Raw genomic sequence first — 60,948 nt, forward strand, 5'->3', positions numbered from 1 at the left:
GCACAAAAAGAAAATTGCAAAATAAAGCCTGTATCATAAATGCCAGAAGTGAGATTTAAATAAAGCATTACAGGAGTTCAGAGAGAAACAACACTTCAGGGCAGGGGGTCACTATCAGCTTCATGTAGCTTCTGGGTAAAAGGAAGCCCAGTCATTCCAGTCACAGAGACAAGGTGAGCAGATAAGCGCACAGAGGTGGGAAAGAAAAGTTGAAGATAAAGGAAGGGCAGATAATTCAGTATGACTGACACAGGAGGTAAGAACAGGGCTATAGTTTTAAAAAAAAAATAGGGCTGGAGAAAAAGATGAAAATAGTTCACTTAACCTTTAAATTAGAAGCTGAGACTTTTCCTGTAGACTTTGGGAACATTTCTTTATTTTTATTTTATATTGTAGTAGAGTTGATTTACAATGTCATGTTAGTTTCCAGTGTACAGCAAAATGATTCAGTTATACATACATTCTTTATACATTTTATACATTTATACATTCAGTTATACATATCCATTCTTTTTCAGATCCTTTTTATGACATGAACACTTTGAGGGATTCTGAGGCTGGAAATGGCACGATCAACTCTGTTCTTTGTAAAGATAATTCTGGAAACTTTGTGCAGGATGAACAAAAAGCAGACATGAGCATCTGAGAGACCAGAGATATGACAGACTGGAGCACTCTGATGCTACTGAGCGTCACCACCTCTTACTTGTCCCATTGCCTATCAAGTATCCAACCCTTGGTTTCTCCCCTTCCTTGTCATTATTTCATAAAAATTTGACATCTATTCACCACCTTCTAATCTTGCCATCATCCTAGAGAAGTAAAGCTCTCAGTGTTTGCAGATGACATGATCCTGTACATAGAAAACGCTAAAATATTATCAGAAAATTCCTAGAGCTAATCAGTGAATTTAGCAAAGTTGCAGGATACAAAATAAATACACAGAAATCACTTGCATTTCTATTTACTAACAATGAAAAATCAGAAAGAGAAATTAAGGAATTAATCCCATTCACCACTGCAACAAAAAGAATTAAATGTCTAGGAATAAATTTACCTAACCACTCCATTCTAAAGGAGATCAGTCCTAGGTGTTCATTGGAAGGACTGATGCTAAAGCTGAAACTCCAATACTTTGGCCACCTCATGTGAAGAGTTGACTCATTGGAAAAGGCCCTGAAGCTGGGAGGGATTGGGGGCAGGAGGAGAAGGGGATGACAGAGGATGAGATGGCTGGATGGCATCACCGATTTAACGGACATGAGTTTGTATAAACTCCGGGAGTAGGTGATGGACAGGGAGGCCTGGCATGCTGCGATTCATGGGGTCGCAAAGAGTCAGACACGACTGAGCGACTGAACTGAACTGAACTGAACTGAAGGAAACAAAAGTACAGTACGCTGAAAATTATAAGACACTAATGAAAGAAAGCAAAGATGACATAAACAGATAGATATTCCATGTTCCTAGGTAGGAAGAATCAATATTGTGAAAATGACTATACTACCAAATGCAATCTACAGATTCAATGCAGCCTCTATCAAATTACCAATGGCATTTTTCACAGAATTAGAACAAAAAATTTCACAATTCATATGGAAACACAAAAGACCCTGAATAGCCAAAGCAGTCTTGAGAAAGAAGAATGGAGCTGAAGGAATCAACCTGCCTGCCTTCAGATTATACTACAAAGGTACAGTCATCAAGACAGTATGGTATTGGCACAAAAACAGAAATATAGACCAATGGAACAAGATAGAAAGCCAGAAATAAACCCATGCACCTATGGGCACCTTATTTTTGACAAAGGAGGCAAGACTATATAATGGGGAAAAGACAGCCTCTTCAATAAATGGTGCTGGGTAAACTGGACAGTTACATGTAAAAGAATGAAGTTAGAACACTTCCTAACACCATACACAAAGATAAACTCAAAATGGATTAAAGACCTAACTGTAAGACCAGAAATTATAAAACTCTTAGAGGAAAACGCAGGCAGAACACTCAATGACATAAATCAAAGCAAGATCCTCTATGACCCACCTCCTAGAGTAATGGAAATAAAAACAAAAGTAAACAAGTAGGACCTGATTAAACTTGAAAGCTTTTGCACAGCAAAGGAAACTATAAGCAAGGTGAAAAGATAACCCCCAGAATTAGAGAAAATAATAGCAAAAGAAGCAATTGACAAAGGATTAATTTCCAAAATATGCAAGCAGCTCATACAACTCAATGCCAGAAAAACAAACAACCTAATCAAAAAGTGGAGAAAAGACTTAAACAGACGCTTCTCCAAAGAAGACATACAGATAGCTGCTGCTGCTACTGTGGCTAAGTCACTTCAGTCATTTCTGACTCTGTGTGACCCCATAGATGGCAGCCCACCAGGCTCCCCTGTCCCTGGGATTCTCCAGGCAAGAACACTGGAGTGGGTTGCCATTTCCTTCTCCAATACATGAAAGTGAAAATTGAAAGTGAAGTTGCTCGGTCGTGTCCAACTCTTAGTGACCCCATGGACTGCAGCCTTCCAGGCTCCTCCGTCCGTGGGATTTTCCAGGCAAGAGTACTGGAGTAGGGTGCCATTGCCTTCTCCGACAGATGGCTAACAAACATATGAAAAGATGCTCAACATCGCTCATTATTAGAGAAATGCAAATCAAAACTACAATGAGATATCACTTCACATAGGTCAGAATGGCCATCATCAAAATGTCTACAAACAATAAATGCTGGAGAGGGGTGGAGAAAAGGGAACACTCTTGCACTGTTGGTGGGAATGTAAATGGATACAGCCACTATGGAATATGGTATGGAGATTCCTTTAAAAACTAGGAATAAAACCACCATATGACCCAGCAATCCCACTCCTAGGCATATACCCTGTGGAAACCAAATTTGAAAGAGACACGTGTATCCCACTGTTCACTGCAGCACTATTCACAATAGCTGGAACATGGAAGCAACCTAGGTGTCCATCGACAGATGAGTGGATAAAGAAGCTGTGGTACATATACACAATGGGATATTACTCAGTCATAGAAAGCAATGCTTTCTTGAGTCAGTTCTAGTGAGGTGGATGAACCTAGAACCTATTATACAGAGTGAAGTGAGTCAAACACAGAAAGATATATATTGTATGCTAATACATATATAGAGAATCTAGGAAAAGGGTACTGAAGAATTTATTTACAGGGCAATATTGGGCCTTCCCTAGTGGCTCAGATGGTAAAGCATCTGCCTGCAATGCGAGAGACCTGGGTTCCATCCCTGGGTTGGGAAGGTACCCTGCAGTAGGAAATGGCAGCCCACTCCAGCACCCTTGTCTGGAAAACCCCATGGATGGAGAAGGCTGGTAGGCTATAGTCCATGGGGTCTCAAAGAGTCAGACACGACTGAGCAACTTCACTCACTTAATGGAGAAACAGACATAGAGGATAGACTTATGGGGGGAAGAAAAGTTGACACGTGTTCACCACCTTCTAATCTTGCCGTCATCCTATCAAATTCCACTGTGCAATGGATTACCCATCTGGATGCCCATGTTTCAATTCATGACTGAATCCAATAACCTTCAGCTGCATTGGATAGCAGCCACTCACTCTTATAATCCATCTTGTTCACCAGGATCCATTCCATCTCTACAATCTGAAACTTCAATTGCCCACTCTTAGATATTTATCTTTTATCCCTATCTACACCAATCTTGCTCTTTCAGATAAATTAAGCCTTCCTCTTTGGTCCTCCCTAATTCTTCTCTACTTTCTACCACTCTCCTTCAGCCTCACCTCATGGCTACACCTTCTTGATGGAAGTCCCCCAACTTCTGAATGAAACAGAGACCACTACAGAGGGTAACTCTCCACTTATTTTTCCTCAGCTACTAATTCCCCTACCTGTTATCTTCTCCTCTTTCCTATTTCAAGATATTTTTCCCCCTAAAAAAATGGATACTCTTATTCCCATTTGGGTTTCCCTGACAGCTCAGTTGATAAAGAATCCACCTGCAACATAGGAGACCCTGGTTTGATTCCTGGGCTGGGAAGATCCGCTGAAGAAGGGATAGGCTACCCACTCCAGTATTGCTGGGCTTCCCTCATGGCTCAGCTGGTAAAGAATCTACCTGCAATGCAGGAGACCTGGGTTCGATCTGTGGGTTGGGAAGATCCCCTGGAGAAGGAAAGGCTACTCACTCCAGTATTCTGGCCTGGAGAATTCCAAGGGATCGCAAAGAGTCAGACACGACTGAGCAACTTTCACTTCACTTCACATTCACATTTTACATTCTAGGAAACCATGCCCAAGGTGCCCACAACTAATCTGTTAAGAAGCTGTCATAGGGAGCCAGGTCTCTCTGGTATTAATCGTCAGCCAGGGATATGGAAAACAAGAAGGAATGAACTAAAGAGCCCTGCTCTGCAGGTTGTGCTAGGTTTCTGGAAACAACATAAATATAGTACCCAAGTTCCCATTACATGAGAGCTTTTATTATTAGAGTGCCTTGGTGGGCTGGAGGTTGGTGATGTTACTGACAAAGTTAAGGAGGTCAAGACGAAGAGATGATTTGGCATCAACGGACAATGAGGTTTGTTTTTAACATGTTGAGTTTAAGAAGCTGATAAGACCTCTATCTGGGAATGTTCAATAGAGCTCTAGTGCTTAGGAAAATAATGAAGTGTGGAGATAAGATTTGGAGCCATTCATGGGGTGGAAACCATGACACAATCAAGTGAAAACAAGGACAGAAAGAAGGTAGAGGATAGAAAAGCCCTAGAAAAAGAGATGCCAGGAAAAGAGATGGAAGACAGGTAATGAGAAAGATTAGGGCAGCATCATGGAAGCTGAGGAAAGAGCCTAACTCATCAATGACCTGAAGGCATGTCAGTGAATTTCTCTGTAACTTTCCCCTCATATACAAAAGGTGAATAATAACTCCTGACACTGTAGTGTAGGTCATGCTTTGCCTTGTTGCATGCATGATGCCATATGTCAATATTTTATACTTTATCCAAGAGTACTTTGCAAACTATAAGGTTGTGTTCAGATTTACTATTATCATCAATGGTAGTCCCACAAAGTTGTCTTAAAATAATCCTATAATTATTCAGTCTCTTGCATGTATAATTCAGTTTGGCTTGGTTTCTTGCCTGTATAATTCTCTAAATGGGACTAATTTCATTATACTAATATCTTAAGAGGAAAGAAAAAGCCCTTGCTGATCTATTAAAGTCCATTTAGAATGTGTAATCATTTAACTTGAGCTGTGCTAATGGCCACCTTTGCATTAGCATTGGAAGTTTCACTCGACATATAGTGTAAAAAAAATAGTAATAAACAACCTTAGAAAATGAAATTACCCATCTTATCATAGTTTTGTGTTCCAGTTGCCCTATGTGCATCAACTGGCTGAAGTCACCCCTCTATGAAGTTTTCATCCATTAATATTGCTCAGGCTGTCCCCTCTGCCTCTAAGAAATAACATCTGTACCACTCATTTGACAAGACATCCCCACTCTAGAACGTGCAGATGCAGTAGACGCAGATCATTTGCCAAATGGGTAAGTCAAAGACAAGATAAAATATTTTCAGCAAGTGAAGGCAGTAAGAAACCAAATCACCATTTGTTCATGGGAGATATAAGGCTAAATTGAAGGGGTTTCCCCAGTGTCTTCCAAGAAAGAGATCTCAGAGGTGGGATTCAAGACCTCCATAGAGGGTCCCCTGAGCTCTTTCCACTACCCTCTTTGCCTCCTGATTCCCCAGTCAGATACCTGATCGGACAACTTTTAAGTTCTATACATGGTGCCATTGGCAGAATGTTGTTGTGTTGTTGTTGAGTTGCTAAGTCATGTCCAACTCTTTGTGACCCCATGGACTATAGCCCACCAGTCTCCTCTGTCCATGGGATTTTCCAGGCAAGAATACTGGAGTGGGTTGCCATTTCCTTCTCCAGGAGGTCTTCCCAACCCAGGGATCAACCCATGTCCCCTGCAAGTCTCCTGCATGGCAGGTGGATTCTTTACCACTGAGCCATCAGGGATTCATTAAACATATTTTTTTTCTTAAAACAATAGACATTTATTCTTTAATAGTTCTGGAGTCCAGAAGTCTAAAATCAGTATCACTGGGCCAAAAGTGAGGTGTCAGAAGAACCAGCCCCTGCTGGAGGCTCCAGGGAAGAATCTGTGCCTTGCCTCTTTGCAGCTTCTGGAGCCGGCCAGCATCCCTTGGCTGCAGATGCCTCCCTCCAGTCTGTGCCTCTGTAGTCACAGTACCTCCTCCTCTTCTACATGTAAAATCTCTCTCTGCCTGTGCCCTCTTCTTTTAAAAAACCTTTTATTTTGCATTGAGGTATAACCGATTAACAATGTTGTAATAGTTTCAGGTGCACAGCCGAGCGACTCAATCATACATATATACGTACCCATTCTCCCCTAAACACCACTCCCATCCAGGCTGCAACACAACATTCAGCAGAGTTCCTTATGCTGTACAGTAGGCCCTTGTTGTTTATCTATTTTTAATGCAGAAGTGTGCACATGTCCATCTCAAACTCCCTAACTTTTCCCATCTTTTCCCTAACTTCTCTCCCTAACTTTCTCTCCATCTTTTCCCCCTTGCAACCCTAAGTTCTTTCTCTAAGTCTGTGAGTCTGGGATTCATTAAGTATATGTTTACTGAGGAAACAATTGCAAATATTGAATCATAGGGGGAAAAACTTAGTTATACTGTAAGTTGACCAAATGGAGGAAAGAAGATTGTCTGGTCAAAGATTCCACCAAAGTTACTTTCACCTTTACTCTTTCTTTGGCTTCCTCAAAATTATATTAGTTTGAACTTTGTATCTTATTCAAAGAAGTTTCAAAATATATTGAAGCTGAAGCCTGATTACTAGATTATACAGTTAAATTGAGAGTTGTGACTAACGCAGTTCTCTAAAGATTTCACAACTAGTAGAGTCCTGGGTAATAGAACTTGCTATCATAATTTGCTATAAATTAATTTGATATATCCATATAAGCAGACCTAGCAGAAATCGGTCTTAGCTTAAGATCTAGTTTAACAATTTCTTCTTTTTTTAACAATGCACCAAATGTTTTATTTCTCTCAGTAGTTCATATGCAAGGAAATAATTTCTTTTGAAAAGTGTTTTCTAAGTTTACTACTGACTGTCTATAACTCAGCCATGTTCTCTGACTCAGTTCATAACGTCCTAAGTTTTGTTTGGTTTTTAAAAAATCACAGATCCTTTGAGGACCTGACTGATAAAAGCTACAGATTCTCTCTGCAGAAAGTTTATACATGAACATATGTACAAAACTTGGCAAGGACCCCAAGAAAGCTCACCTGTGGACCTCTTAAGAAGCCCGTGCACCAAAATTCATGAAATTTCATTTCAGTTATTATAATAACTGAAATTATTATGGCTATTTTCAAAATGCTTAGCAAATCAATCTTTTTCCTTAAAATGCAACTATCCTTGTATTAGTCATAGAGGTTTAATCATTTATGAAGAATATAATGGCCCTATCTTTACCAAATGCCGTTGTAATCACTTGGGTAAATAGTCTGGAGCATTTGTATTATTCTTTACAAGATAATGGGTTCAAAGTTGTAAAATCTGGAAATATTTTACCACAAGAATGCTGCTGTAGGCATTTCCCATTCTGAACCTCAGTTATATCTTGCAGGTCAAGATCTTTGTTTTATGATGATACATGTAGTGAACAAACTGAATCTGAGGCTACCCACATGTAGACTCAGACCTGGAATGGACCTAGAGAGGTCACCTTCATCTCCTACTCTTTTCTCTTCTGATGGAGATACAACCCCTCATGCATCAGCCCAGCTCCAATCAAGAACGTACTCTCTTCCTGGCCATAGTTACCCTGCACTCTCTGCTTTTTCCATTGGGCAACCTGGCATCAGTGAAATTCACCAAACTGACCCTGTGTTGGTCACTGGTGGGGAACAGACGAAAGGGCCCTTTTCTTAAGGCACTTGGGGATCATTAATGTCAAGTTGCCAGCTATGAACGATAAGCAAAGTGGAAGACATGGAAGATATCAGTGTATCTTTTCAAACACTTACCATGCATTAATAGATATTACTTTATTTCATTTCTCATGTTCACTGATCTTGATGTTTTATGGATTAAAAAAACTGAGATTTACGAAGAGGGAAGGGAATTAATACGTGTTAAAACCTATGCGGACCTAGCATATAGTAAGCACATGGAGTTCTGCTCACTGTTATGTGGCAGCCTGGATGGGAGGGGAGTTTGGGGGAGAATGGATACATGTATATGTATGGCTGAGTCCCTTCGCTGCTTACCTGAAACTATCAAAATATTGTTAATCAGCTATACCCCGATACAAAACAAAGTTTTTTCTTTAAAAATTTATGATACAGAGATTATTTTATATTTTTTCCAATGTTTTAATAGAGGTTAAGTGATGTGTCTAGAAAAAAAACACAATTGATCAATAATAATCCAGCACCTGTGGGTTCTCTGAGGCCAAAGCCCACGTGCTTTCCACTACATGGAAGCTTTTGAGTTTCTGTCATTCAAAACCACTCTCACGACTTCTGTAAAAATCTTGTGCCATGTACTCTTTTACTTTCTTAGAGGCAGCCTGGTTTCATGATTAGAACACAGTCTTGAACTCAGCCTTCCTAAGTTCTGATCCTGATGCTGCCTCTTACTTGTTTTACAACTCTGGACAATTGACTTGACCCCTGCCTCTTTCCTCATTGTTATAATAGCACCTACTTCAAAAGACTGTTTTGAAGATTAAATGACTTAACATATGTGAAAGCACTATACTACGTAGTCAAAGTCAACTCATATTACTTCAGAATTTTCCTTAAATCAGGCATTTGCTACTTAACAAAGTGTATTTAAAAGAAGAGTTTTTATGACATGACTGTGAACCTACAAGTTTTATGTGACAGTTATAATTCAAGAAACACTGTATCCGATACACAATATCAAAATAAAAGGTGTTTGTGCATGGATCGCCTAAAATAATTTCCTAGATCCTGTTTTGGGAATATGGTTCCACACCAGGTTGTTTGCTAACCGTGAAGACAATACAGGAAGTTGAGTTTCTAAAGCTTGAAGTCAATTGCAGAGAAAGGTTTAAGCTTCCTAGATGTAGAGAAAATAAGATTAAAAAATAAAACCAAAAGATAGAAGTGGAATGTAATAGAGCAGATGCCAAAACCATCTAGCAAAAGAAAGAAAAAACAGTTTTTGCATGACTTCTATTTCCATGGATCAGCTATCTCCCGTGGGGAAGACATCCTGAAAGAACACAGGTGGCCTTCAGAACAGACCTTAGGCCAATCTGCTGATACTCAAGTTACAAAGAGTTCTTGTGTGAGGGAACTACGAGGGGACAGGAGCCCAGAAAGAATTCAATGCAAGAACATAAGGGAAAAGGATGCAAGATAAAAAGCCTTTGGACAAAGAAAACAAGAGGGAGCTGAAGGGAAATAGAATTAGCCAAGAATAGACCTGCAATAACTCGTCATGTGACACAGATGTACAAGCAGAGGACACCAAAGCAAAGTAGCAAAACATATTCAAGATGCTCAAGAATAAGACAAAAAATTCAAACATGAACCATGGGACCCCAAGATAGACACACTGGAGGGACCCTGGAGATCATTCACCCAACCTCATTTCACAGAGAGAGGAAAGAAGGTCTGGGGGAAAGACTTAACCAAACTGGAGCTTAGCCCAGGGTCCTGTCTCCAAGTTCATATCCAACATCCAAAATGTGACACCAAAATAGAAACCCATCTTTAATTAAAGGATAAAAGAGAATTCACTCAAATGGCAAAGAAAAACCTAAGACATTACTCTTAAAGAGACATTTGCTGTTCTTCTTTTCAACTTTTTGTATCTCCAAATGGAATTTACAATAAACTCACTTGAGAACAGGCTACACAAAGGTTGAAAGGATAGAATTAAAAGAAAATAAATACAAATTCAAAAATAAAAACAGAAATATGGCAAGAAGGAAGAAAGGGAGGCAGGGAAAGGAAGGAGGGAGGAAGGGCATAGAACTACACGGTGGAAGATGAATTTTTAAAGTGTATTTCTATAGAAACCTAACAATCCACATCCCAGAATACTTTAAACATCCAGACAGAATAAATCCAGAGCCTCTGCTACCTGTTAAAGATCTGTTAAAAACAAAAAAAGTGAAGAAAGTGCTTAGGGTTCCTAATATGCAAAAGTCCTACTATTCTCCAAAATCTGGTTTGCTGTGAAATTTTATTTAAGAACTTTACTATTTACGTCCATTTTCCCACCTATAAAAAGGATAGAATTCCAGCATACCATCTTACATCAGAATCTTAGGATGAGATGAGGATTTATATAGAGTATTCAGCCTCAAGTATTAATGAGACTTTGAAAACCCTTGACATAGACAGGCTTTTCCCTGACTTTTACAAAATATTTTTGCTTTCTTTTGATATGAATCCTTGAGAAATAATTTTGGGTAGAAAGAGCAACCTACAGCAGCTGTCCCCAACATTTTTGGCACCAAGAATCAGTTTTTTTATTGAAAATCTTTAAAATTTTATTTATAGAAGTTGAAATATAAAAAAATTAAGAAGGAATGCCCTAATAAATATTTTGTGTGTTAGTTGCTCAGTCGTGTTCGACTCTTTGCAACCCTGTGGACTGCAGCCCACTAGGCCCCTCTGCCTGGAATTCTCCAGGCAAGAATACTGGAGTGGGTAGCTTTTCCCTTCTCCAGGGGGATCTTCCTGATCCAGAGATCGAATCCAGGTTTTCTTCATTGCAAGCAGATTCTTTACTGTCTGAGCCACCGGGGAAGCCCAGTAATTTTATATCCATAAAAATAAACCTATGAAGGAAACATCAAACATAGACAGTAGTCATCCCATCATCATTGTAAATAAGTAATGAAGATGTATTATTTCATGGTATCATTTGCTTGCTAGAAAACATTCATGAACTCCATTTTGGAAACAACCTTTCAGATTCATTTTGAGGTTTTGTTTTTTGTGTTTCTTAAACAGATAAACCTCATACTGCTAGACAATTATTCCTGAGCCAAATGTTCAGTGCCTTTCCAATGTTAAATCCTATAATTGTTCACTCTTGGCTTTCAGGTCCCATCCACTCACCCCAGGCTTTCGGAAAGTGCAAGACTTCAAAGCAACATTCAGTGCAAATATAGGAAGCTTTGGTTCACCTGTGGGGCCTGGGTTTTTTTTGAGTAAATATTTCACAAACCCCCCTCCCAACATCCAGCCTTCTATGACCTCAGCAATTCTGGTCGTTCCAGGACCCCTGGAACGTTCCACAACCCCTGCCCTCACTTGGTCCTGGCTGTTCTCAGATACACAAGTGCACACACAATCTCAAGGCCAAGGTTAATTTCCTTCATTTGCTTTTATCTAAAAACGTCCTTGCAAAGAGCTCCAGTTCTTGCTGTGTCAACGTTTTCTTTTCTCTCTTTCCAAGACCCAGCTCTCTCTTTTCCAGATTACCCCCACAGGAGCTGGCATGCAATTAGCTTGCCCTAAAATCCAAATTGTTGCAGATATTGAAAAGGAATACATTGTTAGAATGTTAGAATTTAATGAAATAAGAATTTGTAGTTAAGGACAGATTATTATACATCTAACATACTTAGAGGTGTTTATAATGAAAACACCACAGATAAAGAAGCAAAACCACAACTAAACTGCAAGACATGACTTGCTTTCCAGAAGCCTGAATAAGATCACCATGAGATGTTGGTTAGCTTCCTAAGGAATAAATGCTCAGTCAGTCACTCAGTCGTGTCCAATTCTTTGCAATCCTATGGAGTGTAGTCCATCAGGCTCCTCTGTCCATGGATTTTCCAGGCAAGAACACTGGAGTGGATTGTCATTTTCTACTCCAGGAAGGAATTAATAGCTCATTTAAAAACATTTAAAACTCCAGAGTTTTTGCTTTCCCAGCAGTTCCCAATGCAAGCCCTCTTTTATGACAAGGCAATTATGAATTCTAATGAACAACTGTTAGATAAGACAGCTAACTAAAAGACACCCCCACATTTCAATGTCAATAATCAGGGCTCTACAGTAGTCATTCACTCTGATCTACTGCATTTCACTCTGTTTTCCAGCAAATGATTGTCTCTAGAATTTCCCCAGTTGCCTTTTCTCCTTCTGTGCTGTGATGTCTCAAGTCCAATATGCTGAAGAGAATTCCGTAACTGATACTATAAAGGAATTACTAGTGGATACATATGACATCAGGCCGTATCATACAGACTTGGTCTTTGAGGAGACAGGTTTGGGTATACTGGCTAGGATATGACTCTAGAGGAAGAACTGCCCTCCATCATATTTAAGCCAAGAAGCTGCAATTACACCCAAGTTGTACAATCCATCCCTGAGCTAGATGCTGTAGTGGATTTCAAAATAGGAGACAGGACAGGGCAGTGAGAAGGGCCAAGGTGCTGAAGTCGAGGAGAACTTGGTTCTAACCCCAGATCCACAAAAACTGAACTGAGCAAATCATTTAAACTCTCTGAGCTTTATTTTCCTCACTGTAAAAGAGAGAACTGACTTTGCAGGCATTTGTGGAGATTGCAGGCATGCTCAGTCATTTCTGACTCTTCGTGACCCCATGGACTATAGCCCCACCAGGCTCCTCTGTCCAAGGGATTTCCCAGGCAAGAATACTGGAGCGGGTTGCTATTTTCTTGCTCCAGGGAATTTTCCCGACCCAGGAATCAAATCCACATCTCTTTCATCTCCTGCACTGGCAGGTGATTCTTTACCCCTGCGCCACCATCAAATGAGATCATATATACAAGCCAGGGATTCCCAGGTGGCGCTAGTGGTCAAGAACCTGCCTGCCAATGCCAGTGCAGAAGAATTAAGAGTCGTGGGTTTGATCCCTGGGTCCGGAAGAGTCCCTGGAGAAGGAAATGGCAGCCCACTCCAGTTTTCTTGCCTGAGAAATCCTATTGACAGAGGAGCCTGGCAGGCTAGAGTTCATGGGGTTACATAGAGTCAGACACAGCTGAAGGGCTTAGCACACATACATGTCAAGTGCCTGGCACATAGAGGGGCTGAGTCAGTCTTACCATTAATTTGAAGATGCATTCTATGTTGTCAAGGAACAACTGTTTATTCAAAGATATGAGACATATAATCAAATATCAAATGAATCAAACATCTATAAAATAAATACTCTCAATAATTTTTTCTGATATTATATAAGTATTATATATTCATTAGAAAAAATAAGAGGAGGCAAAAAGAAGAAACACTTTTAATGGATGAAGTCCAAACACATAATACCGATGAAACAGTATTTAGATTTAATGCTTTAAATCTATAAATTTATATATTTATATAAGATTTATAAATTTTAAATCTATAAAGATTTAGATACTTTTCTAAAGGAAGTAAAATTCATCAATAGGGAGAGTATATATTTAAGTTGATGTAGTCATACAGTGGAAAACTATATACCTAATTAATAAAAATAGACTGGAACTTTGTGTCTTAAATCAGAAAATAGCAGAATATATTGTTAGTTTTAAAAAGCAAATTAACGATAAATGGGATAGAGAGCGTGGAATTAACAGATGCACACTATCATATGTAAAGTAAACAACAACAATTTACTGTGAAGTGCTGGGAGCCACCACGCAAGAGCCCACCCCTGACAAGTCATGTGGAAGAGAACTGTTAAGCAAGGCTTCAGGACTCAACGGGCTCCCTAGGCTTTCTCGAACATCTACCCCAAAACCAGAATCTGTCTGTTCTACTATTTCATGACTTTCATCAACTCCTCTGACATTAACAGGGGGCTATTCCTGACCACCTTTCTCTGGAGAAAATTAACTTAGGGCTATAGCTAATAAGTCTCCTGGACATGAGCAGAATATTTCAAATCAAACCCCGTCTGTTAGCATTCTAGCTTGCTTGGCAGGTATATCCAGACTCTTGCAGCTATACATATGATTATTTACAGCCTCCCAACTGTGAGAGGCACAAAAAGCCTAAAACATAGAGCCTTTTAAAGAGTTAAAGGTTATTAGAGTAGTGCTGGTATAAGATTTCATTATTGGGCCAATGCTTGTTGCTAAGTTCCCATATCTCTTATCCACTGTGCACCTGGGAGTGCATTAGTTAACATAGTTAGAATGTAAGAAAAATAAGTGTAGCCTTGAAATTAACCACATCAGACTTTTGAGCTAATTGGTTCATTCTTGTAACTCACTGCACATTTGCTCTGTGAGAAATGTAACTTGTTTAATACTTTCTGAAGCTAACATAGATTAGAAATATAAAGAAAAAACACTTTGAGGGAAAATAAGTTTTCTGGTTGAACAGCCTTTATCAAAAGAGGGTCATACAATCAAAAAATGGGCCAAAGAACTAAATAGACATTTCTCCAAAGAAGACATACGGATGGCTAACAAACACATGAAAAGATGCTCAACATCACTCATTATTAGAGAAATGCAAATCAAAATTACAATGAGGTACCACTTCACACCAGTCAGAATGGCTGCGATCCAAAAATCTGCAAGCAATAAATGCTGGAGAGGGTGTGGAGAAAAGGGAACCCTCCTACACTGTTGGTGGGAATGCAAACTAGTACAGCCACTATGGAGAACAGTGTGGAGATTCCTTAAAAAATTGCAAATAGAACTACCTTATGACCCAGCAATCCCACTTCTGGGCATACACACCGAGGAAACCAGAATTGAAAGAGACACATGTACCCCAATGTTCGTCGCAGCACTGTTTATAATAGCCAGGACATGGAAACAACCTAGATGTCCATCAGCAGATGAATGGATAAGAAAGCTGTGGTACATATACACAATGGAGTATTACTCAGCCGTTAAAAAGAATTCATTTGAATCAGTTCTGTTGAGATGGATGAAACTGGAGCCGATTATACAGAGTGAAGTAAGCCAGAAAGAAAAACACCAATACAGTTTACTAACACATATATATGGAATTTAGGAAGATGGCAATGACGACCCTGTATGCAAGACAGGGAAAGAGACACAGATGTGTATAACGGACTTTTGGACTCAGAGGGAGAGGGAGAGGGTGGGATGATTTGGGAGAATGCCATTCTAACATGTATACTATCATGTGAATTGAATCGCCAGTCTATGTCTGACGCAGGATGCAGCATGCTTGGGGCTGGTGCATGGGGATGACCCAGAAAGATGTTATGGGGAGGGAGGTGGGAGGGGGGTTCATGTTTGGGAATGCATGTAAGAATTAAAGATTTTAAAATTAAAAAAAAAAAAAAGGAAAACCTAATGAATGGAAAAAAATAAAATTAAATTAAAAAAAAAAAAAGAGGGTCATAAAATGTTCCCAGGCCTCCAAAGCCAGAAGATAATGTACACAATATTGTTTATGGGAAAGGTTTGCAGAAAAAATCCTGGTTTCGATAAAGACAAAACAGATGTAATGTTTGGGCTGAGTCTGTATGACTTTGCATCTTTCATTTCCCTCTACGTATAAGACAAGGTATAAAAGTACTTTTTAAAAATAAAGCTATTGGGCCTCGCTCAAAGAAGCTTGGTCACCCCGTGTTTTTCTTTTTGTTCTCTTTCTCTCTCTTACCTTCTTTTTCAGGCTGATCCCTTGAAACACGGGGGCTCTCTGCATTCACTTTTCTGCCTGGGCTTCTAAGACTTTATTAGCTTTCTATGTAAACCAAGGAATATCAGCCTCTTTCCCTCTTTTATTTTCTTATCTACAATATTCTTTCCTTATCTCTCTCTAAATCATCCACCGACGCCGTTTTTCCTTCAGGTTCCCCTGGATCCTGTGGGGGCTGGACCCCGGCAGTGGAGCACAGGAAACTATATTCAATATCTTGTAATAAATGATAATGTAAAAGAATAACAAAAGAATATAGATATATACCTATATATGCATATGTGTGTGTATTACCAAATCACTTTATGGTACACCTAAAATTAACACACTATTGTAAATCATAATACTTTCAACTTTTTTAAGAATAACAGGCAGGTTAAAGGAAAAAAAATAGTTTGAAATGGCTATTTTATTAGGCATGCTTTCCTCTGAAATTTGGGATTATTTCAAACACTTCATACATATTTTCACTATTTTGTTTTATGGCAATTTAGTAATTTAAACAATAACTCTAAGAAAGACAAAAAGACCATATAAACGGAGATGAGGAAGCAGAAGACACAAAGATATCAAGAACCCCCAAATAACATGGAAGCAACCTAAATGTCTCTCAACGGAGGAATGGATAAAGCAGATGTGGTTCATAAACACAATGGAGTATTACTCAGCCATGAGAAAAAATGAAACAAGGCCATTGGCAGCAACATTGATGGACCTAGAGGTTGTCATATTGAGTGAAGTGGCTAGATAGGGACCAGTATCATGTAATATCACTTATATGTGGAGTCTAAAAAAAATAATACAAATGAACTTACAAAACAGAAATAGAGTCATAGATGTAGAAAACAAATGTACAGTTACCAGGGGATGAGAGAGGAGGAGTAAATTGGGAGACTGGGATTGACATGTACACACTAGGCTTCTCTGGCGGCTCAGCTGGTAAAGAACTCGCCTGCCAATGCAGGAGACGCAAGAGACATAGATTCAATCCTTGGCCCAGGGAGATTCCTTGGAGGAAAAAACGGCAACCTGCTCCAGTATTCTTGCCTGAGAATTTTCACGGACAGAGGAGCCAGGCGGGCTACAGTCCATGGGGATGCAAAGAGTCAGACATGACTGAGCACACACGCACACACACACACACATATACACAAAATAGATAACTAATAAGGACCTGCTGTACTGCACAAGGAACTCTACTCAATACTCTGTAATAACCTATATGGGAAAAGAATCTAAAAGAGAGAGGATATATGTCTACGTATAACTGATTCACTTTGCTGTACGGCAGAAACTAATACAACACTGTAAATCAACTATGGGACAATAAATTTAAAAAAAAAAGAACCCCCAAATAACAAAGGACACTATCTTAGGGTGTGAGCATTGAGGCTCAAAACATCTGTTTCAAACTTGATGGCCTCAAACACGTGGGTGTGAAAGTGCAAGTTCAGGACACTGTAAGGAGGAGATAGGAGGCCAACACCATTGACTCTTGGAAACCACAGATATCTCACCCAGCCCATTCTTTGCCTTGAAGCACTGAGCACTGAAGCAACTTGTAAACTGTATATCAGAACCTCACTTGAATGCTGGTGTCAAAGGATAAAGAAAATATCTGCTTGATGGGGTGAAAGGTGAACCACACTTCATCATTCACATCCTTTCATTCATTCACGGATTGAGGATTGACAGAGAGATACCTGGGTATTTTGATAATAGTCTGGCCGCTCACAAGCCACGGGACCGCCCATGCTAGGACACACACGTGAGCCAGACTTTCTGTGGGCCCGATTATTTGATACCCTGGGCTTGTTAACTGTGGGAGTGATGGTGGCAGTGACATGAGAGTATTTCCTAAGAGTAAACACACAGGAAGAAATACCCTTAAGCATCATGCAAGTCTCCTAATCACGATTTTTAAAGAATCTTTTTTACAGTAGGTCCCTGTTGATTAACTATTTTAAATATAACAATGTGTACATGTCAATCCCAACCTCCCAATTTATCCCTTCCCCTCACCATTTGCCAGTAGTAATCAGATGTTCATTCCTAAGTCTGAGAGTCTGTTTTTTGCAAATAAGTTCATTTGTATCATTTTTTTAGACTCTGCATATAAGCAATATCATATGATATTTGTCTTTGGTTTACTTCACTTATTATGATAATCTCACATTGCCACATTCACATTGCCACAAATAGCATTATCTCATTCTTTTCAATGAGTGTGTAATATTCCAATGTGTGTGTGTGTGTGTATATATATATATATACAACATCTTCTTTATCCATTTTTCTGTTGATGGACATTTAGGTTGCTTCCATATCCTGGCTATTGTAAATAGTGCTGAAATGAGCATTAATGTATCCTTTTGAACCATGTTTTCTCTGGATATATGCCCAAGAGTGGAATTGCTGGATCATATGGTAGCTCTATTTTTAGTTTTCTGAGAAACCTCTGTACTATTCTCCTTAGTGGCTGTACCAGTTTACATTCCCACCAACAGTGTAGGAGGATTTTTTAATAGTCCCATGATGCAAGTAAATAAAATGGTTCAAAAGGAGAAAGTGCATTTGACTCATATCCTAAAATGAGGAGGTCATGGAGGCAGACATATACATAGAGGGGCTCAATAAAAACAACTAACATTTTAAAATGTTAGCCCAGTTCTTTGCTGGGCTTCCCAGGTGGCGCAGGTGGTAAAGTATCCACCCCACAACACAATTCACCAGGGTTCGATCCCTGGGTTGGGAAGGAAATGGCAACCCATTCCAGTATTCTTGCCTGGAGAATCCCACAGACAGAGCCTGGCAGGCTACAGTCCATGGGATCACAAAGGGATCACTTTTTGCCAGCAACACTCAGGATCTCATTTAAGTTTCACAACTCCCATAGGAGTAGGTATCACAACTCACATCAAAAAGTATGGAGGATACTGATGCTCCAAGAGGTGAAGTAACTTGCCCAGGGTCATACAGCATCTCAGGGACCTGCTAACAAGGACTTAGAGGCTCACAACCTGCTTCATTAAAATGCACCAACAAATATACCAAGTGCTGAAAACACAAAAAAAGAGACAAGCAGATCCCCTGACCTCTAGAACTGACACAACTCAGCCCTGGTGTTGCTAGGACTGGCCGGGCCCTCACAGCTAAGAGGGAGTGTCCTGCTGAACATCATCTCTCAGGATAGCAGCACCAGACAAGAGGCCGCCTGCACTCCTGTCTGGGTGCGTGCTCAGATGCTGTCGTGTCTGACTCTTTGCAACCCCATGGACTGTAGCCCACCAGGCTCCTCTGTCCATGGAATTCTCCAGGCAAGAATACTGGAGTGGATTGCCATTCCCTGCTCCAGGAGATCTTTCAGACCCTGGATCAAACCTGAGTCTCCTGCATTGGCAGGCGGATTCTTTGCATTCTTGTTGAAGCTTGGCTAAAAACAAGAACACTCTGCTAGCCATAGAAATACCATTCTTCCCCCTGCCCAGGATTATGAGTGGCTGCTGTTCTTTACCAATGAAACCTGAAGCCTGACTTCATTCCTCCCATTTAACAGACAGAATATATTGACACCCAGTGATAGAATGATCCCCCTTGCTGGCAGCAAAGCCCCAATTCCTTGAATCCTTCCCCAGATCACCTAACAACCGAGGTGCTGGAACAAATCCTTGTGAACACTCTTGCTAAGATGCCTCATGGTTTCCATGGTGGAAGTTCTCCCTGCACTGAGCATTAAAACCCATTTGTTTTATAATTTATCCCCAGGTGTGTCTATGGCTGAAAGGCAGTGACAGACCTGGAGTGGGAGTCCTCATTGCCTTTGAGTGGAACCTGGACTCAGGACCCTCCATAGTGTTCCTGCTGAAGATGCTGCCTTGTCTGGGAGGTGAGGTCCTGTGGAATTGGGCCCCGGTATTCCACTGAAGCCCTTCAGCACTGGGTCAGTTTCGCTTTCTTAGGAATAACGTGCCTTGGGATTTTTCAGTCATATAATCAAGTCTATATGGTTCTCTGGTGAAATAGTGGAATCTGGCCTCTGCCCTCAAGACATTTAAAATCTAACTGGGTGCAGACACCCAAGGTCAGTCTACACTATACATTTTGACATTTCCACTATGAACAGTGAGTTAAAATAGAGCTAAATCTTGAAACCTTACTTATTAAAGTTGGTAGTTTAAAGAAGGCCTAGCATTCCTAAGAGCATTTACAGATCCGGGCCCTGTGCCAGGCACTCCACAGGGACCACCATCTCCTTTAATCCTCCCAGCAATCTCATGAGGCAGGAATTATGACTTTCTCCACTTTTACAGTGCATGAGTGTGCACGTTCAGTCATGTCCGACTCTTTGCAACCGCATGGACTGTAGACCGCCAGGCTTCTCTTTCCGTGGGATTTCCCAGGCAAGAATACTGGAGTAGGTTGCCATGCTGCCCTCCTCCTGGGGATCTTCCTGAGCCAGGAATCAAACCTGAGTCTCCTGCGTCTCCTGCTTTGGCAGTCAGATTCTTTACCAATGCACCACCTGGGAAGCCCCAAAGAGAAGGGGGCGACTGAGGATGAGATGGTTAGAGAGCATCATTGACTCAATGGACATGAATTTGAGTAAACTTTGGAAGATAGTGGAGGACAGAGGAGTCTGTCTTGCAGTCCATCAGGTCACAAAGAGTCGGATATGACAGCAACTGAACAGCAATAACCGCTTTTACAGATGGTAAAAATGAGGCTCAGGGCACTTTTTAAACTCACAGACAATGTGCTTTCTGAGGTTAAACACCTGGTGGAAAAGGGTTTGGTAGCAGGCAGGCCTCAGAGTCAGAATGCTCAAACTCCAAGCTATACTTTATAGTATACATCAATTTCTATAATAAAACTTCTCTGTAAAGCCCTTTTCTATAACCTACATTGGGTCAGGCCATGGGCCAGATCATGTTTCCACAGTTAGGGCTCTGTAGTGCAAGTTTTGAAGATAGAAAGCACAAGCTATAAAGCAAAGCTTCGTGCGTCACTCCTAAAAGCATCATATTTGTTTTTTCTGAATACCTTTGACCACCAGATTGCAGTCATGCACTCATAGCCCAGCATGGGTCCCAGTTTTCTGAGGCAGATAGGAGACCTGGTTATTATCATCATGGCTGCAAGCCCCTATCACCACTGGCCACTCTGAGAATTTACTCCTCCCTCCCTTGAGAAAACACAGGCAAAAACCACCCAGCCCTGTGGTTATAAATCCCATGAAAAGTGGCGCTTGCACCCCCAAGCCTAAAAGAATGGGTATAATGTGCCAGATATTTCGGCTCTAAATTGGAGCTTATTTTTATAGCCTCTGTGACCATGTGGCTCAAGTATGAGACAAAGGAAAGGCCATCACCTTGTGTCACCAAAAAAATAAATAAATAAACAAGTGAGATTACAGCTGTACTTCCTCTACACAGGATATATTCATCTCTGAGTGTGCTCCTGAATCAGGACACTAGGAATGGAAAGGTGGCCATCTGTCATCCACAGAGAATCACCCTTTGGGGTAAAGTGACACAGTAACATAGCAAAGGGAGGCATCGGAAGAGAGAGAAAGCAAGGAGATAGCTTGGCAAGCCTAATTCAAAATTCAAAAAGAGTGAAAATGTCTTTTTAGGATAAACAGAGCAGGCTATTGTGTGATATTCACTCCTCAACTCATACAGACCTTCACTTACTAGTCCACAAGGAACCACCCCTCACCCTCTCTCATGCTCTAACTTCCTTAGTTTATCTTGGTGCTCTTCTGGTCTGCTGAAGAAGATAAAGCCTGCCAGGGGCCCAGGGGATAGAGGGGCTTCAGTGACAAGCTGAGGAGCTGGTCTGCCTCCTGGAGCAGAGAGAAGGCGAGAGGGTCAGTTCAGGGTGCCAGGAGGCTGGTCAAGCAAGCGCCTTTTCCAACAGCACAGATGTGAAGGAATAAAGTCACACCCAAGAAACAGGACAGGAATACAAAAGGAGGGGCTGTGGCAAGTCCTTTGAAGCGAAAATAAACTAAATGTATAGACTGGTCAGACACAGGATGAAAGGGGAGGCAGCGTCAAATGCACCAGCAAGGTTCCAGCTGGTTTAGGGGAAGGAGCCTGGGGCGGGGGCAGGGATTGTGGGCAGAATGCTCCCACTGAAACCAACAGAAGAGCTGACCGCAGAACTGGGATAAACTCGTGGATAAAGAAGATGTGGTGGACTACTAGTCAGTCATGAAAAAGAATGAGATAATGCCATTTGCAGCAACATGGAGGCAACTAGAGATTATTTCACTAAGTGAAGTATGTCAGACAGAGACAAATATCACATGATATCACTTATATGTGGAACCTCAGATATGACACAGTTGAACCTATCTATGACACAGAAGCAGATTCACAAACATAGAGGTTGCCAGGGGGAGGGGCTTAGGGGAGGGATGGAGTGGGAGGTTGGGGTCAGCAGATGCTAACTATCATATATAGAATGGATAAACAAGGCCCTACTGTCTAGCACAGGGAACTATATTTAGTATTCCATGATAAACCATAATGGAAAAGAATATTTTGAAAAAGAGTGTATATGGATGTATAAGTGAATCACTCTGCTGTACTGCAGAAATTAACACAACATTGTAAATCAACTGTACTTCATTAAAGAAAACAGAACCGAGACAAACTCCCAGTGAATGCGAAGTGTCTGCAGATTCCCGGAGAACGTGCCCAGGGAGTCCTTAGCAACAGCTCCCATGGCCTAAGATCCTGGGAGGGGTAAGAGACAGAGGGAGAGGTGGGGTCCTCTTTTAAATGGAGTGGTCAGAGGGACTTCCCTGGTGGTCCAGTAGTTAAGAATCCACATTCCAATGCAAGGGGGCACAGGTTGGATCCCTGGCTGGGGAACTAAGATCCCACATGCTATGCTGCCAAAACATTAATTTTTTAAAAAAATCTTTAATGAAGTAGTCAGAGATTCTATGGCCTGAGCCCTGGAGTACTGAGTACTCACACTTGTTGCTGAAGGAAGTTGATGGTCATGTAATGTTCTATAAGCCTCTCCTTTGGCAAATGTTGCCCAGGGCTTAGCATATGCACATTTGAGTACTAGAACCCCTTCAGCACAAGATCCCCCCACCCCACAGACATCCAGGCTATAAGGCAGCTCTCTTTAAAAGCCAGCACAGTCGGACTGCCTTTTTTGGCTTTACATATAGACTATAACCTCCTTAGAAGCAAGAAGAACTTGCATATGGTTTATAATAAGTATATGCTGATTAATCAGTTGATTGATAACAAAAAGGCAATTGAAAGAAGTGGAAGACTGCTCCCGTTATTCAACAGTCATATAATTGCCAGTCAATTCACTGGAGGGATTTTCAGATCAATAAAGGTCTATCCCCAGAAAGCCTAACCTCTCACCATTCCCTAAATCACAGGAGCTCCCCTCCAACACGAACCCATTGGGTGACCGGGGTCAAACATTAAAAAACCAGATCAGTCCAGGTTACCAAAGTAAGGTAGCTGGGTCAATTGGTGACATTTCTGCCAAGAGTGGAGGATAGCAGATGGGTGTGAAGAAGAGAACAGAGAAATGGAGAAAAAGAATTAGTCCCAAATTATTGAAATCAATCCACCAAGCTACTATGTGGGAAATGGACTTGGGTAAGTGACAAAGACAAAATGATTCAGGTACTTTGAGCTGTCTAATTTTCACAAACATATCTCAGTCCTGTGTTTATTTTAAAACCTTTTTATTGACAGCACCATTGAACATCTTTCACTTTTAAAGGTATGCACCTGTGCATACATCCCTGGGGGACTTCACATGCAATTAGCAATGAGTTATTGAAACTTTATATCTTAGAGTTTTAATAATTCCCCCAAATGTGACAATTATACTTCAGCAAAATCGCCTGTGAGGACAGAAGGAAGACTTCAAGCAACAAAACTCCACAATACTGTAACATAATTTCAGACCTCTAGGAAGGAGTCATTCTCCCCTGAAAATCAACGTTCTTTCTGGATTATTCCCATCAGAATTCAGAGCAGGTTCAGTGTCTTGGCTTTGTACCAAAAGGAGACCACTGATCCATCTAGCAATATGCAAGAAAGTTCCATGTAAACAAAAAAAGTCCAGAAAGAAATACCTGAAAAATTCCATTAAAAAATGGCACATCTTCATTAGCTAAATTCCAGATTCTTAAGAACATCCAGATGACAGTGAAGACTAGAGGCTGATGCAAGTTTCATTTGAGCAGCCAGTTTCCAGATTCAACAACTTCATTTCTATTTATTCCTGTGGCTAATCACATGCAAATACACTCAGAAGCACAAATAGGTGACACTTTATCAAGTCAACAGGGCTATACAATAGGCATGCTTACTCAGTCTTAAATAAAAACCCAAACTAGGTCATGTTTCATCATTGCTTTTAAACCAGTCTTTTTTCACAATCTTTAAATTGCAAGAGTGTGAAGATACATTAAATCTGGGATAATCTAAGTCAGGAGGTGTATTTTGTCCTCTTGGGAAAAAAAATGGATATGATTTGGCAAAGGAGTAAATGAGTCATGAACAACAAAACAAATTTTTTTAACGCCTGAATTTGTCATTAGCCCTAAGATGAGCTGTTTGTCAGGGACCAGTAACAAAAAATCAGGTTTAAAATCAGTGGAAAATTAAGCACGTTAACTCCAAGAGTCTATCATGCTGATGTGCCCGTCTCATCAAATTGAGGATAGTCAAAAGTTGAAGAGATCATCACAGAATAGTGAAAGCCTTTTATTCACTGTTATATGGTCTGAACTGTATAATCAGGTTGGTAAAGGCTTTATTTCTTCCAAGTTGTATTTTTCTTTAAATATCCAAATTCCTATGTAAAGATGACTATATTTTTACAGTTTGGTCTCATCTTTAAAAATTATTTTCTTAAAGAGTAAATTCTGCAGAGTGATTATAAAAGGATTGTTGGACCCTGGAAGGTCTTTCATCCACCATATCCCTCAAGAACCCTTAGGTTAAGTCAAAGACTCAGAACTACGGGCTATTCTGCTTCCTGGGGGACCTATGACAATGTCTGGGAACACTGTTGGTTGTCACAACTCGGGGTGGGGGGATGGGGGGAGTTACTGACATCTAATGGGTAGAGGTCAAGGGATGCTGCTAAAAATCCTACAAGGCACCAGACAGCCCCACATAACACAGAGTTATCCAGTTCAGAAGGTCAAGACTGGCACAGCTTAATAGGGACTTCCCTGGGAGGTCCAGTGGTTAAGACTCTGCATTCCCAATGCATGGAGCATGGTTGGATCCCTAGTCTGAAAACTAAGATCCAGCATTAAAAAAAAAAAGCAAAAAAACTCTTACTACCTCAAAAGGCAGCTGCCTTATTATAATCCAAATCTACCTCAGTGATCTCTTTGACATTCAAAGTACCCCTTCCAACTGAACTTTTCAGTTCCTGACTTACCTCCACTAGAGACTGGCCACTCAGTGGCCAAAAAGAGAAGAAAAAAAGAAACACAAAAAGTACCTATGTATGGAGAACATTCTAAATTCTTCCTCAACGTCTCCTTATTTTATTGAACAAAAAATTACAGGGATAATATTTTTTTCCTGTCAACAATGGAGCCTGATAGCCCAATGACGATTCATAGTGGCCAAATACAAGAAAAAAATCAACCTCTATTTTCAAAAACAGAGTTGAAATTAGGGAAATAAAAGCAGACATGGTATTTCCTACAACTGGTGCTAAAATAATGTGGAAAGGACTCTTTCCATAGAAATAGGAGGCAATGGTTAAGTGTTGCCTCGTGTACCCAGGTTAGTGGGCCTGATGGCTGGTTCTAATCTGACACCCGAAGGATTCCTTAGATGCTTAAAAAGTTATTTTCAGTTCCTAGGGACAAAGAGGGAATTTTTCTGGAACTAACCTAAACCCACAGCAATGCTAAACTGGGTAGCAGGATTTTTCTAATCTCAGAAAAAAACAGTGTTGTTTAAATCCACTGTTCATCGGGCACCACGGCCAATATGCAAAGGAAAAAAGAAAACTCTTGCATTGCCTTGGGAAAATTTAAATGTAGGCTAAAAGGGAGAGTAAAACCCAGGTAAAAATACCATAGAGCAAGCATCAGATGCCTGAGGTGGCAAATGCTAACACTTAACCCAATACAAAAATATTGCACTTAATTAGCTTGATTGGACATTATTAAACACACCAAGCCAAACTATATTCCATAACTTGGTATGTTCATAAGTGTCCATCAAGATAATTTCCTGAGGTTAGATTTAATTATGTTGGAATTAAGAGCCTTTTCCTTTGCAGACAAATACTTTAGAGATTAATTAAAGAAAATTATTTGGATGTAAACGAATATGCATTCCTTTATCCAGCTGCACAAAAAACTATAAAATGATATTTTCCTCTTTTTCATGAAAGCAGAATGATACGGAATCAAATTAGACCTTCACATCTGGAACTGAAAGACAGATTTCTTCTTTGACTCCAATCAATGTATTTCGACCAAAATTTACACAAGAGAATTTGATCTACGTATTACTGTGGTGAGTTTCACAGACAGAGAATTCCTCGTTTTGTGTGAGGACATGCCATACTTTTAACATTAAAAATAAAAATGTCTTATATTTACTCTCATTTTCGCTATTAAGTCTATACAAGCTATAGTATATACTGTGTGCATGTGTACGGGCTGTGTCACTTCAATCGTGTCCAACTCATTGCAACCCTATAAACTGTAGCCTGCCAGGCTACTCTGTATAATACCATTAAGTATATATGCTTAATAAACTTCTATGGATAAAAACATATTTAGGCATTTTTATATTTATGTAATTCATGACCAATTTAAACTCAGATAGTGAATTTAACAGGAATAAAAAACTTCCTGTTCTACTGACCACAGTTGCTTCTTTACTTCAGCTTTAGAATTTAAAACTAAGACACAGCTTTTTAATGGTGTTTGGGCTGAAAAATGTGGGGGCCTTTTCTGCCCATAACTTCTTACGAGAACTGTGCAGATTCCAGACCATACAGACTCAATGCTTACAGTCTAAAGGATGATCTTTCTCAGTCAATTTTGCAACTCATCAAAGATTCTAGTTCTCTAGTAAGACACCTCCCATTTGCTTATACCTATTTTGAGACTGTTCTGGTTAAGACATTGCTGCCTAAACAATTTGTTAAACATGTGACAGATGTTTCTCCAGTACTAATATAGGTTCATTTTAGAAGCAAATCAGATTGTAATAAATGTATTTGAAGCTTGGTAATATGGTTCAGAGAAAGAAAGATGTAACCTCCTTAAAACACATTAAAGGCAGCAATTTAATAAATGCTTGTTTCTCCATTGGACATACATTTCTTAATAAAATTATTAGTTGAAAACTATAATAAATATCTTAAAATATACCTAATTAAAGGAAGGTCAGTCTAGTTTATTTGGGGGGCAAGAATGCATACTCAATGTCATATATTCTTCTATCCCGAGAAAGCTCATTTTCTCCTGGTAAATGCTACATAGATCAATGTGATCATATAAAAGAAAACACAAAGGAAATTTGGGTAAATAAGCAAATCATTAACAAGCAATAAATGATATCAGTCCCAGCTGGACTGACTCCAAAAGACAGTATTTAAGTACTGTGTCGTACTTAAAGTAGAGATAGTCCCATACTTCCAAGTGAAAAACACAAGCATCTTATATACTTAAACATTTGAAGCAACCTATAGTTGTAGTTTACTTTCTTGGGCTCCAAAATCACTGCAGATGGTGGATGAAATTAAAAGACACTTGATCCTTGGAAGAAAAGCTATGACACACCTAGACAGCATATTAAAAGACAGACATTACTTTGCTGACAAAGGTCGGTCTAGTCAAAGCTATGTTTTTTCCAGTAGTCATGTATGGATGTGAGAGTTGGACCATGAAGAAAGCTGAGTGCCGAAGAACTGATGCTTTTGAACTGTGGTGTTGGAGAAGACTCTTGAGAATCCCTTGGACTGCAAGGAGATCAAACCAGTCAATCCTAAAAGAAATCAGTCCTGAATATTCATCGGAAGGACTGATGTGAAGCTGAAGCTCCAATACTTTGGCCACTTGATGTGAAGAACTGATTCATTGGAAAAGACCCTGATGTTAGGGAAGATTGAAAGCAGGAAGAATAGGGGACGACAGAGGATGAGATGGTTGGATGGCATCACCGACTTGATGGACTTGAGTTTGAGCAGGCTCCGGGAGTTGGTGATGGATAGGGAGGCCTAGCGTGCTGTAGTCCATAGGGTCGCAAAGAGTCAGACACAACTGAGAGACTGAACTAAATTGAACTGAATAGTTGTAGTTCACAGCAGAAAGTCTTTTTTTCACCACTTCCTGAAATGAAGAAATCATCAAAATGCATTTTCTTCCTGCCTTTCCACATCCTCAGTAAACTCAACATCCTCTAATGTTCTGAGAATATTTTCTACCTTACCAGGTATTCATCTTACACTCATTAAAAAATAAGTCAAAGAAAAAAAAAACTTCTGCCATGATAGGATTACCTAACTTTTCTCTTTTATGGTCACCCAGTGGAATGGAAAAGAATATAGCTGTTATGGTTCTTGAGTTTTTTTGACGTACTTGGCTATGAGCTCACCTGAGAGTCAGCTAGAAGTTCTAGTCAATTTAAAACAAAAAGCTACTTTGAATCCTGCGTCCACTATCGCTGAGTCCCAGCTTTCAATGTCCCTGATGTGTGCACTAGCGCCTTTGCTTCAGAAAATAAATGTTCAACCAAAACTGTTGAAGAGCAGCATGAAACACCCAGGATAATGTAAAGAAGTTCTCAGTCACAGAACAATTAACAGATCAGTTCAACTATCATCCCAAACTACCAGCCACTTACGGAACACAGAGCGTGCTCACTTTGAGTCTGGTCAGTGCCTACAGCCCACAAAATTCTTCCCACAAGCCAAGCGAGTGGTTCCAAAGTGCCTCGTCTATATAGTCTTACTGATGTGGGCACCAGATTAAAAATGTGTGCTGTTGACATAACGTGAGTCCTCCTGAGGCTTGCCAAGAGCTTGTCCATGGTCACTCAGACAACCTTCCAAAGATACTTCAACAGCCACTTCAGTGGTCTGTCGTCTACCGAGGCCATCACTCTGGGACATGTCCAGAGGGGGACAGCCATTGTGCTCCGCACAGCCATTGACGTGGGCCAGTGGCAGGGCCCCAGGGGGACAGCACAGCTGCTTGGCACAGCTCTTGGCGATGCAAGGCGAGCTGCAAAGCAACTGCAAGTCCTTCTGCCCCAGGGGCCCCTTCAGGTCTGCCTTCTCAAACTGGATGGTCACATTGTGAATTCCGGCGTTGTGGAAGATTTCTCGAACTTTCCTGTTGGCATCCTGATCTCCCCCATCCTGCTGATACTTGATGTGCAGAGTGGCAATGATCTTCCCACTTATAAGCTCCCAGATGTGGACTTCATGGACACTGCTAATTCCGGGCACAGCAGAGAGCTTACTCACTAGAATAAGGAAGAGAAAACAATAGCCAAGGTGAGGGCTGTAATTGGAACATGGAACCACCGTGGGACAGGTAGGGTCCCTTTACACCTTCTCACCAGAATGATGTCATTATTAAGAATAAAGAAAGGAAAACAGCTGTACCTATATGAGCACATTTTCCCATAATCTTCTTCTTCCTCTCTAAGTTCCTCTAACATACAGGGTAAGCCCATAAAAGGCAACTGAAGAAAATAAGATTCACAACAAGCCTCCCAAAATACGCAGGTTGTTGAGTGTACAAGGCATTAAGTGTTCTGATGGACTGGCACGGGAATATAAAATAGCATGTCTTTTTTAAAGGGGATTTGGCAATATAGATCAAAAACTTTTAGCAGTAATTCTAATACTAGGAATTTAACTGAAAGGAAACAACCAAATATTTACATATGAGAATGGTTTGGGCAATACCTTTAGTGTTAATGAAAAAAAATGGAAACGGCAAGGAAATAGTCAATTATATGACAGACGGTGACATAGCTGTGAAAAAGCAAACTGCATATTTAAGGCTATGAGGAAAGGTATATAAGGTATTTTTAGATGAAAAAGCCAATAGCTGGACTGTATATGTGGCATGATCTTTTCCCCTTTTTTTAGTGAAACGGTGTATATACACATACAAAAATTTTCAGCCAGATAAAGTCTTGTTTCAGTGAATGACTGACACAAAAATTGAGTGTTAATTTCCGGGTGGTAGGATTATGAGAGATTTCTATTTCCTTATTTAGGCTCTTCTGTAGTGTTGATACTTTCTAGCATTTAGAAACATGGTATTGAACAGTGAATCCAAGCAGCCTAGAGCCAGCTGGTCTGAATTCAAGTTTAGTCACTGACTGCCTGCAGGAGCTGCATGACCTTACTCAGTCCCTCTGTGCCTCAGTTTCCTTACCTGGAAATTAAGATAATCACAGTACCTCATAGGATTATTTTAAAATTACAATGAGTTAATATAAGCAAAGCATCTGGACAATATTGCCTAGCATGTAATCAGTGCCATTCAAGTGTTGCTATTGTTATTACAGTCTAATTTTAATATTAATATCTGCTTTATAGATATATATACATATATACGTGTATGTGTGTGAAAGTCACTCAGTCATGTCCAACTCTTTGCAACCCCATAGACTACACGGTGCATGGAATTCTGCAGGCCAGAATACTGGAGTGGATAGCCTTTCCCTTCTCCAGGGATATATACATATACATATATATATAACTCTGTTAAAAGGCAATAAAAGAATATATATCACAAATTGCCATTGAGTTGGCCAAAAGTTCATTCAGGTTTTTTCAAGATGTTATGGAAGAACCCCAGAGAACTTTTTGGTCAACCCAATATGTGTTTAATTTGCTTTCTCCATGAGGAAACAAGCCCCTGGAAAGAGCCTCCTTCACCTCAGTCCTCCCCAGCCTGCAACACTGCACGAAGATTAGGCACGCAGAACAGTCACACTGTAAAGCATGCCTCTGGAGGGAAAGCCTAGCCATGGCAACACGGTGTATTAAGATCCATCAAATCTAATTTCAGCTAGTTGTCATGAAATAAGGTCTTCCAGTTTTCAGCCACATAGTGGGCCTGGGCTTTAGTTCATGTTCACTGTCTCACCGATGAAGTGATGATAGAAAAATAGCAAAGATTCATGGAAAAAAAAAAAAAGTGTTTTTCTATAAAAAACATTCTTTCCATTTAGAAACACTAGAACTAAAGCTGTACATTCAGTTTCTCACCAACATCTAGAAAGCTCCCATTTAGACATTCTAGAAGGCCTCAAAAAACATTCTCAGATGCACATAAGCTGAAGTGAGAGCTTGACCTTCTGTTTGAGCAAAGCAAAGAAACAGATTTCACTACTGAATGAGTGGATTGAAACATGGCCCATTTTCCTGTGTTTTAAGACACACAGTGACTTGCATGCCCACAAAAATCAATTAACTAGAAAGCAGGATCTAGAATATGAAGGAATGACTCATATTTTCAGAATAGGGGGAATAAAAATCAAGTCCTGAGCAGAGTGGCCTTATCTGAGTTAGAATAAATCCCTGACACGAAGGTCAATAAATAGCCTAGGAATATTAATAGGGACTGCATAAGAAACACATTCTCAAAAACTCGCGGTAAAGTTAGAGAATGCTGGGCTAAAAAGGACCTCTGGTTCTTGGAGCTGCGAGTCATCTTAGTAGCTGTAGTCATCTACGAAACATAGAAGGATGTTTCAACTGCTTGGTGATTTAAAATGTTTCAAGAGACATAAATCAAACACTGCTCTGAAATGATGCGGCGCTTTGGCCTGAAGAACATTCAGTGGGCAGCGGTTTGAGATCAGAATGGCATGACTTACTCAGCTCTTCCATGTTGACGCCTTTGGGGACCATCTGCAGCAGAATGGCGGCAGTCTCCTTGATGAGCGGGAAGGCAGATGATAAAATGATGATGACCATGATGACCGTCAGGCTGGGGTCAATGTAGCACTGCCAGTTACACGGGTCCTCGCGTTTCAGGGGAAGCACATAGAATATGATGGCTGTGATCACCACCACCACTGACCCCAGGGCATCCCCCATCACATGCAAAAGTACCCCTGCAGGGGAGAAAGAAAGACCAATCAAGCCCAGATCCACGTGTGGGAGCCGCGTGACACTCAGTGACTTGGCTTCCCAGCTCTGTGAATACTTGTTGCTACTTTTTTTCTGTTCTGTTAGAACAGCAGGTTGGATTAGAAAGCAAAAACAATGACCATTGCATCACAGAAAAACAAAAGCCCAGACCACCATCCCATGACCCAGAGAACCCGGAATAGCCTAGGAAGATTGTGAGCTGCAAACACCTGCGGGAAGACGGACTGGGCTAAAGTGCCACATTCCCTTCCCTAAATGCCTTTGCCTACTTTTCGCTTACCCTGTGGTCACTTAAACTGCATTTGGTTTAAGAGATCCTCCGGAATGTCCCCACTAAAGAACTCTTTGTCTCAATAAAATAACATTTAAATTCTACAGATAATAACAAAAATTGGGGTTGCCTTTACTTAAGGGAACCACTTTGAAAAGCTTTAATTATGATATAGGAAACATGTCATCCCAGCAAAGAAGATCTAAATGTTCAATCATTTGTTGGACATAGACTAAATAAACTGTGCTTAGTCATTTAGTCAGTCCTATCTGACTCTTTGCGATCCCATGGACTATAGCCTGCCAGGCACCTCTGTCCATGGGGATTCTCCAGGCAAGAATACCAGAGTAGGTTGCCATACTCTCCTCCAGAGGATCTTCCCAACCCAGGGATCGAGCCCAGGTCTCCCATATTGCAGGTGGATTCTTTACTGTCTGAGCCACCAGGGAAGCCCAGACTAAATTGGGATTTAGTGAATTAGGTGAAGATTTGTCAGAAGGATTATACAGTATAAACATAATGTTTTTGGGGTTTTGTTTTGTTTTGTTTTTTACTTTGTGTACATCAGACTCTCTCTCTTCAAAGTATGGTTGGCAGCTTCAGCATCACCTAGAAGCTCGTGAGACATACAGAATCTCAGGCCCCACTTCCAATCTTTTGAGTCCAATTCTGCATTTTAATAAGATCCCCAGGTGATTCAAATGATGATAAAAATTTTCAAAGCACTTCTCTAAAAGAAAGCATACAAACTAAGAAAGATCTGCTCTGTCTCTCCAGGTATCCCAGATTCACTCAATAGAATTAATAATGATCTAAAATACTAACAAACTCACTCATGGCTGTGCCTGAATCGTTCCACTTAGAAGAGGCTAACTTCTTCTTGGCAGCTTCTGAGTAGCATCATGGTGTCAAATGGCATTTTGAAAACATACCAAATGTAAATTGTGGCAACTTCCCCCCACCAAAGAAGCACAAGAATAAAAAGGAATCCCCACATCTCCTTCAGGCTGTTTACTAATGGCAATAGGATCCTGATTCAATAAATACATTGAAAAGTCCGATTTTTAAAGTCTGTGCCCACTCTGTCCACCCCACCCCCACAGGAGTGTCTTACTTCCCAGTCCTTGTCCTCAGCCACCAAGAAAAACTCAAAATGTTCCCAAGAGCTGGTCTCAAGAAGAAACCGAAGATCAAAGCTTTAACCTTCCCCAGGGCAATACAAAACACTACCATAAAAATATGAAGACCAATTATTGCCTTTATGCACTCAACACCATTTTTACTGCCTGAGAGTGTCATTCTCTTTTTCACTCATTTAGACTATAAGTAACATAAGGGTGAGGGTTGTACCCTAAATTTCCTTTATTTATGTTTTAGCACTGGAGGTATACCATCTAGACACTTAAAAAGTATTTTCTGGTTGATTAGTCAGAACTCTCACAATACAAAGTAACTTCTGCCTCTTAGTAAGAATAACTAATGACAGCCAAGATATGTACACCAGACATTGTTGTATGTTGCATGTATGGAAATTTATACATTAAGTGCTTTTGAGGACTCTCTGAAGTGGTTAGTCTCTCCGTTTTACAAATGAGGAAACTGAAGCACAGAGTAGTTAAGTGACTTATCCAAGATCACACAGCTAAAACGTGTTTGAATGGGGATATAAATCTGCATAGTCTGACTAGAGAACCATTACATATCCTGCACCATCTAAGTCCCAAATTCAAGTTTCAGGTTCTTCTGAGAAGTCCCACTACTGGCTCCTAAGAAAAAAATGTTCAAACTTATTTTTCACATAATCCACAGTAAGAACCCTATTTTGCATCCTAGCCCAGGCATAAATGTACAGTGAAACAAATATTTCTGGAAAAAACAAAAACCTGTCCTTACACAGGATTCATTACTATTTTTCTATTTCATTCAATTCTAGTTCATTTTCTAAATGATGATCATACTCTACTAAATTGATTTTATTACCCAAACTATCGTGACCCTCTGAAAAACTGCTTACAGCATCACGTCACTAAATTCCTGAGACTGGCCATTGCGGTGTGTTTTCTGGCCTCCCACAGAAAAATGGTCTTTATCTTCTGGGGAGCACAGTCCACTGGCAGGATTCTGAGATAAGTAGGTCAGTAACTTCTAGAGGGAAGACTATTCCCTGTGATGGGAAATCTCAGGAAAGGCTTCTCAAGAGACGGGCAAGCCTCCAAAGAGGAGGTGGACTTCAAAAGGCAATGATGTCCCAGGCAGGAAAACTCAGCTGGAATGTGTTCCAAGCACAGAACTGGAATGAGGCTGCAGACGAAGACTTGTGAGGCAACGTGAGAGACAGACCTGATGGTCTCTCTCTATGATTCACGGACCTTGTGAACATCAACCTCTTACAGCAGCAAGATTCTCACTGGTGAACTGAGGAGGGTAATAACGTCAGCCTCACTTCCCAAAGCAGCTAGCTCTAAAGAGGCCGTGAAACAACATCTGGAAACCCACTGAGAAGTAATCACACTGAACTGATGGGGAGGCTACTTGTTAAGGGAATCCTCCGCGCTGTTCCAACTAGCATGTATTTCTCGCAATAGCACAGCGATGTCCACACTGCTATCATCTCCCTTACATAGATAAGGAAACTGAAACTCAAAGAGGATACTTTGCTTGCCCAAGGTCACCCAGCTAGTGAAAGGCAGAGACAGAACTCAAACCAGACCTCCCTGCCTAAGCACCTTCCTCACCCGCTCTACAAGTGACCTGGGCCCTGAAACCTGGGACCCTTTGTTGCAGTGCTTGCAGCGGGACAAAGGCCTCCTCCAGCAACAGAATACAAAGAAACGATAAGGGACTGAACATAGCTGGGTGTATGAGCAGCTGGGGCATATTATGAACAGTAAGGATTCCCTGGTGGCTCAGACGGTAAAGCGTCTGCCTGCAATGCAGGAGATGGGGGTTCGATCCCCGGGTTGGGAAGATCCCCTGGAGAAGGAAATGGCAACCCACTCCAGTACTGTTGCCTAGAAAATTCCATGGATGGAGGACCCTGGTGGGCTACAGTCTATGGGTGGCAAAGAGTCGGACACAACTGAGCAACATCACTTATTCAAGATACAAAAAGACCAAAAAGCCCAACTTCCACTTCTGAAGAGCCTGGAGCAAAAGCAGGGGACTGAGGATGCCCTCCACACATACATCACTACCAAAGGGGTGGGCGAACCACCTCAGTAAGCCAACTCTCCAACCCAATCCCTGGCCTGGCCCCCACCTTCAGCCCATATAGGGAAACAGCTGAACTGTTACTTGTTCTCACTCACCCCCACCCCCCAAAATGCAGGAGAGGTGGGTTCGATTCCTGGGTCCAGAGGATCCCCTGGAGGAGGAAATGGCAACCCACTCCAGTATTGTTGCCTGGAAAATTCCATGGACAGAGGGGCCTGGCAGACTATAGCTGTGGGGTCGCAAGAGTCGGACATGACTGAGCAGGTAAACAACAGCAGACTATCAGAGTGCCTGCAGTTTGCTGAGCACCCTTCACTTTCTTGTCTGGCCTCTAATCAATTTTTATTGATTAAGGAGGCCAAGAACCCCAGTCGGTAACAGCGGGGAAGTAGGGGAGACTGTTAAAGGGTAAGGGTGAGGCAGTAAATGAGTGAACAGAAGGCCAGAAACGTCTAGAAAGGAGCATTGGCACGAGAACAGCAAGTCCTTGAATGTCTGCAGTGTTAGGGCCTCATTCCTGATGCAATAAAGGTTTCAGGGCAGATTCTGCTGAGACCTCATCTGTGATTCGGAAAGGTAGATCAGGCAGTAAGTACTGTCTGAGAGGCAAAGATTGCCACCTGGTAGACGACCCAGTCACCTGATTAGTCACGGTGCTCACAGGTAGTTTTGCAAAACCAGGACCCTTAGCCCTCGCTTGCTGTCTTTAGAGAAAAACAAAACTAAAACACTGGCATATAGCCTGGAAACTTGATATAAGTTAATGTGTGTCCCAGCATGTATCAGTGGTACTGAATTTATTGAATAACTGGAAACATAGTACCTTAGCACTGGGCATTAGCAAGTGGCTGAGGAAAGATGGGAGATCTTTCTTAATGGGAAAAAAAAAAAACCTCAAGAATTAAAAAGAAACACTTCCTCAAGAGGGAGGGGATATATGTATACGTAACAGCTGTTTCACGTTGTACAGCAGAAGTCAACACAACATTGTAAAGCAATTATACTCCAATTAAAAAGAAAATAAAAGAAATACTTCATCCCAGGAGATTTCTTTTCAAAAGAGGTCAAGATTGTTATTCATCCATTTATATTTATACTGAAATAAAAAGGGTTAATTGTCTTTCTGATACCCTGTTGCAGTTTTTCTTAATGGATCATGTTTGAGTCTAATAAATAAAATCAACCAGAACAAAGGGCACTTGTTTCTCTGATGAGAAGTTTCAAGAAATGTGCTTTTGTGTTGCTTTGCAGCAGAAGATGGGGTATGTTTTTTAGAAGGCATTTTTTATTCCATTGAAATAAGAAAATCAAGAAATGGCTTTTGCCATAGTATTCTTAGAAATCAAAACCAGAAAGTTACCTAAATGTCCATTAACCAAGAATGGATACCTACAGGGTGGAATACTCACACAACGGAACATTGTAATGAAAATGAATGCTCTAGGACAACATTCAACAATATGGATGAATCTCCTCAATGTAATGTTGAGTAGAAGAAGCTGGGCAAAAATTGTACCGACTGTAAGATTCCATTCATATAAAGTACAAATGCAAGTACAATGAATCCATGCTGTTCCAAGTCAGAATAGTGGTGACCTGGGAGGGTGCCTAGTGACTAGACAGGAGCATGCGGGGGGCGGGGCGTGCCCTGGGGTGATGGTATCTTCTGTTTCTTGATCTGGGTATTGTACATGGAAGCGTTCAGTTCACTAAAATCCACTGATTGCATATTTATGATATGTGTACTTCTGAGTATGTATATTATACTTGAGTAAAATTTTTACGTTAAAAAAAAAAGAAATAGTTTTTGTTCACAAGACTTCCCATCAGCTGTTTGTTCCCTTGAGTGTCTGGGAAGGACTGTCTTGCTTTCTAAAGCAGTGACTAAAATGTCAGAACTGTAATCATTCAGTGGACTGTGGACACTGGAGAAGCCAGCCACCCTGGTGGAGTCCAGAGGCAGTGCGAGATGACAGAAAGAGCCAGAAACAGAAGCCCAGGATCCCAGCCCTGCCTCCACTGTTAGCCGGGGTGACTTGGGAAGTCACCAGAATCTCTGGTCCCTTTTGCTCATCTATAAAGTGAAGGCCCTGGAGTCTAAATTCCCCAAGGCCTTTCCAGCTTTAACACGCTGTGGTCTTTCCCTGAATGAGGGCACAGGATTCAAGGTAAGGCCAGCTTGTCCCTCGGCCTGAAATACAACCAGGCTCCTGTTAACCACAGCCAGACACTGAGCTCACCTGTCCCTGAAGCAGCTTAGGTTGGAGCCCAGCAATTCCACTCACCACCTGAAGCACAATAGAATCCCACTCTTCAGGTTGTTCTGAATGCTAAGTGACCCATTCATGAATGGTGCCTAAGAGCAAGTGTGCCCTCCATAAAAATGTTAGCTCCCAGATAGCTCAGACCTCCCAAATGTCTGACCCCTTACACAACAACCCCATGAAATGGGTACTACTGCTATCCTCATTTTAAAGATGATGGATTGGGAGGCTGAGACAGGTTCAAAAGTTGCCTGAGGTCATCTGGTTCTTAAGCAGCAGAGCCCAGACCCAAACCCAGGCAGCTTGAGCCCAATCCCAATCTTTTTGCCTCTGAGTTCTTTACCTCTATGGGAGCTACCGGTGCATTTTGTCAGCCCCTGTGGACCACAGGGCTCAGGTAGGTATGGCAAGGCACTTCACCACTGATGTTTTTCTACCCAGGAGTTCCAATAGCTGTGGAGTGAAAATTAGCAGGATCATCCAATTTTCCCTTACATATGTTTCCCAAACAAGGTCACAATATCTACTGGGACCTACTCTTCATTCTTTGCTACTTTCCACCTACCTGTTCTCTTTCTCAGAAAAATAAGATGAGGATGAATAACCAACAAGCTCACATACGTGGCATCTTTAAAAAGTTAAAAAACAAGCTCACAGATACAGAGAACAGATTGGTGGTTGACAGAGGTGGTGGCAGGGAGCAGGGGGGCACAAAATGGGTAGATGGAGTTAAAAGGTACAAGCTTATTATAAGATAAATAAGTCCTAGAGATGCAATGTACATCATGGTGATTATAATTCATAATAATGTATCCCATATTTGAAAGTTGCTAACAGAGTATATCTTAAAATTTCTCATCAAGACAAAATAAAAACTTACTACGTATGATGATGGACATTAACCATGCACTGCAATTAATCTGTTAATATTTATACTATGGTGATCACTTCACATATTATACAAAGATCAAATCATTATATTATATATCTGAAACTAATGTTATATGCCAACTAATCTCAATTAAAAAAGAATAAAAACAGAATGTGCTTTGAAAAGATAAAGTGCTATGATGGTGAACTCCATTTTTAAAATTCACTAAATTATATATATATATTTATCAAACCTTTAAAAAAGGATAAATTAAAGGATTATGAGTTTTCATCATAGATTCTCTTCCCCAAAAGAGTCACCACCACACTTTTTAGAAATTCCCCTATTGCAGTTAACTTTTTAAAAAACTAATTCATTTAGAAATGTTTAGGAGCTCATGTGTTGCTGTTGTTCTTTTCTGCTTTTCTCTCTGGATTCATTCTGGATATCACTTTATAAAACAGATGTGAGATTCTCAGAACTGAAGGTATCTTTTGTATACTTGTTTTTCTTTGTAATATTTACCTCTAAGCCCCACTTCCAGCTTCCTCAAACCAACTAAAGATAAAGGGCTGCATAATCTTTGTTCTGGCTTTCCTGGTAACTCACTATAAGGAAACCGCCTGCAAAACAGGAGACTCGGTTTTGATCCCTGGGTTGGGAAGATCTTCTGGAGAAAGGAATGGCAACCCACTCCAGTGTTCTTGCCTGGAGAATCCTATGGACAGAGGAGCCTGGTGGGCTATAATCCATGGAGTTGCCAAGAGTCAACACAATTGATGGACTAACACTTTTGTTTTCACTCTTTGTTGAAATTATCCGTCAGTTTGGGGATTGACCCTTCTTGAATCTCTCTGAAGAAAAACCTGTGCTCAAGAAGTTGGAGAGGGGAGATGTAGTATACCATGTTAGTGTCCGGTGAGAAAACTTTTGAAATCTCAGTGCTGACCTTCACCCTGGGTCTGTGACCTTGAGCTCATGGTAGGAGAGATGCTAGTGATGTGCCTTCCTTCTCTCTCCTGGAACCCTCACTTTGGACATGGAGGTGGAGATTCAAGTGAACCAACAGACAGACCCATCAGGAGCATATTTCTGGCCAAAATAAGTGAAGCAATGAGGGTCACTGAGCAAGTTCACTTGGGGCATGACCTTGGATAGATCCCACCCACTCTCTTCCAACCTTTATCAAAATGATACTCAATTCAAACAGGCTGCGCTTTATGTTCACAATATCTATGGGTGGGCAAAATGGAGCAGTAGCAAGCCAGAGATCTGGGGGGCCCTGGAGCAGCAGCATGAGCATGGGTCTAAGTAGAGCAAGGATAAATCATTAGCAACTCTGTCTCCCGAGAATCGATGCCACCATTAGGCAAGAGACTAAGGTCATAGTCTCTACATGTAGCCCGCCAACTTTCTAACACACCTATGAAAAGGCAAACAGAAATGAAGAGTTCAGCACAGTCCATATGTAACACTTAAAAGGATTTCAACTTAAACCCAAGTCAACCCTACCTCTGATATTCAGGGCTTCAGACTTTTTCTCCTTTTTCATCGTCTCTTCTGGCTCATTCTGGGTGTTCAGGGAATCACCTGCATTCAAAGAAGAAACCTCGTGTTGTGTATAAGTTCTACAAGCAAAAAGAACCAATGGACTCAAAATACAGTTTTGTTATTTTCAGATCCTACTACCTTCCCAGATTCCCGCCTCTCCAAACACGCAGCCCAGGGGAGCAATTTTGGCCTTGAAATTAGCCTTGTGACTGGCCGCTGGACTTCATTCACACTCCCATGCGAGTTAAAGATTTAAAAAAAAAAAAAAAAAAGAGGCATGGGAACCCACCCTCATCCCCCCCAAACCTTTAACTCGCAAGGGGACTGAAGGATGGCAAAGGGGGAGGAAGGCAAACAGGGTGCAGATAGCGTACAATGGAGGGGGAGGGGTGCTATCTGTTGCCCAATAATAATAGCTGATCAAGGAAATCAATACTCCTATATAAGGAGACTCCTATGCAAGAGGGAGGGGTAAAGAGGGGCCCAAGGATCCAGGAGGAAAAAGAGAAATTGTAGGAATATGTTCAGTCAGCGGCAGAGACCTAAAGCCGGCCTGCAGGGGAAATCGATCACTTTTAAGCAGGCAGGTATAAAAGAGGGCGAGGAGGAAGGGACCGCGCGGGAGGAGGGAAGGGCAACGCCGGCCAGAGGATGCAACCGAAAGGCACCTGCTACGTTTGAGAACACGGTGGCCCCCTTCTCATCCTTCCTGTCCACCGAGGCCGCGCGGAGGGTCACGGCCGAGTCGCGGCCGGTAACGGGCAGGGCGCCGGCGTGCCAGCCACACTCGGCGCTTTGGGGATCCCCGAAAGCGCCGCGGGTGCCCACCCCGGCCGCGGGCTGCGGATGCTGCTGCTGCTGCTGCTGCTGTCGGCGGCGGCGGCCACAGCAGGCGAACCAGGCGGCGCAGTCCTGGAAGATGAGCAGCCCCACCACGTTGACAGCCAGCCCCAGGGCGCCCACGATGAGCACCAGCTCGGGGTCATCAATGCGCTCGGGCCGGGCCAAGCGCAGCACGGCCTCCACGAAGATGGTGAAGCAAAGCGCGGTGAGGAAGACGGCGTTGCTGAGCGCGCCCACCACCTCGGCGCGGGCGTAGCCGTAGGTGGCGCCCAGCCCCCCGCGGGGGCGCCGGGCGATGTAGCCAGCGCTCAGCCCCACGCACAGCGAGATCAGGTCCGAGAGCATGTTGAAGGAGTCGGACAGAAGCGCGATGGAGTTGCCCAGGTAGCCAGACACCAGCTCCGCCACGAAGAAGGCGACGGTGAGCACGAGCATGAAGAGCAGGCGGCACGTCTTGCCGGAGTAGCGGCCCATCCCGGCCCGGCCGGACGCCCCGCGCCGCCGCCGCCGCCGCCACAGGTGGGGCGCGACGGCCTGGACTCCGCGGTGCCCCGGTCCCCGCCTCCCGGGCCGCCCTGCCCGCCGGCGCCCGGGGCTTCTTATAAGGCGGAGGCGGAGGCCGGCGGCCCCAGTCCCCGCACGGCCAGAGTCTAAAGGAGGGGCCAGGCGGGACCTTCCGCCGCCTCCCCGGCCCCCGCCCCTCCCGCGCGGCTCGGCCTCACTTGGCACGTGGCCACCGGCCAGTGTCTGTGCTCCTAAGAACGGAAGTGGGCAGAGAGGGGAGCTGCCCGAAAGAGAGGGCTTGCCTGCATGGCACTCGTTACAGACACCCCCTAAGCAGCTGCGGGGTTCACCCGACGACCCGCTTCTGAAGTCCCTCGGATCACCCGGGCCATGACGGTTGACTCAGGGATAAGGACCTTGACTGCTGCGGGGTGTGTGCTCAGTGGTGGACGTGAGCACCTTCGCGTACGTGCCCAGACACAGATTCATTCCCCACTAACCTGGGAGCACCGACCTGTCCCCCACTGCCCTTCCAGTGCTTCCTGCCTTGCACTGCTAAAGTCTGCGCTGACTCGGAGCTCCCACTCCACTGCCACCGTAGTAGAGCTATTTTATTCCTCTCTTCTTGTTCACAGCCTTCTTAAAGGGCATGCTGTCGCTTCTGTCACCCCTTCATGGCCCAGCATCTTCCCTGTCACCCTTGAGGATCTTGGCTCACAAGGCGGCCTTCCAGAGAAGAGCCGCAGGCAGCCCTGGGGGAGAGCGCAGATTGGACTTCTGTGGATCCTGCCCTCCCACCCAGAGCTCAGCAAGGCAGTTTCTTTGCAGTAGGTGCAGGTCCCTGGACCACCAAAGAAGCCAAGGTCGGCCCCCTCTGTACTTGTCCCGTTCTCCGTTGGAGAGAGTATCTCCTCACCCCAGTGGGTCCCTCCCAACATGACCTGATGTTTAAGAGTTCAGTGACTGACCTACATGAAGACTTATTCCAAATAGAGCCTTTCTGTTGACAACAGGCTGTAGTCCAAGTGAACAAGCCCAGAAGAGGGCTGTCTTCTGGACTCCAGGAGAAACCAAGGATAGGTGTCCTGGAAAAAGGGTGTTTGCTCCTGGTCAGTTCAGGGAGTGGGGTAAGGGGAACCCTTGCAGGTTTCCTTTATTGGTTTGTTTCAGTGTTATACCTTTGTCTCATTCTGAAAAAGATCTGAGGGTGAAGTCTGATGATCGCTCTTCTCCCTCCCCCATTCCCCAACTCCTGAACTTTAACCATTGATAAACACACACACACACACATACACACACACACACACACACGTCTGGTTTTGGCTTGCTGCTGCTGCTAAGTTACTTGGAAATGAATAAAAATGTCTCACTCCACAAAAGCCACAGAATCCATTCACGGAACATTCTAATCCTAGTTCCATCCATTGCCTTAGCCTTGTAAATCATGATCCTGTCTGTTAATGGGCTCAGACGGTAAAGCGTCTGTCTATGATGCGGGAGACCCAGGTTCGATCCCTGGGTTGGGAAGATCCCTTGGAGAAGGAAATGGCAATCCACTCCAGTACTATTGCCTGGAAAATCTCATGGACAGAGGAACCTGGTAGGCTATAGTCCATGGGGTCGCAAAGAGTCAGACACGACTGAGCGACTTCACGTTCACGAGGGGCCTTAAAAAGCATGCAAAAACCTCCTGAATCTGAGCATTCCACCTAATATCAGGTGAGCCTTGAAATTCTAAATTTGGGGAGACTATTATGCGTTCCTTTCCCACCTCCAGGAAAATATCACTACATTGAGAACTGAGGAAATTGTTCTTTCAAAGTCTTCTCTAAAAATTAATATTAAAATGATCAAGAACTTAAAAGCAGTTAGGAGATACAGGCCAATGAAAGTTTTGAAGCTGAGTAGCCTCACACAAGTTCTTTAATTGTCCGGGCCAGTTTTAACTACTGTAAACAGGGAATAATAACAGTGTATTCTCATCAGGTTATGAGGATTGAATGGGTTAGTAGGTATAAAGTGACTATAACAGTGATATTGTAACAAATTATAACAGCAAGCAGTCAATAAATGTTAGCTGCTGATTTTAAAAAAAAAAAAAGCAGACAGGAAGAGAAAGAAGGTACGGAGTGAGGAAGAAGAAACTGGACAAGAGGAGTGAAGAGTGAAGTGATCCAGAGGGCCACACTCAGCTCAGTTTAGTTTGGTTGCTCAGTCCTCTCCGACTCTTTGTGACCCGATGGATTGCAGTACACCAGGCTTCCCTGTCCATCACCAATTCCCAGAGCTTGCTCAAACGCATGTCCATCAAGTTGCTGATGCCATCCAACCATCTTATCCTATGCTGTCCCCTTCTCCTCCTGCCTTCAATCTTGCCAGCATCAGGGTCTTTTCCAATGAGTCAGTTCTTCACATCAGGTGGCCAAAGTATTGGCATTTCAGCTTCACCGTCAGTCCTTCCAATGAATGCTCAGGACTGATTTCCTTTAAGATTGACTGGTTTGATCTCCCTGCTGTCCAAGGGACTCTCAAGAGTCTTGTCCAACACCACAGTTTAAAAGCATCAATTCTTCGGCGCTCAGCTTTCTTTACAGTCCAACTCTCACATCCATACATGACTACTGGAAAAATCATAGCTTTGACTAGACGGACCTTTCTCAGCCAAGTAATGTCTCTGCTTTTTAATATGCTGTCTAGGTGTGTCATAGCTTTTCTTCCAAGCAAGCAAGTTTTTCTTCTGTCTTTTCATTTCATGGCTGCAGTCACCATTTGCAGTGATTTTGGAGCCCCCCAAAATAAAGTCTGTCACTGTTTCCATTGTATCCCCATATTTGCCATGAAGTGATGGAACCTGATACCATGATCTTAGTTTTTTGAATGTTGACTTTTAAGCCAACTTTTTCACTCTCCTCTTTCACTTTCATCAAGAGGCTTTTAAGTTCTTCTTTGCTTTCTGCCATAAGGATCATGTCATTTGCACATCTGAGGTTATTGATATTTCTCCCAACAATCTTGATTCCAGCTTGTGTTTCATCCAGGCCAGCATTTTCCATGATTTACTCTGCATATAAGTTAAATAAGCAGGGTGACAATATACAGCCTTGATGTACTGCTTTCCCAATTTGGAACCATCCTGTTGTTCCATGTCTGGTTCTAACTGCCGCTTCTTGACCTGCATACAGATTTCTCAGGAGGCAGGTAAGGTGGTCTGGTATTCCCATCTCTTTAAGAACTTTCCACAGTTTGTTGTGATCCACACAGTCAAAGGCTTTGGCATAGTCAATAAAGCAGAAATAGATGTTTTTCTGGAACTCTCTTGCTTTTTAAACGATCCAGTGGATGTCGGCAATTTGATCTCTTGTTCCTCTGCCTTTCCTAAATCTAGCTTGAACATCTGGAAGTTCACGGTTCACGTACAATTCCTGGCTTGGAGAATTTTGAGCATATTCTCATATGAGAATGTGAGCCTATGAGAATTGAGAGTATACTGGCATAGGTATTAGTAACACAGCACATGTAACAGAATCACTAACTGAGGCATACTCTAATTTGAGAAGAGTGATGCCCAAGTAGTGCAGACTGTGAGCCCCCTGAGACATGTAATCTATGAGAGCAAGTCAAGGAGTCAACACAAAAGAAAGAGGCCTTTTGGAGATAACTTGACAGCACTAACACAGACCCCGCTGACTGCACTTCTCTGCCATTCACAACTACAAGAAAAGCGTTAGAGCAGCAGGACTATCTCACTTGTGCCTGCTGCCCAGCCATTCCCCTAACCAAAGGAAGATAAGAAGAATTATGTCATTGCCCCAGAGGGCAATCAACGGAACCTGAAAGCCAGCGACTAAGTAAGCATAGGCGGGAGCTGTAGTGCCCTGCCCAGGGCCTAGTTCCTGACTTGAAGAAAGGCTAAAGGCTAAGGGTACCAACCAAAAGCACTTAGGAAAATGTTTTGACTAAATAACCATAACTACATATATATATGTATGTATTTGTATATATACACATATAGTTGTATGTACACATATATAGTTGTGTTGTTGTTTAGTCACTAACTAAACAACTCCTTGCAACCCCATGGACTGCAGCACTCCAGGCTTCCCTATCCTTCACTAACTCCTGGAGTTTGCTCAAACTCACTTCCATTGAGTCAGTGACGCTATTCAACCATTTCATAGTTGTGTGCATGTATACATATATAAGAGGCTTCCCAGGTGAAGCTAGTGGTAAAGAACCTGCCTGCCAATGCAGGAGATGCCAGAGATGTAGGTTCACTCCCTGGATCAGGAAGGTCCCCTGGGAGGGCACCAATTCACTCCAGTATTCTTGCCTGGAGAATTCCATGGACAGAGGAGCTTGGATGCCAGAGATGTAGGTTCACTCCCTGGATCAGGAAGGTCCCCTGGGAGGGCACCAATTCACTCCAGTATTCTTGCCTGGAGAATTCCATGGACAGAGGAGCTTGGCGGGCTACAGTCCATGGGTCACATACAGTCAGACATGACTGAAGCGACTTAGCATGCCTGCACGCACGCATACATATATATAGTTGGTGTCTGGGTATATATACAAAAACATCTATATGTATGTAGGTTATATATAATCTAAGTTAATCGCCAAAAATTTAGACTGTATCTTACAGTTATTATAAATTATGAGGTTTCAGTAGTTTTGTTCATTGAGTTCTGATTCTCTGCCGGACCCTGTGCTGAGCACTTTATAGTCATTATCTCACTTCATCTTTGGAGAAGGAAATGGCAACCCACTCCGGTACTCTTGCCTGGAAAATCCCATGGATGATGGAGAAGCCTGTAGGCTACAGTCTATGGAGTCGCAAAGAGTCGGACACGACTGCGCGACTTCACTTTCACTTTTTCACCTCATCGTCATAAGAGCCCCATATAATAAGTACAGGCAGACTTCAGAGATACTGCAGATTTGGTTCCAGCCCATCTCAATAAAGTGAATATCACATAAAGCGAATCACAGGAGCTTCGGGTTTCCCAGTGCATTTGAAAGTTATGTTTAAACTGTACTGTAGTCTGTAAAGTTTGCAATAGCATTATGTCTAAAAAAAAGTACATACTTTGATTAAAAATACTTATTGCTAAAAAATTATAATCATCACCTGAGCCTTTACTGAGTCATGGTAGTAACATAAAGATCATTAATCACAGATCACGAAAACAAATACAATAGTTACGAAAAAACTTGAAACACCTTGAGACTTTCCATAATGTAACACAAAGACAAAAAGTGAGCAAATGCCCTTGGAAAAATGGCCCCAATAGACTTCCTTCAATGCAGGATTGCCACCAACCTTTGATTTGTAAAATACACAGTATCTGTCTTCCAAGCGCAATTAATCGAAGAACAATAAAATAAGCAATATTTTATGCAAATACATGTCTGCATTTACTTTGTAAGTCAGGAACCTAAAGCCCTAAAGATTTTAAGATTTTAGTAACATCTTATGGTAAAACACAATAATTTGTTAGCCAACCCAATAAAGTGCCTAAGATCGCACAATCTGTAAATGATATAATAGAAATACTGTCTAGGCATCAAACTCTTCAGTGTACTTTGCCCCTACATTATACTAATTTCATTATTCTTAACATTTCTTTTGTTCTAAACAAATGAAAGAACTTTTTTTTTAAGTTCATCATCTACTGGTACAGAACTCGATGTGCTACACACAATTCGTAAAGTCTGATTATGACACCCTAAATTCTTCTACATTGGTGCTTATCTCAGAAACTAAAAAGACTAATTTTTTAGAAATTGAAAAGCAGCTGTTGTTGTTTTCATTTTTCAGTTCTCTTTGACAAGAGAAGATGCTTCCTTCAGAGAAAAGAGCAGACATCTTGTCCAAGGCACCAAATTCTTACTCAAAAGAAGAGGTGGCTCTTTTTCTGCACTGCCCCTGTCTTCAGACTGCAAATACATCATCAAAGGATGGCCCTTTCTCATCATCAGCCCAGCTCCAAACATGCTGAGCACATTACAAACATGATGACTTTTCAAAAGGAAATTGCTTCTCCAGGTAGCTGAGGAATCTTATGTACAAATCAGTTCTTCATTGATAAATTTATATAATATGTATATTTGTAACACTTCATAACTCAAAGGTATTTTTTGTACCCAAAAGTATGTATTTCTCTTTCGTGAAGATTTTTAGAATACATTAAAACTTAAAAGATGCTTTAATTGAGGTGACTTTTTTTAAATAATAAAGGCATGAGACAAAAAAAGATAAAAATTAGGTAGTGGTCCACAGGACTTTGGGCTGTTAATAGAGAGAAACTGTCAACATTTGCATTATAGCCCATGAGAAGGAGGCAGCTCTGATATGAACTTAGAGCTGTGCCATTAGCCTGTCGTGCAGAAGGAAATGGCAACCCACTCCAGTATTCTTGCCTGGAGAATGGACAGAGGTGTCTGGTGGGCTACAGTCCATGGGTTGTAGTTGGAAACGACTACACAATTGGACACGCAAAAAGTTGGACATGACTCAGCGACTTAACACACACAAACACACACTGGCTCAAGAGTGAGCCAGGCAAGGATTTTGACCTTGCAAATCAAAGCTGCTTATCACCTATGACTGTTATTATAGATACAGGGATATTCTAATGGGCCTCCGCAACCATTAGTTTTTAAGACTGTTTTTACTTATGCTTCAGTCTTATTGTGCAAAGAAAGTGGGAGAGAGAGTAGTTTGCTCTCAGAAACCACAGGGAAATTGCACCAGAGGGAGAGCTTTTTTCAGGCTAGAAAAATGCAAAGAAGAAGAGGAGATGCATATCTATCTAAATATACTTAGAGGGGATTAGATTAGATCAGACTGGGAACTGGGAACCAAAGATATCTTTCAGAGACAGGAAGGCAAGACACCGGATGGCTGATTGGCATCGAGGAATGCACCTCACCAGCCCCAGAGGGAACCAGAGGCAGGGAGCTATTCAAAGTCATCCTTAGAATGGACTTATGGTTGCCAAGGCTGAGGAGTGGGATAGATTGGAAGTTTGGGTTAGCAGACACAAACTATTACATATGAGAAGGATAAACGACAAGGTCTTACTGGGTAGCAAAGGGAAATATATCTGATATCCTGTGACAAGCCATCATGGAAAAGAATATGAAAAAAGAATGTATGTATATGTATAACTAATCACTTTGCTGTGCGGTAGAAATTAACACAATATTGTAAATCAATTGTACTTCAATAAAATAAATTTTTTTAAATTAAAAAATAGAAGTCTAGTAAAAAAAAAAAAAGTCATCCTCTTAAAGCTGCTGTACCATCTGAAACAAAAGCAACTGGGAAATCCAGGAGTTATCCTATGTCCATCCCATTGTCATGTGCTGGGGATGTGGAGGGCAAGCCCTTTCTTTGTTTCTTTAGTTCGTAGATCTTCAGATGGAGGAGAGGATACCTAAAAAGCACCTGAGGAGCCTCACTTGCCCTCACCTTGAGTAAGAGCCTGAACATGAAGTGGTTGTTCCATGGGATAAGACGGTAAGGCTCTGGGGAGCAGTGAGTGATTTTGCGTATAGAACTGATATGAACTGTAGTTGGAGGGCAGACTCTACAGAGCATTTTTTCCAAAGATGGCCACAACATTATCTCCCATTCAACATGTTTCCTCATAGGCAGGCCTTGACGCTCCTTCCATTCAGAAACAGGTCTGAGGGCTTGACACTCCTTCCATCTTCTCACTTGCTTGTATCTCATACCATCTGAGTTTGGGCCAGAAAAGGCAGTGAGGTGTCTACCTCATTTGATAGGACACTCATGTTTGAAACCTGAGCCACCACAGACGATGTCTTGAGGCAATGCTCTGTGAGGAAACCAAGCCACACAGCGAGGGCTTCTGTCGGTGGTCCAGGAAGCAGTCGCTTCAGCCCAAGAGCCAGACATAGGGTGATGCAGTCTCCGTCCATCACCTTGCTACCCCTCAGCCTTAGCGTCTTCCCAGCTGAGGCCTCAGACAAGCTGTTCCCACTGTGTCTTCTCCCAGGACCTGCCCAGAGAATCCTGAGTATAGTATCATCGGATGACTGTTGTTTTACACCACTATTTGTGATGGTTTGTTACACAGTTAAGTAGAACAAGGAACCACCATATAAAGATTGGCTATACAAAATTTCTGGACGTGAGTCTGAGTGAACTCCGGGAGTTGGTGATGGACAGGGAGGCCTGGCGTGCTGCGATTCATGGGGTCGCAAAGAGTCGGACACGACTGAGCAACTGAACTGAACTGAACTGAACTGATACAAAATTTCTATATAATCTGGAGCTATTTGAAAGGAGAAAGGAGGAAGTTAGCATAGAATATTTAAGGTATTATTGGGCCTCCCTGGTGGCTCAGATGGTCCAGAATCTGCCTACAGTGCAGGAGACCCAGGTTCGATCCCTGGTTTGGGAAGATCCCTGAGAGAAGGGAATGGCTCCCGACTCCAGTATTCCTGCCTGGAGAACTCCGTGGCCAGAGGAGCCTGACGGGCTACACTCCATGGGGTCTATTATTAGACATGATTCAAAGCAAAATGGTTATTATGGATGTGGGGGCTTGCCCTCGTCCTGCAGGACTGGTCGGGGACAGACAGACAACTAGGACACGTAGGACAGGAGAAAGGAGGATGAGACCCACTGAAAAGGGGATCTAGGCAAGAACACAATAGTGCGAGGCCACGCCCAACTTAGACTTTGGGCTCACTTGGAAAATGCTTTTCCAGTGAGATGATCCAACTCAGAGAGGTGAGAGTTGAAGAGATTTGTTTGGAAAACAGCTGCTTTTGGCAGGCCCCTGAACACTGACTTCATTTCTCTCACTGTGATAAGGGGAAAAAAAACTACGTTAGAAAAATAAATGCCTGACCCAGAAAACAAGGACCAAATAAAAGGGGGAAAGTCCAGCAAAAACAGCAGCCTTATGTGGAGTAGAGAAAGAAAAGGAGCAACTTTAAGAATTTGATTAAACCATGAAACCATGAACAATTCAACTGAGCCTTCTGAGAGAAGAGCAGGAAGAGAGGCGGGAAAACCCTGGAGGCCCCTGCCATACTTCAGAACAGAAGACAGATCAGTCAAGGGCTATGGGAGGATGGACAGTCGCTGGAGGGTCAGAAAACAGGAGCAGGGGCAACAGGAAGAGCTTCCAACATCCAGACAGCTTCAGCTAAGAAATCTATGGAGACCCTCAGGCTGAAGCCAACATGGGATCAAGGGAGAAGCTTCCTTAGGAAGCAAGAGTCACAGGCCTCAGCAGCTCTGGAGACAGAGATGGTGGCAGCAACCCCTGAGACACAGGACTGAGAGCGCAGACAGGGCAGAAATAGGAGCTCGAGATGGAAACGGAATCCAGGGGGTTGCTTGGTTCCATTCCCCATTCCTTCCTTCCCCCTCTTTCTCCTTCCCTCTCTTTTTTTCTCTCTCTCTCACACACAACCTGGAGCCTCAGAAGTCTTTAAAGCCTACTCTACAAGTAGGCAGGAATATTTGAAACACTGCTTCCTAGAAAAGGATGCAATGTGTTTTTCAGATACAAAAATCTTGGTAGCATAATTAACCTCCTGTTGTGAGGTCTGCTGGCAGAGCCAAGTCCGCTGGCACATGCTGACCCACCTCTGAGAGAAGCAGAAACCAAGAAGACTCCAGCTGGCAGTCGCCCTTTCTCCTGACACTGTTGGGTCTTTGCTCTGATCCTTGTAAGTGGTAATGAGGGCCTGGCTTATACTAAGTGCTGAGTTCTGGGAACTGAAATTTACCTATATTAAGTGCTCTAGCTCTGGGTTAATACTATGTGCTTCTGTCAAGCTTTCTGAACTCTTTAAAAAGTGTGGCAGGACATTATTGACTTTGAGGTCAAACAATGAAGTGAAAGCCAAATCCAGAAAGGTGAGTTGAAGCCAGAACCTGACTTAAGGATGTCTGCCCACCAAAGACAAAGGATCTCACCTTGGATTTTAACAGCCATATGACGGGGTATGATGTAAGAGACAAAACTGAGATCCAGGCACCGTGAGATCAGAGATCCCCTCATAAAGCTCAATCCTCTGGTAAAAGGTTGAATCAAAACAAAACAATGAAGTAAACACACAAAAACTCACTGCCTTAAAGGAGACAGCATGAAAACTTGCATGTTTCACCCTTGGTTTTGGGTAGAGAGAAAAACATCCCCTGTGGAAAGTTGGAACTATCCTGTGGCCTTCATGTGGGAATACAGTCTAAATTCTCACTATAATTATCATCCTCAAGCAAAGCTCACCAGTTTCTAATGGCTTCAGGAACCCAAAGAAAAGAAAAGAAAAGTAAATCTTCTGTGGGAAAATGTATTTGCAATCTTCCTCAAAAAATTCCCTCAAAGACAGTTCCATTGATCATGAGTTCACAATAAAACATCATGAAACTCACAAAACATGAAGAAGCAAACCGTTTCGAGAGAGGCAGCAAAAATAATGAACAGCAGAATTGAGCATTCAAAAGTTGCAGGTTTTAAGAATATAAGATACAGAAAATAAACTGAGCATATTTTAATATATGGGAATAAGGGAAGGTACGAAAAGTAAAAATAAAGATCAAGGCACTGTAAATGAAAAATAGATTACCTGAGATTAAAAGCTCAATAGAAGGCACCCCTATTCCTCCTAGCCAGAGAGTTATCTTGATGCCATCATTTGACATCACTCTGTAGTCTCTAATGAGCAATTCTTAAGATTTGTGGGGCCTCGGTTTTCATTTAACTAATATACTTACTGAACTAATATACTTACTGTTCTAATCCATTTTAGTCATTGAGGAGATGGGTTTCAAAATTACCAAACACTGGACTCAAGGATTATACCCAAAGGAAAAAGTGGTTATTGTAGGAGGTGCAGGCCTTGAAAATACCAACATCAGTACTCTCCTGATAACTGTCTAGCCCATCCAGGGAAGCCCCCAGTGAAGGGCACGTAAAGTTGGGGAGTACTGGGGGGAAATGACTCCTCTGGTCTATGTTTCCTTGAGGAGACCGCCATATTGGCTCTGACGGACACCTTCATCCCCTCTCCATGGGAGAAGTCACTCCTAGGGTAAGAAGGTCTCCTTTTATTGGTGGGTTTAGTGAAAGTCACTCAGTCGTGTCCAATTCTTTGCGACCCCATGAACTATACAGTCCATGGAATACTCCAGGTCAGAATACTGGAGATGGTAGCCTTTCCCTTCTCCAGGGGATCTTCCCAACCCAGGGATCGAACACAGGTCTCCCACACTGCAGGTGGATTCTTTACCAGCTGAGCCACCAGGGAAGCATTGGTGGGTTTAGTGGAAGGAACAGAAGCCTGGCTCAGCCTCTCCCAGGTTTTATCCTTTGAACAATCTGCCCCTCAGAGTGTCCATCCTCTCTGCTCCTGGGCCCACCTCTATGCCTCGCATTATTGAGCTGGGCCCTGAAGAAAATGATGGGTTTACTGCTGAGATAAGTATTAGGAAGCTATTGGGACATCAAAGGTCCACCTTCCAATTCAGCCTTTATCAAAAAGAGAGCTACAATTTTTATTGCCATCTGACTATCTTTGCTCCCTTAGCTCTCAGTTAGTTCTAGGCTCATGAGTGGGCATTATTTATTGGTCCCATAAAGTCCCAACAATGTCATCAATCAACTGGTCAGGAGCTGTAGAGCTGGTTGCCAGCTCCCCTCTTTTCTCTCCTGTAAAATCTCAAGGTGGTTTCTTCAGGTTAAGAATTAGACAGAAAACAGGTGGTCTGTCCAGATAGTTCCTTCTTCAACCTGATTTCTTGGCTGCTCTTCTATCCAAGGAGTCAACCACTAGTTCTCATTGGCCTGAGTCAAGGACTATCATTTTTTTTCTATTGTCTTTTGGGCTGATACATTTTTAGAGTTGTCACAGCAGACAAAGAACAAGAGCCCAGATATACTTCATCAAAAGTTACTTCATTCAAAATTCTCTGGAGATAACTTCTCAGATGTAGACAATAAATACCAGGACACAGACTGTGGAAGACATTCTTCTAAGAAAAAGGAGTCTCTAGATACCATTGCCTCGGAAACAAATGATGATAAGACCAGTGTTTGTCATAATCATCAGAGGCAGCTATACACAGTGTGATTTATATAAATCACAGTGACTATTGTCTCCACAAAAGAGCAAGAAGAAGGTAAAAGGTAATAAATATATTCTTTATATCCTGTAAGCATCTGACCAAAAGAAAAAAAATAAATAATAAGCTTACATTCACTCCACTTTGTTGGAAAAGTAAACCTCTCAGTAAGGAAAATGGGACCATCTAGACAGAACTGCAGGAAAATGGTTAAAAGGCAAATCATCCTGAGTTGTATATATATATATATATATAGAGAGAGAGAGAGAGAGAGAGAGATACATATATTCATGTAGATGGGCTTCCCAGGTGGCGCTAGTGATAAAGAACCTGCCTGCCAATGCAGGAGATGTAAGAGATGCTGGTTCAATCCCTGGGTTGGGAATATTCCCTGGAGAAAGGCATGGCAACCCACTCCAGTATTCTTGCCTGGAGAATCCCGTGGACAAAGGAGCCTAGTGAGCTAGAGTCCATGGGGTTTCAAAGAGTCAGACACAGCTGAGCACACAGCACGTGGCATGGCCAGAAACAGCGATGGATCTGTATGGATCATAAGTGTGGATAACAGCAATCCATTGTGGGTGATGGCCCAGGATGAGTCTGGCTGCCAGTCTATGGATGGGGAGCAGGCAAGGACTTGTCCACTGAGGGACTAACTAATACGACCTTTATTCTTGTCTCTTCAGCCCTTGGACAATCACTATCAACCACCGCCACCAAGTGCCATGTTGAGGAATTTACACACAGAATATATTTTCTTCCCAAAGTCCTGACGAGATAGATGATTACCCACTTTACAGATGAAGAAACTGAGGTTTAGTGAATTGCAGTAACTTTCTGGAGGTCATTCAGCTACTGGAATTAGGATTCTACCTATGGAGTATTGATTTATACTTTTGTTTTGGCACCTAGTCCTAACCAATGGACCACCAGGGCATGCCCTGATTTGCACTTTTTGACATGCCTTTTGTGATTATTTCCAAATAACTTTTCACTGTTCGTTTTTTTTTTTTTTCTTTCTTTGGTCAAGCAGAGTAGGTTTGTAATCAGAGCCCTAGATTTAGCCTTGTAATTCTCTGTCCCCGACCACTCACTCACTGCAAGGCTGTGGTCCTGACTCTCAGCTTTTGTTTCCTTATCTGAAAAAAAACAAATACCAAGTATTCCTTCTTGCTAATTATTTCACAAAACATATAATTCTCCAAAGGTATGTGATACACGGCTGCGGTTATCCTCCCACACTTTCACAGCGCCTGACGACTCACAGATATCAAGAAAGACTTTGGTTTTCATTAAGATTTACCTCAGGAGTCAGTCAGAGTGGCCTCTGCATATTGAAAGAACATGGCTGAGAAAAGGACCAGGTCTCTATCTCCTGCTTTTTTTTTTTTTTTCTTCAGTTGAATTTGATTTCGCGAACGTGAAACAGCACATAGTTTTCAGTCTTCCTTTAATCTTTCTTACTCATCCCCTGTAGCTGACCCAGAACCCCGTCCCTGGGCAGCAAGAGAGGTGAGAGGCTAAGCAAGCTGGCTTGCGTGTACAGAAGGAGACCTAAGGTAATCTGTGAAGCGCTAGGGGAGATGCTGTGATCTGCGACAGGTGTGTGTACATTGAGTGCTCATTGTTCAAAAAGCCTGGAAAACAATTATGTCAGATATAGACAAACGGCAAAGTTAAAGCTTCTGGGAATTAAGCATCACGGTTCCTAAAATCATTTAATAATTATTATTCATTCCAATTCTGCCTCCAAAGTAGAAAGAGAACCCAGGGAACCAATACCTGGAAAATCTTCTTTCCCTTTCCAGTCTGAAAAGCCACCTTCCCTTGTGCAGTTTCTGATCTCTGACTTATTCTGTGATACTTGCTGCTGGGAGGGAGGCAGCCAGTTCCTCCCTGCCCCTCCTAAACCCTCAGAGCCCTGCCTACTTTGCTTGTCTCTGGATAAAACGAACCCTTAAAGGAAAACAAACCCTATTTGCTTTCAGTGTCTACAGGACTGTCTGTGTGAAATGTTCCCATTAGGCTGTAGCCCTCAGACTTAATGAGAAGCTTGGGAAAGCAGCCAATCAGCCGCCTGTTAAAAGCCTCCCTAGCAACGAACTTTGCTGATTACTAGGTTGTCACTGCCCCTAGCAGGTTGGTTGGGGAAATATAAGGCCAGAAAGGTGATGAGAGAGAGTGGCAAAGAGAGGAAGAGAGAGAGAAAGAACACAGTTTAGAAATCAAAACAAAATTTAAGTAAATAAGTTCACAGGGAAGGCATTTAGTTAAAAAATATTTAATAATAAATACATATTTCAGACCTAAATGTGCCATTCATAAATTGTGTAAATGGCAAGCCTATCCTAGACAGAGCTGCACAAAATTGCTTTTGGTTTAAAATAAAAGCCAGTGTAAAGCAAGTGTTAGCCATTCAGTCGTGCCCAGCTCTTCGCAACCCCATGGACTGTAGCCCGCCAGGCTCCTCTGTCCATGGAATTCTCTAGGCAAGAATACTGGACTGGGTAGACCTTCCCTTCTCCAGGGGATTGTCCCAACCCAGGGATCTAACCCTCATCTCCTGTACTGCAGGCAGATTCTTTACCCTCTGAGGCACCAATGTAAGGCAAAGTATTGTTCAAACACAAGTCAAGGAAAAGAGAGTTCTGTCTGTTAAATTTTAAAGAAAACTCAAACATGAAAAATAATCGAAAAAAATGCACTCATAAACGATAAGGTGAAAGTCAAGGAAAATCTAATAAAGTAAACAAGGAGCAGGAAAACCTGCAAACAAAGCAAATTTCATTCTGATCTCTGAGTTATCTCTGATCTCTAAGTCTAGAGAAAGAAGGTAGTGGGTGCCCTGTATTTCGTAGGATCTGAACTAACTTGTTTTCACTCCTCTTCCCTTTCTTCAAACACATTTAGAACTCTCTTCCTCCTAATAATCTCACTAATATAGCCATCCAAATTTGAACCTTAAACCTGTTTTTTTCTTTTGTGCTTGCAATTTTTCCTTTTTTCATTTTCCTTTTTGTTTAGCTAAAAATATCTGTTCCACCATCATTTTTTCCTGTTGGGGATGGACTCCCACTGACTAGATACTGGTATAAGGCTTCCACAATCCCAGTCTCAGCTTAGTCTTCCAGACATTCTTTACTCCCAGGTGACTTTTAAAATTTCTGACTCCCTCTGTCCAATTCTTCAATGTATCTTACTCCATGAATCCCAGAGAGGTTTTCAAGTCTTAACAGTACATACATTCTGTTTTGTTCACATTTAGAATAAATTAGTGGTCTTCTTTTTACCTTTCTATGATCTCAGACATAAAATATAACTGGTATCAATTCCTACACCAGACAGATAAAACAAGTAAAAGATCCACAGAACTGGAAGAGACTAAAGGCTTGCTAAGTACAAAATTATCTTTGGTCACACATTCCACCAAAAAAAGTGATGGATTATTTGATTCTGATCACTCAACCAGGAGATACAATAGTTCTTTAGTTTATAGGACTTTAAAACACTTCAAGTTAAAATTTAGTATATAGAAAATCTTATTCCTAAATTTGGGTTGAATCTTTTGAAATCAAGAATCATTTTTCCTTCATATTTTATACCAGGAGGTCCTGGTATAAACCAATATGTATGGATTAATCACATTTTTTCTTAGACTAGGGGACAATTGGGTTAATGTCAGTTTATGAGATTTATCTAAGCCAAATATTGACTCTTTAAGTTTATTTAGCTAATTTGAAAGATATTAAAATATATGTTTTAGGGAAAGTGATAAATATGTAACTCAAAACATAAATGCTAAGACACTAAGTAGCAATCCTAAAATCACTAGGAGGATTTAAACACTCTAAAATCTCTAACAGAAGAATTCAGCAATACCAAAAGCTACCAAAGTAATAATTCTAACATAGAACATGGACCTTAAAGCATTAGCTACATGTGTGCATAGTACCTAAAATAATCATTTAAATATAGAATATGAATCTTAAAGCATCATCTATATATTTGTATAGTACCTATCATTATAATTATTTAAAGAAGACTACTATACAGCATCAAACATTTCAAAAGGAGATAGATACTCTAGAATTAAGACAGTAGAAATCCATATGGTCAGGGTAAAATATTTGTCTTTAAGCCTCTTCTTATCTGAATATGAACATAAGTACTAGAAATCACTGCTTCCCAAACAGGAGCTGAACTAAGACCTACCTGATAATAATTCAGTTTATAAAAACAGAACAATAGTTATCTACCAATGTTCATGTTGGTCAAGGAGTCAAACTCTTTGCCTACATTGCTTTTACTGCTGCTGCTGCTGCTGCTAAGTCGCTTCAGTCGTGTGCAACTCTGTGTGACCCCATAGACAGCAGCCCACCAGGCTCCCCCGTCCCTGGGATTCTCCAGGCAAGAACACTAGAGTGGGTTGCCATTTCCTTCTCCAATGCATGAAAGTGAAAAGTGAAAGTGAAGTCACTCAGTCATGACCGACTCTTCGCGACCCCATGGACTGTAGCCTACCAGGCTCCTCTGTCCATATATGCAGGTAAATATCATATGTCAAAGCAAAGAAAAAATTAGAATTAAAAGCACAAGGTAAGTTTAGCAATTCCAATACTAACCACTGATTTGATCAGCTTCCTTGCCTTATACTTAGCAATACATATTGTTTTCTAATATCAAATATGTGAATTTTATGATCTTGAACCTCCAGTACATGATGACTGACATAAACAAGGCATATGATCTCAAGTTAACTATTATATTTTACAAAAGACGAGGCCCTAACTAGATTCATTAACTCTAGTTTCTTGTCTCTTCCCTTTTATACTTAACACATACTATAGGTGTTTTTAAGATGCATCTTCTACTAATAGGAAAATTTAGGCAGAGGTAGAATATAGGACTGCTCCCAGCTGGGAAAATTTACAATGGCAGGAAAGACAGGAGGAATACAATAAAAATGCAAAGTCTTACTCTGAGGTCCCCTACTGAGTTACAGGACCCTCTGACTAGTGAGAGAAAACTTTTCAGCACCAAATAAGAAAAATCTTGAAATTTCTTAAAATCCAGATAAGCAATTAGAATTCAATGATCCTGGATGATCACACAATTCAGACTTGCACTTGATTTCTTTAAAAGAACAATAACTAGTCTATACCAAGAACCTATTAAGTGCTAAACACTTAGAATCCCATTGAGTCCTTATTCCCTCCAGATTACAGGTGGGCCCACAGCCAGGGGAAGTAATTTGCCAGCTGCCCTGTAGAAGAACCATGATTTGGACCTGGTCTGTTCATGCTATAGGACTTCTTAAAAGGCCCTGAAAATTGCTCTTCTGCAAAAAGCTTTTAACATATATTTTAAAAATTTATTTTGTGGCACTAAAGAAACATGGTTCCATCTAATAACTTATCTTTTGGATTCCACATTTTTCAATGTATTGTTCTCTTCTGAGATTTAATTTGATCTTTTGACAGATAATCCAATGAGTTTGGTACCCATTCCTAAGTTCCTCCTAAAGATTTACATGTAAATAGCTTTCCTTTTCCTCAAATAAGACAGATGCCTATAATAAATAGATACAAATATTTCAGTTTAGAAATAGAGCTAAGTTGACTAGATCATCTTTATTTTTTCTTTCTGCATTTTACATCACATTCCTTGAATATATTCTTAAGAGACTATCCACATAACCAATGGTTTTTGAGCCTTTGTTCCAAGTGAGCTGGTTTATGGAGCCTAGTAGTTTTTGAAGACTTGGGAGGGGGCGGGAAGAAAATTAAAATACTGTTTTAAAATTCAAACACAGCCGTGTCACATCTGGATAGACAAAAGGGAGTCACTAAGTAAATGAGATAGCTTTGCGTGGCACATCCACATTCTGGCGGAGGACTCGCTCTATGGCCACGGTTCATCACTCTACCTGTCTGCACATTTTGCATCCCGTCACTAAAAAAGACCCCTACGTGGCCGGCTGCCATCCAGCTCATAAGGAACTTTGGACTGGAAGTGACGCTTTGGAGAAAGACCTTAGAGTTCGGGGAACGAAAGACTGATGGAATGAATGGAACCTCACTCCACAGCACCCCCAGGGGCCCCCAAGATAGCACCTGGCAGGACTCTGACCAAACTACAACATCTGAGGAGGCGTTTACCTGTTTCCGCGTCTTCCTGGGGCCCTGGCGCCGCACAGTAACAGCAGTCCAAGAAGATGGCATAGTTGAGAATATTGAAGAGTAGCCCGATGACTCCCGCACTGAGAACCAGCAGCGGCCTCTCTGTCTTCTGCGGATCAATATACCTTTTGACAGCTTCCACCAGGATGCTGAACATCAGGGCCACAGCGAAAACGGAATTGCCAAATGCGCCCACAACGTCTGCCCGGAGAAAGCCAAATGTGCTCTTCCGGTGCTGCTGTATACTGCTGGCCCTGACGCCAAAAAGACCAACGACCATGGAGACTAAGTGGGACAGGACAGCAAAAGCATCGGAGGTCAGCGAGAGGGAGTTGCCTATGTGGGAGATCACTAGCTCCATCACGAAAAGGAGCATGCTCACAATGCACATGAGGACTAAACGGAAACTTCTCCCTGAGTATCGCCCCATGGCGCTCTGCTGTCCCTCTCCTCTTCCCGGGAAGGCTGAGCTCTTAGGGGAGCAGAGGTAGAGATCACAGCTCCTGGAGAGCTCTCCCCTACAGCCTTTCAGCGCCTGTCATATTTGAAAATCACTTTTTACAGGCTGCTATAAAGCCATAAAACGGTTTAAAGGGCAATTAAGCAAGAGATGTCACGTGAGCGGGGACTTATGGAAATAGAAGACACCGACTTCCAGATATGAACTGGAGGGGCTTCTTTTGCTCCTTTGTGTGTATCATCACAAAAGTCAAGAGCCTCTGTGTCTGAATTATGCACAAACTCGTGGCCTTTCTAGATTCCACACTCTGTGTTTGCAACAATCACTGTGGCATTTTACATAAACAATCATATCTTGTCAACCTGGTGTGTGAGTGGCTTTTAATTCTGTATACTGCATGGAACAGGGAATATTCTAGGGGTCAGTAATCCAGAGATTAGAGCTACAGTAAATGAAAGCCAAAAAAAACACCTAGGGTGATTTTTTTCTTTTGCCTTGTGCACTCATCTGGAATAAACAAGCACCCCACTTCCAAACCCTTTCCATAAATAAGACAAGAAAAACATTCTTCATCTTTAGGAAAGATATAATACCTTTAAAGGAGCTAAAGACATAATCCCAGTCAGTTTTAGGAAGAAAGTCAAATGATAATGTCTTGATTTAACTGATGAGGTAAGAAGACATTTTTGCTTTTAATCTTATCTTCTGTCATGTATAAGCCTTAAAGGTTTACCAGTTCCCAAATATCTAAAAAATGGTAGCTGCTATTGTTCTGAGTAGACTGCCTACAGTCAGTCCTTTAAGGAAATACAGATTGAAATGACTATACCCGATCCTAACT

At 41.8% G+C, this 60,948-nt stretch overlaps 1 protein-coding gene across 3 annotated transcripts; it reads right to left on the reverse strand.

The window, feature by feature from the left end:
* Positions 1-26,152: 26,152 nt before the first annotated feature.
* SLC30A10 (solute carrier family 30 member 10) lies at positions 26,153-60,077 on the reverse strand. 3 transcript variants are annotated; one of them, XM_069544622.1, is made up of 4 exons: positions 59,627-60,077; positions 39,974-40,051; positions 31,566-31,805; positions 26,153-29,189 (listed from the first exon to the last, which is right to left on the reverse strand). In XM_069544622.1, exons 1-4 carry the CDS (start codon positions 60,075-60,077, stop codon positions 28,690-28,692), a joined length of 1,269 nt encoding a protein of 422 aa, XP_069400723.1. In that variant the 3' UTR covers positions 26,153-28,689. The 3 variants fall into 3 exon arrangements, with proteins under 3 accessions (XP_069400723.1, XP_069400722.1, XP_069400725.1); XM_069544621.1 differs by lacking the exon at positions 59,627-60,077 and adding an exon at positions 40,681-41,426; XM_069544624.1 differs by lacking the exon at positions 59,627-60,077 and adding an exon at positions 40,681-40,767 and having other exon boundaries at positions 39,974-40,089.
* Between the last annotated feature and the right edge of the window lie 871 nt (positions 60,078-60,948).

The sequence above is a fragment of the Ovis canadensis genome, chromosome 12 (assembly GCF_042477335.2).
Source record: "Ovis canadensis isolate MfBH-ARS-UI-01 breed Bighorn chromosome 12, ARS-UI_OviCan_v2, whole genome shotgun sequence".
Classification (NCBI taxonomy): domain Eukaryota; kingdom Metazoa; phylum Chordata; class Mammalia; order Artiodactyla; family Bovidae; genus Ovis; species Ovis canadensis.

Coding starts and splice junctions, on each gene's coding strand:
- SLC30A10 (XM_069544621.1), bottom strand. CDS start 41,329: ATGGGCCGCTACTCCGGCAAGACGTGCCGCCTGCTCTTCATGCTCGTG. Junction 40,052..40,680: donor CGTGTTCTCAAACGTAGCAG/GTGCCTTTCGGT, acceptor CTTTGAATGCAG/GTGATTCCCTGAACACCCAG. Junction 31,806..39,973: donor TGAAGCCCTGAATATCAGAG/GTAGGGTTGACT, acceptor TCTCCCCTGCAG/GGGTACTTTTGCATGTGATG.